General features: G+C 38.1%; 1 protein-coding gene and 4 pseudogenes across 1 annotated transcript in view; 1 reads left to right on the top strand and 4 right to left on the bottom strand.

Moving 5' to 3' along the window:
- Positions 1-5,066: 5,066 nt before the first annotated feature.
- Positions 5,067-8,322, bottom strand: LOC148939557 (large subunit ribosomal RNA; annotated as a pseudogene).
- Positions 8,323-8,457: 135 nt separating this feature from the next.
- Positions 8,458-10,264, bottom strand: LOC148939556 (small subunit ribosomal RNA; annotated as a pseudogene).
- Positions 10,265-19,631: 9,367 nt separating this feature from the next.
- Positions 19,632-23,901, bottom strand: LOC148939555 (large subunit ribosomal RNA; annotated as a pseudogene).
- Positions 23,902-24,487: 586 nt separating this feature from the next.
- On the bottom strand, positions 24,488-24,642 carry LOC148939554 (5.8S ribosomal RNA; annotated as a pseudogene).
- Positions 24,643-60,707: 36,065 nt separating this feature from the next.
- Positions 60,708-62,499, top strand: part of LOC148939553 (RAD50-interacting protein 1-like) — a 2,240-nt gene continuing 448 nt past the window's right edge. Inside the window, 1 exon segment of the mRNA XM_089106675.1 lies at positions 60,708-62,499. This exon segment is cut by the window's right edge and continues 448 nt beyond it. Within this exon segment, the coding sequence (XP_088962801.1) occupies positions 60,708-62,499 (1,792 nt within the window).

Genomic DNA, 62,499 nt, shown 5'->3' with positions numbered 1-62,499 from the left:
CATGTTTGGCTCAATGGAGCTCTTTACTTTTCTTTGAAAAATTTGTTTTGTGGAAAAAGTCTTTAAAATTAATTTGTGTTCGGTCTTTATTGACATTACATAAAAAAACTTTTTCCACAAAATAATCTTTCAAAGGAAGGCCTCTCGATTACTTGGACTATCTGTCTTGGCTTTTCTCTGTCTACAATTACCCAGCGTCTTGATTCAACCTATGCAACCTATTGCAAAATACTTGATAACTGCAATTCAAAATCAAAAAACTAGAAATTAAATCCGTTAAACTAAAAATGAGCAACATAGAATCAAATGATCTGTCAATCATAAAACTACTACCACTCATCCAAATTAAATAAATGAAATACAGCCGAAACCGAAATTAAATAAATAACCAAGTCAGAGTCTAAACAAACAGAAGTTAATCAGATTAGGGCTCAAAACCCAGGGACGTACTTTGATGTGGGAAAAGGGGTGCAACTACCTCTCCAGAAACAAAGATCTCCCTCAACCTCAGTTTGTCCGTCACCCCAGCAGAAATGTAGATTCTGCAAAAAATCTTGTCAAAACTAAGATAAGCCTGCATAATTCAAGTATCCTGAGAAACGTCAATGGGAATCGGATATACAATAATTTTCTTCTCCACATTACTGAGAGAGGGGAAAACTGCCTCCACCTGGCCCCATCAAACGAAGCCCCTGGGAAAACCCCCTCTATATAAGACTAATATATGTTCGTATTGAGTTATAACGTCGCTCCGTGCTTTCAGTTGAAAAAAACTATTTTTAAATTTAATTTCTGATCGTTTTTCAAATAATGATGGTAAATTCTCTCCCTGCATGATAAAATTATCTCCTCTTGCAGTAAAATCAACCATAGAAGGTTCTTCCCGTCATAAAATACCTCCACTCCCTGTCGCAGCTCATTGGTCTACAATCACTATCGACTTATGAAAAAAATGTACTTGAACTCTCAATTTCCGATCTAATGAGCACCCTCTGAAGCTTTTGCGACCATGAGGCAAAGGTTTGGATGAGGAAGGGATAGTCCTTTCCTATATGGAATAAATTCTGCTCGTTTTGGGGTTAAATGTTACTCTTTACTTTCATAGCAACAGCGTACACCAAAAGTATTCCCATATATCATAAGGGAGTACATTTCAATTTGCCATTTTTTCTTTTTTCGTTTCCGTTGCACTCCCCCCCCCCCAAAAAAAAATATTCACTGTCATTTTCACTTAATTTGGATAACTTGGCTCCAGCTTTATCACCACCCCCCCCCTTCCCAGGATTTTGAAGAAATTACGGCACTGTCAAAACCCCTATGCATTCCAAAGGCCAGAACATACTTTGCACTTTACTAAAATTAAATTTAAAAAGAACAAGTTTTTTTACTGAAAGTAAGGAACGACGTTAAAACTTAAAACGAACAGAAATTATTCCGTATATGAAAGGGGCTGTGCCCTCCTTAACGCCTCGCTCTTTACGCTAAAGTTCGTTATTGTTTAAAAAAAATAAAGTTGTGAGAAAGTCAAACTTTAGCGTAAAAAGCGAGGCGTTGAGGAGGGCACAGCCCCTTTCATATACGGAATAATTTCTGTTCGTTTTAAGGTTTAACATCGTTCCTTACCTTCAGTTAAAAAAAACTTGTTTTTTTTATTTAATTTTTGAATCTTGTTGAATTAATACAGGTTTTGATTTCGGCTCACCGCACATGAATAATTAAAAAAAATTTGAATATTCATTTTACTTTTTTTTTATTAAATTGCTTTTTAAAAACTTGTTTGATTTTATTTACGAACGTTTTGATTATTAATAAATATATTTAAATTAAGAATTAACTTAAGTAACGAACTTCTGTATTCATTGATTTTTAATACGTATATTAGGGGGTTTGCCCCCTGGTCAATACCTTGCTCTTTAAGCTAAAGTTCAAATTTTGTTCAAATTCTTTAAAAATGACTCCTTAATCTGAAAGGCCGTTAATTAGAATAAAAAGCTCTTATGAGAGTACTAAAATTCTTTGCCTTGAAGAGCGAGGTATTGACTAGGGGAAAAACTTGTTTTTTTTTAAATATAATTTCTTATCTTTTTATTTAATAATGCTTGGAAATGCGGAGCCCCCAACATACAAATTGCCCTGCCCTAATTAAAAAGTCCTGCAGGTACATATCCGCCCCGCTAACCGGCGCCGGGTCCCCCCCCGTCCCACCTACCAGAAAAAATCCCCCTGAAAACGTCTGTATACTTACCAATAACCAATACTATATGTTAACATTTGGTAAATTTCAAAACTTTCAGCCCTCTCCCCAGGGATTCCTGGGGATTAAGTCATCCTAAACGACATAGTTATCATATTTTTGACCATGCTGAACAAAATGGCTATCTCAAAATTTTGATCAGGTGACTTTGGGAAAAAATGAGCCTGGGAGGGGGCCTAGTTGCCCTCCATTTTTTTGTCACTTAAGAGGTTGCTAGAACTTTTACTTCTGTTCCAATGAGCCCTCCCATGACATTCTAGGACCAATGGGTCGATACGATTACCCCTGGGAAAAAAAATAAACACGCACCCGTGATCTTTCTTCTGGCAAAAAATGCAAAATTCCAGATTTTTGTAGATAGGTGCTTGAAACCTCTACAGTAGGGTTTCTGATACGCTGAATATGATGTTGTGATTTTTATTAAGCTTCTATAGCTTTTAGGGGTCTTTCTCCCTTTTTTCAAAAATCAGCCAAATTTTCTCAGGCGCTTAACTTTTGATGGGTAAAACTAAACTTGATGAAACTTAAATATTTGAAATCAGAATTAAAATTTGATTCTTTTGATGTATCTATTGGTACCAAAAATCCGTTTTTTAGAGTTTCAGTTATAATTGAGCCGGGTTGCTCCTTACTTACAGTTCGTTACCACGAACTGTTTGATATATTTTTTGGGTTAAGTGAATAAGATATTTGCGTCTCATATGCCATCTTCTATTCAAAGTACAAACTCTATAACTCGTAATTAGCAGACCCATATATACGATGGATATGTCTGTGTATCCTTGGCAAAAGCCAAAACAAGAGAAATTCAAGTTTTGTGATAAAAACCAGTTTTTGACATGATGCCTATACATGCCACATTTCGATAGAGTCGTGTTTGGTTTAGAATCGGCATATCATCACCTTCGTATTAGCTTAAGAAACAAAACAAGTCTTGTGACGTCAGCTCTTAAACATGCCCCTTTTCGACAAGAATTCATTTTTGTTTCTATGCGGCATGGCCGCATAAAACCTGTTTCAAACATGCCGCAAAGCGGCTGATCCTGTTTTCGACTGACCCAAATTTTTGTTTGCCAAAAGTGAAAAAAGATCTCAACGTAACTCCAGAAGAACGAGGTGAACGATATTTATCTTTTATTGGTGGGCATCTGGGCAACGCTTGCTCATCTGGTGCATCTTGTTGTTTCTGTTTTCTTCTTCTGTTGACTTCCGCTCCTTCTTTCTTCTTCTGCACTCCATCCTCTATTTCATTATCCTCTATTCCAGTTTTTGATCTTACTACTTCTGCATTCACATTATCCCTTCCAACGTTTATATTAAACTTTTGTTCGCCAAAAGTGAAAAAATATTTCAATGTAACTCCAGAAGAACGAGGCAAACGATATTTATCCTTTATTGGTGGACATCTGGGCAACGCTGGCTCATCTGGTGCTTCTTGTTGTTTCTGGCCCATCTGGTGTGGATTTTGTTGTTTCTCTTTGTTTTCAGCTTCTGGCCTTAGACCCTTTTGTCATCTTTATATTCATTTCTTTGTTTTTTGTCATGGCTGGCCAGCCTGGATCTTTTAATTGCCAAGTGTACGGCCAAAATTTAGCCGTATCTTTGATATGAAAGTTTATATTAAAATTTCATATTAAATAATAGCATACTAAAACATTTTGAATTTATAAAAGATTAAATTTGGCAAGCATGGACGTCAAAGTTAATATGAGATTGGTTTTGTTGGTCAACAAGTATTCCTCTTATTTTGGTTTAGAGGAGAACTTCATCAACAGGTTTTCGGTTTATCAATGGGTACACCTCTAAGTCTAATCCTTGCTTATTTATTTTTTGATTCTATGGAAATGTTCGCTATTCAGTGTTTTCATCTGTCTCCTTGTTTCTGGGATAGGTTAATGGACGAGTGTTATGTTTTTGGGAACATGGATTGGAGTCTTTAGATTCCAAATTCTGGTTAGTACGTCCCACATATTAGCTTCTGCAAGTACATGGGATATGAAAGACCCTACTTTGTTGCCCTAATGAAGTTAGATCCTTCCCAGAATTTAGAATACTACCCAAAGCATTATTACCCTTTAAAGCTAGCTTTAGACCATTGCTCTGTAAAATTCTTTTATTTTTTTCATTTAGCCCAGATACATATGGTAAGGCACAAAAAACATCCTTCGCCTGAGTTGTCTCTAAAACTTCCTTAGAAATCTCCAGAAGCTTTTTTCTTCTTTTTGAAAAAGTCTGGTCAATTAACCACTCTGACTACATGTTATTTATTATATTTTTCTTAGATTAATTAAAAAAAAACTTTCCGAAAAATAAGTTTTTCAAAGAAAACTAAATGCCATTTTAAACTTAAGCTCAGCAGATACAAATACCTGTTAAAATTCAAACTCAAAACGACGAGAAATTACTATTGAAGAATATATCAAGCCCAAAATGAACAGATATTAAATAAACAATCATAGCAAAAACTTACAACAAGTAATAATATAGTAATAATTTATTGAAAGTGCGGGTGCCCGAAGGGTACCCTCATAGGTCGCCAAAAAAGACCAAAATTAATGTATGTGCTTGGCAAACACATAGATAGAGAACGGAATAGGTTTTATTCCCGTTCACTGCCCGTTGAAGAGATTTCCCGAGTCGTGACACTCTCGCCGAGTTATTCTAATTTCCGCTACCCATACAATGGGTTTAGAATGACCCCCCTTCATTTTTGAGTACCTTGTACTCACCCTTTTATTCACGATACACGATTCCTTACGACCAACACTTGAAAATCATTCAAGTGAATTTGGGGGACTTGCCCGCTGGCAAGACAAATCTCCCGGTCGTAGGCTTAGTCTCTGCAGATCGCAGCGTAAATTACTGCTCTACCGTTTACAACACCCCGGCCGGTACCCAAGTCGTCTAAAAGTGATTTTGGCATTCGACCTTATGGAATATTTGATTTTTTCGACGGTGAAGCTGTCCTATCACCGTCTCATGAGGGCAAGCAACCACTAAACCTTGGCTCCGATGCACTAGCACCCATTGCTAAAAGCTAAAGGACCAGTTTACGTTTAGCCACCAGTGAGCCCGAACGCATGGTGCCGTTGTGAACTCCAGCACAGATTCTACCTTCAGAGGCTTTCAGGTATAATCACACGGACGTAGCCTCGCACTATTGGCCGTTCGACCAAGTGCAAAACCAAATGCCCGAACCTGCGGTTCCTATCGTACTTCGCAGGATTACTATAGCAACGGCTTTGAACGTCTCATGGGTAAAACTAACCTGTCTCACGACGGTCTAAACCCAGCTCACGTTCCCTGTAGGTGAGTGAACAATCCTAAACTTGGCAAATACTGCTTCGCAATGATAGGAAGAGCCGACATCGAAGGATCATAAAGCGACGTAGCTATGAACGCTTGGCCGCCTTAAGCCAGTTATCCCTGTGGTAACTTTTCTGACACCTCTTTCTTAAATTTCTTAAAGCCAAAAGGATCAATAGGCCGTGCTTTCGCAGTCCGTACTCGTACTGAAAGTCGGGATCAAGCCAGCATTTGCCCTTTTGCTCTATGGGAGGTTTCTGTCCTCCTTCAGCTGGCCTTAGGATACCTGCGTTATCATTTCACAGATGTACCGCCCCAGTCAAACTCCCCATTCGGCACTGTCCTTAGCACGGATCGAGAGCGCCACCCGCAGGTGGACTCCCTTGACATCACAAACAAGTCCCCAAAGGGCCTTGCCTCCGCTTCCCTGAGTATGTGAAGCGACCATGAAAGTAGTGGTATTTCATTGCCGATGTTACCATCTCCCACTTGTGCTACACTTCTCATGTCACTCCACAATGCCGAACTAGGGTCAAGCTCAACAGGGTCTTCTTTTACGCAGAACCGCGCTTCGTTGAATTTCTTCGCTTTGACATTCCGAGCACTGGGCAGAAATCACATTGTGTCAACACGCGATGGCGCCTTCGCAATTCTTTGTTTTAATTAGATATTCGTATTCCCCTGGATCGTGCCAGTTCTGAGTTGGTCGTTCATTGGGCGCCAAGGCTCCGCACCAAGCCGAAGCAAGGCACTAAGATCACTGCTTAGGCCGTCCACGACCAGCTTGAGAAGGGATAGAGCACCCTTGCAAGCACCCAAGCCCAACTCGGTAGCCAGTCGCATCTTGCTCCAAGCCCGACACCCTCAACCTTCAGAGCCAATCCTTATCCCGATGTTAAGGATTCAATTTGCCGATTTTCCTTACCTACATTCATCTATCACCTAGAGGCTGTTCACCTTGGGGACCTGATGTGGTTATCCGTACGGTCCCTTTCACCCTTGAGAGTCCCTTTCGCCCTTGCCACGAGCCTCACGCTTTGCGATCAACACTTCGTGTCTCTTTCGCTCAACGCTCATCTTGTGCTACCATTTCAGGTTGGGCTTAGGACTGACTGGCCCATGTCCAATCACTGTTCACATGGAACCCTTCCCCACGTCAGGCCCCAAGGATCTCTCTCGAGTATTTGCTACTACCACCAAGATCTGCGCTACTGGCCGCTACAGGCAGGCTCACGCCCAAACCCTTCAACGGAACCAATGTGACCTCCCTACCCACCGCCGCGTCAGCGACGATCACCAAGGACAGACGAGCTCTGAGACCGGCGGTCCGGTATCAGCACAATGCTAAAGCGCCTCCCATTTTAAGGGCTAGTTGCTTCGGAAGGTGAGTTGTTGCACACTCCTAAGTGGTTTCTGACCTCCATGGCCACCGTCCTGCTGACTGGAGCAACCAACTCCTTTCCGTGGGATCGGGAATATGCATTGGTTATGGCACTTTAACCGAACATTTCGTTCATCCCACAGTGCCAGTTCTGCTTACAAAAAGTGGTCCACTGGGCACTCGATTCCGAAATCCTTGCCGCCACCAACACCAAGGTCGACAAGGCATATCACCCATTGAAAGTTTGAGAATAGGTTGAGGCCATTACGGCCCAAAGGCCTCTAATCATTCGCTTTACCGGATGAGACTCCCGTCTCCTTTGCTTGAGCACAATCTATCCTGAGGGAAACTTCGGAAGGAACCAGCTACTAGATGGTTCGATTAGTCTTTCGCCCCTATACCAAGCTCCGACGATCGATTTGCACGTCAGAATCGCTTCGGTACTCCATCAGGGTTTCCCCTGACTTCGACCTGGCCAGGCATAGGTCACCATCTTTCGGGTCCCATCATGTGTGCTCTAGGTGCGTCGCATCCGCAACGGGATCACGACGCCCCTGGGATGGGCCCTCTCCAGAGGAGAGGGATCTCCCATCAGCATCGCAAGCAGTGTTTTAACTTTCATTCTGCCATCGGTCTTCTCATCGACCTACGACTCGCACATTAGACTCTCTGGTCCGTGTTTCAAGACGAGTTGGATGGAACTCGCCTACTCTCCGCTCACCCGGGAGACCCACAAAGAGGTTCCCAGCAACAGAAGCCGGGCCAAATCGTTGCCGGGAGTCCAGCGTTTTGAAGCCGAAGCAACGAAAGCACTGGGTCCTTTGACAACGTTCCAGCGGCGTGTGGATTGCGAATCCACCTGGGAATACTCTGAGAGCCCCCTACTACAGAGCCAGCTCAGGTAGTCCTCACAGTCAATGGTCTCACCATTTCTCCATTAGTAGTGAACCAAATTTTGAGACAATCATCCCCACAATAACTGCCTCAAAACCCCCATTCCTCAAGACTCCGTTGAGCACTCCTTTGTTCAACGAATGGCCCCCATGAATGATGCTGCACGAGGGTACTCCTCACACGCGGAAACCCTACTTGTGCACCTCAAACACCAAACACGGGAACGTGTATCAATAACAACTGTACCGTAAGTAATATGTGATATATTTAAAATATGAAAAATAAAATTGTTTCCCTCTAAAAATACTTCACAGTCAATGGTCCTCACTTCATAGTCCTCACAGTCAATGATCTCACCATTTCGCCATTAGTAGTGAACCAAACTTTGAGGCAATCATCCCCACAATAACTGTCTCAAAGCCCCCATTCCTTAAGACTCCGTTCAGCACTCCTTTGTTCAACGAATGGCCTTCATGAATGATGCTGCACAAGGGTACTCCTCATACGCGGATAACCTACTTGTGCATCTCAAACACCAAACACGGGAACATGTATCAATAACAACGATTAGACAAACTACTGACCACAGGGACCAAGAGTCTCCTTTTCGCTTATCAAACGCTAATGATCCTTCCGTAGGTTCACCTACGGAAACCTTGTTACGACTTTTACTTTCTCTATAGGATCAAGTTTGAACAACTTTCAACGACACCACGAGCGGCCCGGAGTCTGCCCTGGCGAGTCGTCCGAAGTTCTCACTAAATCATTCAATCGGTAGTAGCGACGGGTGGTGTGTACAAAGGGCAAGGACGTAATCGACGCAAGCTAATGACTTGCGCCTACTAGGGATTCCTGGTTCATGGGGATCCTTGCAGCTCCCAATCCCAACCACGGAAGAGGTTCAGCGGTTACCCGGTCCTCTCGGACAGGGAGAACGCGCTGATTCTTCCAGTTTAGCGTGCGTTCGGCCCAGAACATCTAAGGTCATCACAGACCTGTTATTGCTCACTCTCATATGGCTAGACACCCCTTGCCCCTCTAAGAAGAGCGATCCACCACTAGGATCCATCGTCTATTTAGCAGGCTAGAGTCTCGTTCCTTATCGGAATCAACCAGACAAATTGCTCCACCAACTATGAACGGCCATGCTCCACCACCCACTGAATCAAGAAAGAGCTCTCAATCTGTCAATCCTTCCAGTGTCTGGGCCTGGTGAGGTTTCCTGTGTTGAGTCAAATTAAGCCACAGGTGCTACTCCTGGTGGTGCCCTTGCGTCGATTCCTTTAAGTTTCAGCTTTGCAACCATACTTCCCCCGGAACCCAAACACTTTTGTTTCCTGGAAGCGGCCCGCGGAGTCATTCCAGTAACGTCTGCGGATCGCTGGTTGGCATCGTTTATGGTTAGAACTAGGGTGGTATCTGATCACCTTCGAACCTCTATCTTTAGTTCTTGATTAATGAAAACATTCTTGGCAAATGCTTTCGCAGTTGTTCGTCTTGCGACGGTCCAAGAATTTCACCTCTAACGTCGCAGTAAGAATGCCCCAGTCTGTCTCTGGTAACCATAACATCAAGTCCAGAAAAAAAAAATAATAAGACCTAGGTCCTATTCCATCATTCCATGCTGTGATATTTAGGCGCGGTGCATCTGCTTTAAGCACTCTAATTTGTTCAAAGTAAACGTATCGGCCACCCAGGACACTCGGTTAAGAGCACCCCGAACGATCCAATGAATTGTCCGATTGAGGCAGTGACCACCATGAGGTTGCCCCACCGAACAAGACCCATATCCAACTATGAGCTTCTTAACCGCAGCAACCTTAATATACGCTATTGGAGCTGGAGTTACCGCGGCTGTGGCACCAGACTTGCCCTCCAACGGATCCTCGTTAAAGGATTTAAAGTGTACTCATTCTAATCACAGGGCCCCGGATGAGTCCTGCATCGTTATTTTTCGTCCCTTAGTCCCCGTGCTTGGAGTGGGTAATTTGCACGCCTGCTGCCTTCCTTGGATATGGTAGCCGTTTCTCAGGCTCCCTCTCCAGAATCGAACCCCGATTCCCCGTTTCCCGTTGCAACCATGGTAGGCGCTTAGCCTACAATCGAAAGTTGATAAGGCAGACATTTGAAAGACACGTCGCCGGTTAGAGACCGTGCGATCGGCTATAGTTATTCAGAGTCACCAAGAGACGAACCGAAGCCCAATTGGTCTTGATCTAATAAAAGTACCCCTTCCGTGAAGTTGGGGCTATTGTGCATGTATCAGCTCTAGAATTACCACAGTTTTCCAAGTAGGATATAGTACGATCTAAGGAACCATAACTGATTTATTGAACCATTCGCGGTTTTGCCCACTGGGGGCTTGTACTTAGACATGCATGGATTAATCTTTTAGACAAGCATATGCTACTAGCAGGATCAACCAGGTAACACATTCACGTTACCATCAGGCACATTAGAAACACAGTGAACCATTGAGATTTCTATTCTAGGAGTACAGCCACCTTGCCATTGTCCTTTCAAGACATTTTAATCCCATAGTCAAAGGCTCTTATGGTACCAAAATCATTACCGAATCAAGGATTCCACAATATCCAAGATTCATCTAGCTCAACAGATGCTTGGATCATAGTGATTCCCTGTAGCTCTAAACCAAATCACTCTGAACCACCTTCAGTTTATAGTGTTTTTCAAATGCTAACCCTTTGGAAAGCAGTCCTAGTGTAATCCTAGTGCAATCGAAACCACTATGCTTGCACTAACAATCGCTAAAAGACCTCCCGCTGGTAGCAGTTGGATGGTCCAACTAACATTTTTCAATTTCAAACAAACTCCTCCTTTACACACTTCCACAAGAGAGTTTTCCTTTATTGGGTGTGTGATTCAACTCACCTTTTGGTGCAACTGATAAAGCCTTGCCGTGACAACAATTGAGCTAGGTATACCATACAAGCCCTAAAGGGAATGAAGGGCACAGTGGCTCTCTTTCCTTGGGTTCTCTCCTGGCATACTAGCACAGTACACATTCCTCGTTATTTCAATTCATTTGCCATCAACTAGGTACATCTACACAGGTGCACGGATGCTTATGGCCGTGAATGGTAAGACCGTTGCTCAAGCGAAGCTACCATGTGCTACACCAATACCAACAATAGATTCATTTTGACATGGATATCGCCTAGCCCATGTCCATCGCTTCCATCAATCACGCTCAATTTAACTTTTCTATAATGACCCCCTCATATAAGGTCTGTGGATTATCGGCAAGGGTTCAGAATGCAAATTTTTAATTAATTATTAAACAAAATTTGGACATTTTCAGAATTGGGATCTCAGTCAAGCAGCCTGCATGGTTGAAACCAACAAGCCATCTCATCTTCATGTGAATTTGAGGCCAATTTAAGACATATATGGGAGTCAAACTTTCACTTTACTTCTAAATAAAATATAGAAGCGACATATTTGATCTGTCGAAGTCTTACTGACCAATTGGTGAAACTAATGCGACCCTTGCAATAACAACAAACAGACCAAAACATACCCTACAAGCCCTAGTGGAAATCAAAGGCACATGGGCTTTCTCTCCTTGGGTCTTCACTGGCATGCTAGTCCACTTCCCTTTTTAGATGTTTCAAATTCCACACGCATCAACTGCGTACAGATACACAGGTGCACGGATGCTTATGGCCGTGAATGGTAAAACCGTTTCTCAAGCGATGCCACCATGTGCTACACCAATACCTCCAATAGATTCATTTTGACATGGATCTCGCCTAGCCCATGTCCACCACTTCCATCAATCACGCTTAATTTTTCTTTTCTATAGTGACCCCCTCATATAAGGTCTGTGGATTATAGGCAGGGGTTCAAAATGCAAATTTTTAATTAATTATTAAAAAAAATTTGGACATTTTCAGAGTTGGGGTCTCATTCAAGCAGCCCTTTTTAGATTCCACACACCTCAACTGGGTAGAGCTATCACAGGTGGACGGTTGCTTAAGGCCGTGAATGGTAAGACCGTTGCTCAAGTGCGATGCTACCATGTGCTACACTAATACCAACAATAGATTCATTTTGACATGGATATTGCCTAGCTCATGTCCACCGCTTCCATCAATCATGCTCAATTTTTCTTTTCTGTAGTGACCCCCTCATAAAAGCTCTGTGGATTATCGGCAGGGGTTCAGGATGCAAATTTTTAATTGATTATTAAACAAAATCTGGAAATTTTCAGAATGTTAGTTTCAAGCCCACAAGCCTGAAGGGTTGAACTCTCCTTGCCATTTCCTCTCTTACCATACAGTCAGTGGCGGATATTCCACGCACACGCACACACCACACAGTCACACAGTGAATGGTTAAACTGTTGCTCAAGCACTAACCATGCTCTACATACATACCAACACTATTTTCTGTCATTGTCACATGGGATCCTAATTTAGTCCTTGTCCACTGCTTAAACCTGTGAATGGTTAGACCGTTGCTCATGCGATAACCATAAGCTACACACATATCAACAATATTTTTTTTTTCATTTTCACATGGCATCATAATCTAGATCTTGTCAGTCGTGAATGGCTAGGCCAATGCTCAGGCGGTAACCATGTGTTATACGACGTAGATAATTTCGGAGACCACACTGCCTTTCCATGACGATAAATAAAAGTTCAAATAGGGATAAAATCCTTTTAATAGACAGTGATGATAGACATTCACAAAAATACCAGATATTTCGGTCAAATATACAGTGACCGTCATCAGTAGTAAAACTCACAGTTTTACTACTGATGACGGTCACTGTATATTTGACCGAAATATCTGGTATTTTTGTGAATGTCTATCATCACTGTCTATTAAAAGGATTTTATCCCTATTTGAACTTTTATTTATGTGTTATACACATATCAACAATTTTTTTTATTTTCACATGGGGTCCCAATCTAGCCCAGGATCGCCGCTTCCATCACACAAGCCCATTTTTTGGGGGGTTCTATAATTGTACCCTTATACTATGCTTCTTTCCACCTAGTCTCTCTCCAATCATCTTCCAAATAGTACCTATGTATCGCCTAAGCTCGGCCCCGCAATCAGAGCAAATTTCAAATTTTCACAAATTTTTCAAGTTTTGGGTCACTTTCCCAAGACTCTGGGCAGGTAGGCGCCGCAAAAAATTGTCCCAAATTCTTCTCTCACCTTAGGAGTGGTTAAAGGAAGCTTTAGGCAGTGAATGATTAGACCGTTGCTCAAGCGCTAACCATCCGCAACACACATAGCATGCATATGCATTACTCCTGCCATTTACCCGTACCCCAGCCATTTAAACATTTGCCACTCAATTACTTGGACTATCTGTATTGGCTTTTCTCTGTCTACAATTAGCCATGTCTTGATGCAATGCAACCTATGCTACAACCTACTGTAAAATACTTGATAACTTCAATTCAAAATTAACGGACAATTCAAAATACTCATTTGTCCTAGGTGATTGGATGGATGAGTAAGGTCTAGACCTTGTTCAAGTTCCTATTTATCTCAGTTACTAAATTAGGAAGACATTTTTTTTTTTTTTAGTTTTTCTTACCAAGTAATTACCTGTAATACATTAAATGAATAAATAGATCTTAAAGCGAGTAATGGTTAGATTGAATATGAATATCATGCTTAAAACGAAAACAAATATTTTCCTGTTTAAGTATAAATGAAACTTAAAACGAACAGAAATTAAATAAACAATCAATGCAAACAAAAATACAGTAGATTTTAATGTAAATTAATAAGTAACTTTTAAAACGAGTGAAACTTAAATTGAATATACAAATCAAGCTTGAAACGAACAAAAATCACCACAAACAAGAGTTTGGGTATGACCTCCTTCTCTTACTGTAAAAGTCTAAAACCTACTGCGTATGATACCGGGTACAGTCTATAGCAAGAATTAACTTGCTATAACTGAATTAGATGTCAACATATTTAATACACATCAATTTATAAGCCAAAATTACCCCCCCCCCAAAAAAAAAACCCAACGGACCCAATATCCACCCCCCCCCCAATCCCTACACCTTTTCCCGAGAAATTAAAGAAAAATTAAATAAACAATCAATGCAAACAAACATACAATAGATATTAATGTTAATTAATAAGTAAATCTTAAAACTAGTGAAACTTAAATTGAATATGCAAATTAAGCTTGAAACAAACAAAAATCACCACAAACAAGAGTTAGGATATGACCTCCTTCTCTTACTGTAAAAGTCTAAAACCTACTGCGGATGAGACTGCGTAAAGTCTATAGCAAGAATTAACTTGCTATAATTGAATTATATTTCAACATATTTAATACACATAAATTTATAAGCCAAAATTACCCCCCCTCCAAAAAAAAACAACGGACCCAATATTACTTTCCCCCCCCCTCCCCAAAAGAACGTTTCAATTTAGTTTGAGATATTAGTTATCATGAGGATTTGTTTTTCAATAATCTTCTGTTGGAACTTTTTCTGAAAATTAAGGACATGACTATCATGACATTTAATCATGATTTTCACCTTTCAAAGGTTCGTTTGGCTGGTAAATTAAATCGGTAAATTTTGTAAATTTGGCCGGTAAAATCACCACAAAAAAGTTTTTGAGTATGACCTTTTTCTCTCACTGTAAAAGTCTAATACCTACTGCGTATAAGAAGTCTATAGCAAGACTTAACTTGCTATAAATGAATTAGGTTTCAACATATTTAATACACATCAATTTATAAGCCCAATTTATCCAAAAAAAAAAACCAACGGACCCAATATCCCCCCCTCCCCCAATCTCTGCACCTTTTTCTGACCCTGTGGCTCCCCTGAAAAAAATGTTTCTTATTCTCTTGAATTCTGCTCCTTCTTCCTTCTTCTGCACTTCATCCTCTATTTCATCATGCTCTATTCCAGTTTTTGATGTTACCAAAAGTGAAAGAAGATTTCAATGTAATTCCAGAAGAACGAGGCGGACGATATTTATCTTTTATTGGTGGGCATCTGGGCAACGCTGGCTCATCTGGTGCATCTTGTTGTTTCTGGTTTCTTCTTCTGTTGACTTCTACTCCTTCTTCGTTGTTTCTGGTTTCTTCTTCTGTTGACTTCTACTCCTTCTTCCTTCTTCTGCGCTCCATCCTCTATTTCATTATCCTCTATTCCTGTTTTTGATCTTACTACTTCTGCATTCACATTATCCCTTCCAACGTTTATATTAAACTTTTTTTTGCCAAAAGTGAAAAAAGATTTCAATGTAACTCCAGAAGAACGAGGCGAACGATATTTATCTTTTATTGGTATGCATCTGGGCAACGCTGAATCATCTGGTGCATCCTGTTTCTTCTGGCCCATCTGGTGCTGATTTTGTTGTTTCTCTTTGTTTTGAGCTACTGGCCTTAAACCCTTTTGTCATCTTTATATTCATTTCTTTGTTTTTTGTCATGGCTGGCCAGCCTGGATCTTTTAATTGCCAAGTGTACGGCCAAAATATAGCCGTATCTTTGATATTAAATTCATATTAAAATTTATATTAAAAAATAAAATACTAAAACATTTTGAATTGATAAAAGATTAACTTTGGCAAGCATGGATGTCGAAATCAATATGAGATTGGTTTTGTTGATCAATAAGTATTCCTTTTATTTTGGTTTAGAGGAGAACTTCATCAACAGGTTTTCGGTTTATCAATGGGTACACCTCTAAGTCTAATCCTTGCTTATTTATTTTTTGATTCTATGGAAATGTCCGCTATTCAGTGTTTTCATCTGTCTCCTTGTTTCTGGGATAGGTTAATGGACGAGTGTTATGTTTTTGGGAACATGGATTGGAGTCTTTAGATTCCAAATTCTGGTTAGTAAGTCCCACATATGAGCTTCAGCAAGTACATGGGATCTGAAAGATCCTACTTTGTTGCCCTATTGAAGTTAGATCCTTCCCAGGATTTAGAAAACTACCCAAAATATTAATACCCTTTAAAGCTAGTTTTAGACCATTACTTTGTAAAATTCTTTTAAGTTTGTCATTTAATCCAGGTACATATGGTAAGGCACGAAGAACATCCTTTGCCCGATTTGTCTCTAAGACTTTCTTAGAAATCTCCAGAAGCCTTTTTCTTCTTTTTGAAAAAGTCTGGTCAATTAACCACTCTGAATACATGTTACTTATTATATTTTTCTTAGATTAATTGAAAACAAATTTCCGAAACATAAGTTTTTCAAATAAAAGTAAATGCCATTTTAAAATTAAGCTCAGCAGATACAAATACCTTTTAAAATTCAAACTCAACACGACCAGAAATTACTATTAAAGAATAAATGAAACCCAAAACGAACAGAAATTAAATAAACAATCATAGCAAAAACATACAACAAGTAATAATGTAAATGAATAAATAGATCTTAAAGCGAGTAATTGAATATTAAAACGAACAGAAATTAAATAAACAATCAATGCAAACAAACAAACAATAGATATTAATGTTAACTAATAAGTAAATCTTAAAACGGGTGAAACTTAAATTGAATATGCAAATCAAGCTTGAAACGAACAAAAATCACCACAAACAAGAGTTTGGGTATGACCTCCTTCTCTCACTTTAAAAGTCTAAAACCTACTGCGTATGAGACTGCGTAAAGTCTATAGCAAGAATTAACTTGCTATAACTGAATTATATTTCAACATATTTAATACACATCAATTTATAAACCCAAATTACCCCCCCCCAAAAAAAAAAACCAACGGACCCAATATCCCCCCAATCCCTACACCTTTTCCAAACCCTGTGGCTCCCCTGAAAAAAATGTTTCTTCTTCTGTTTACTTCTGCTCCTTCTTCCTTCTTCTGCACCCCATCCTCTTTTTGATTATCCTCTATTCCAGTTTTGATCTTACTACTTCTGCATTCAAATTATCCCTTCCAACGTTTGTATTAAACTTTTGTTTGCAAAAAGTGAAAAAAAATCAATGTAACTCCAGTAGAACGAGGCAAACGATATTTATCTTTTATTGGTGGGCATCTGGGCAACGATGGCTCATCTGGTGCATCTTGTTGTTTCTGGCCCATCTGGTGCTGATTTTGTTGTTTCTCTTTGTTTTCAGCTACTGGCCTTAAACCCTTTTGTCATCTTTATATTCATTTCTTTGTTTTTTGTCATGGCTGGCCAGCCTGGATCTTTTAATTGCCAAGTATACGGCCAAAAATTAGCCGTATCTTCGAGTTTTTTCTAGCAAAAATAACAAGCAAATCTAATACATCAGCAAGTTGTTTTTTTAAATTGCAAGAAAAAAGCAGTAATTTCTAAATCTTTAAGATTAAACATCCGCTTTGGTATTGGAAATGAAAGGAAATTAAAGGATAATTTAAGTTTTTTAGCTTTAAACCATGTAATTGCCGAACAAAAATAGTAACGTTTCAATTTAGTTTGAGATATTAGTTATCATGAGGATTTATTTTTCAATAATCTTCTGTTGGAACTTTTTCTGAAAATTAAGGACATGACTATCATGACATTTAATTATGATTTTCACCTTTCAAAGGTTCGTTTGGCTGGTAAATTAAATCGGTAAATTTGGCTGGTAAAATCTCCACAAACAAAATTTTGAGTATGACCTCCTTCTCTCACTGTAAAAGTCTAAAACCTACTGCGTATGAAAAGTCTATAGCAAGAGTTAACTTGCTATAACTGAATTAGATTTCAACATATTTAGTACACATCAATTTAGAATTCAAATTAACCAAAAAAAATCCAAACGGACCCAATATCCCCCCCCCCCCCAATCCGTACACCTTTTCCCGACCCTTTGGCTCCCCTGAAAAAAAATGTTTCTTCTTCTATTGACTTCTGCTCCTTCTTTCTTCTTCTACCCTTCATCCTCTATTTCATTATCCCCTATTCCAGTTTTTGATCTTACTACTTCTGCATTCACATTATCCCTTCCAACGTTTATATTAAACGTTGCGTTCTTACTATAAAAACGTAGTTTTTGATCTTACTACTTCTGCATTCACATTATCCCTTCCAACGTTTATATTAAATTTTTGTTTGCCAAAAGTGAAAAAAGATCTCAACGTAACTCCAGAAGAACGAGGTGAACGATATTTATCTTTTATTGGTGGGCATCTGGGCAACGCTTGCTCATCTGGTGCATCTTGTTGTTTCTGGTTTCTTCTTCTGTTGATTTCCGCTCCTTCTTTCTTCTTCTGCACTCCATCCTCTATTTCATTATCCTCTATTCCAGTTTTTGATCTTACTACTTCTGCATTTACATTATCCCTTCCAACGTTTATATTAAACTTTTGTTCGCCAAAAGTGAAAAAATATTTCAATGTAACTCCAGAAGAACGAGGCAAACGATATTTATCCTTTATTGGTGGGCATCTGGGCAACGCTGGCTCATCTGGTGCTTCTTGTTGTTTCTGGCCCATCTGGTGTGGATTTTGTTGTTTCTCTTTGTTTTCAGCTTCTGGCCTTAGACCCTTTTGTCATCTTTATATTCATTTCTTTGTTTTTTGTCATGGCTGGCCAGCCTGGATCTTTTAATTGCCAAGTGTACGGCCAAAATTTAGCCGTATCTTTGATATGAAAGTTTATATTAAAATTTCATATTAAATAATAGAATACTAAAACATTTTGAATTTATAAAAGATTAACTTTGGCAAGCATGGACGTCAAAGTTAATATGAGATTGGTTTTGTTGGTCAACAAGTATTCCTCTTATTTTGGTTTAGAGGAGAACTTCATCAACAGGTTTTCGGTTTATCAATGGGTACACCTCTAAGTCTAATCCTTGCTTATTTATTTTTTGATTCTATGGAAATGTTCGCTATTCAGTGTTTTCATCTGTCTCCTTGTTTCTGGGATAGGTTAATGGACGAGTGTTATGTTTTTGGGAACATGGATTGGAGTCTTTAGATTCCCAATTCTGGTTAGTACGTCCCACATATTAGCTTCTGCAAGTACATGGGATATGAAAGACCCTACTTTGTTGCCCTAATGAAGTTAGATCCTTCCCAGAATTTAGAAAACTACCCAAAGCATTATTACCCTTTAAAGCTAGCTTTAGACCATTGCTCTGTAAAATTCTTTTAAGTTTTTCATTTAGCCCAGATACATATGGTAAGGCACAAAAAACATCCTTCGCCTGAGTTGTCTCTAAAACTTCCTTAGAAATCTCCAGAAGCTTTTTTCTTCTTTTTGAAAAAGTCTGGTCAATTAACCACTCTGACTACATGCTATTTATTATATTTTTCTTAGATTAATTAAAAAAAAACTTTCCAAAAAATAAGTTTTTCTAAGAAAAGTAAATGCCATTTTAAACTTAAGCTCAGCAGATACAAATACCTTTTAAAATTTAAACTCTAAACGACGAGAAATTACTATTGAAGAATAAATGAAACCCAAAACGAACAGATATTAAATAAACAATCATTGCAAAAACTTACAACAAGTAATAATATAGTAATAATTTATTGAAAGTGCGGGTGCCCGAAGGGCACCCTCATAGGTCGCCAAAAGAGACCAAAATTAATGCCTGTGCTTGGCAAACACATAGACAGAGAACGGAATAGGTTTTATTCCCGTTCACTGCCCGTTTCAAGAGATTTCCCGAGTCTTGACACTCTCGCCGAGTTATTCTAATTTCTGCTACCCATACAATGGGTTTAGAATGACCCCCCTTCATTTTTGAGTACCTTGTACTCACCCTTTTATTCTCGATACACGACTCCTTACGACCAACACTTGAAAATCATTCAAGTGAATTTGGGGGACTTGCCCGCTGGCAAGACAAATCTCCCGGTCGTAGGCTTAGTCTCAGCAGATCGCAGCTTAAATTACTGCTCTACCGTTTACAACAGCCCGGCCGGTACCCAAGTTGTCTACAAGTGATTTTGGCATTCGACCTTATGGAATATTTGATTTTTTCGACGGTGAAGCTGTCCTATCACCGTCTCCTGAGGGCAAGCAACCGCTAAACCTTGGCTCCGAAGCACTAGCACCCATTGCTAAAAGCTAAAGGACCAGTTTACGTTTAGCCACAGGTGAGCCCGAACGCATGGTGCCGTTGTGAACTCCAGCACAGATTCTACCTTCAGAGGCTTTCAGGTATAATCACACGGACGTAGGCTCGCACCATTGGCCGTTCGACCAAGTGCAAAACCAAATGCCCGAACCTGCGGTTGCTATCGTACTTCGCAGGATTACTATAGCAACGGCTTTGAACGTCTGTAGGGTAAAACTAATCTGTCTCACGACGGTCTAAACCCAGCTCACGTTCCCTGTTGGTGTGTGAACAATCCTACACTTGGCGAATACTGCTTCGCAATGATAGGAAGAGCCGACATCGAAGGATCAAAAAGCGACGTAGCTATGAACGCTTGGCCGTCTTAAGCCAGTTATCCCTGTGGTAACTTTTCTGACACCTCTTTCTTAAATTTCTTAAAGCCAAAAGGATCGATAGGCCGTGCTTTCGCAGTCCGTACTCGTACTGAAAGTCGGGATCAATTCAGCATTTGCCCTTTTGCTCTACGGGAGGTTTCTGTTCTCCTTCAGCTGGCCTTAGGATATCTGTGTTATCATTTCACAGACGTACCGCCCCAGTCAAACTCCCCATTCGGCACTGTCCTCAGCACGGATCAAGAGCGCCACCCACAGGTGGACTCCCTTGACATCACAAACAAGTCCCCAAAGGGCCTTGCCTCCGCTTCCCTGAGTATGTGAAGCGACCATGAAAGTAGTGGTATTTCATTGCCGATGTTACCATCTCCCACTTGTGCTAAACTTCTCATGTCACTCCACAATGCCGAACTAGAGTCAAGCTCAACAGGGTCTTCTTTTACGCAGAACTACGCTTCGTTGAATTTCTTCACTTTGACATTCAGAGCACTGGGCAGAAATCACATTGTGTCAACACGCGATGGCGCCTTCGCAATTCTTTGTTTTAATTAGATAGTCGTATTCCCCTGGATCCTGTCAGTTCTGAGTTGGTCGTTCATTGGGCGCCAAGGCTCCACACCAAGCCGAAGCAAGGCACTAAGATCACTGCTTAGGCCGTCCACGACCAGCTTGAGAAGGGATAGAGCACCCTTGCAAGCACCCAAGCCCAACTCGGTAGCCAGTCGCATCTTGCTCCAAGCCCGACACCCTCAACCTTCAGAGCCAATCCTTATCCCGATGTTAAAGATTCAATTTGCCGATTTTCGTTACCTACATTCATCTATCACCTAGAGGCTGTTCACCTTGGGGACCTGATGTGGTTATCCGTACGGTCCCTTTCACCCTTGAGATTCCCTTTCGCCCTTGCCACGAGCCTCACGCTTTGTGATCAACACTTCGTGTCTCTTTCGTTCAACGCTCGTCTTGTGCTACCATTTCAGGTTGGGCTTAGGACCGACTGACCCATGTACAACCACTGTTCACATGGAACCCTTCTCCACGTCAGGCCTCAAGGATTTCTCTCGAGTATTTGCTACTACCACCAAGATCTGCGCCACTGGCCGCTCCAGGCAGGCTCACGCCCAAGCCCTTCAACGAAACCAATGCGACCTCCCTACTCACCGGTGCGTCAGCAACGATCACCAAGGATCGATGAGCTCTGCTACCGGCGGTCCGGTATCAGCACAATGCTAAAGTGCCTTCCATTTTAAGGGCTAGTTGCTTTGGCAGGTGAGTTCTTACACACTCCTAAGCGGTATCCTACCTCCATGGCCACCGTCCTGCTATCTGGAGCAACCAACTCCTTTCCGTGGGATCGGGAATATGCATTGGTTATGGCACTTAAAACGGACATTTGGTTCATCCCACAGCGCCAGTTCTGCTTACCAAAAGTGGCACACTGGGCACTCGGATCCACCCTCCGGCCCACCAAAACCCCCACGGTCGGCAAGTCATCTCACCACTGGACAGTGTGAGACGATGCTGAGGCCGTTACGGCCACACAGACTCTCATCAGTCGAGTGCCCTGCTGAGACTCAAGACTCAGTTGCTTGAGTGCCAGCTATCCTGAGGGAAACTTTGGGAGGAGCCAGCTACTAGATGGTTCGATTAGTCTTTCGCCCCTATACCGAGCTCCGATGATCGATTTGCACGTCAGAATCGCTTCGCTCCTCCATCAGGGCTTCCCTTGATTTCGACCTGGCCAGGATTCAATTTGCCGATTTTCGTTACCTACATTCATCTATCACCTAGAGGCTGTTCACCTTGGGGACCTGATGTGGTTATCCGTACGGTCCCTTTCACCCTTGAGATTCCCTTTCGCCCTTGCCACAAGCCTCACGCTTTGCGATCAACACTTCGTGTCTCTTTCGTTCAACGCTCGTCTTGTGCTACCATTTCAGTTTGGGCTTAGGACCGACTGACCCATGTACAACCACTGTTCACATGGAACCCTTCTCCACGACAGGCCTCAAGGATCTCTCTCGAGTATTTGCTACTACCACCAAGATCTGTGCCACTGGCCGCTCCAGGCAGGCTCACGCCCAAGCCCTTCAACGAAACCAATGCGACCTCCCTACTCACCGGTGCGTCAGCAACGATCACCAAGGATCGATGAGCTCTGCTACCGGCGGTCCGGTATCAGCACAATGCTAAAGTGCCTTCCATTTTAAGGGCTAGTTGCTTTGGCAGGTGAGTTCTTACACACTCCTAAGCGGTATCCTACCTCCATGGCCACCGTCCTGCTATCTGGAGCAACCAACTCCTTTCCGTGGGATCGGGAATATGCATTGGTTATGGCACTTAAAACGGACATTTGGTTCATCCCACAGCGCCAGTTCTGCTTACCAACAGTGGCCCAAGGGGCACTCGGATCAAACCGCCGTCCAACCAAACCCCCCCCGGGCGGATAATTATCTCACCCCTTGTGATTTGGATACGCTGTTGAGGACGTTACGGCCAACAAGCAGCTCCTCAGTAACTTACCATGAAGAGACTCACGTCTCCTTTGCTTGAGTGCCAGCTATCCTGAGGGAAACTTTGGGAGGAGCCAGCTACTAGATGGTTCGATTAGTCTTTCGCCCCTATACCGAGCTCCGATGATCGATTTGCACGTCAGAATCGCTTCGCTCCTCCATCAGGGCTTCCCTTGATTTCGACCTGGTCACCATCTTTCGGGTCCCATCATGTGTGCTCTAGGTGCTTCGCATCCGCAACAGGATCACGACGTCCCTGGGATGCGCCCTCTCCAGAGGAGAGGGATCTCCCATCAGCATCGCAAGCAATGTCTTAACTTTCATTCTGCCATCGGTCTTCTCATCGACCTACGACTCACACACAAGTTAGACTCCTTGGTCCGTGTTTCAAGACGGGTCGGATGGAACTCGCCTACTCTCCGCTTACCCAGGAGACCCACAAAGAGGCTCCCAGCAAAAGAAGCCGGGCCGAATCGTTGCCGGGAATCCATTGTCTTGAAGCCGAAGCAACAAAAGCACTGGGTCCTTTGACACCGTTCCAGCCGCGTGCGGATTGCGAATCCACCGGGGAATACACGACGTGAGCAACTTAGATGACCAACATGACCAGAGAACAGCCGAGGCTGCCCTCAGCGATCACATCAGCACTCGCTACCCGCAACGACGATCCCGAAGATGGCTCGAACTTCGAAAGTCCTTCCGTTTTAAACCCCCAGAGGATTTCACGCAATGTTTAACTCTCTCTTCAGAGTTCTTTTCAACTTTCCCTTGCGGTACTTGTCTTCTATTGGTCTCACATTCGTATTTAGCCTTAGATGGGGTTTACCACCTGATTAGTGCTGCATTCTCAAGCAACACGACTCTAGAGAGACCTCGGAATGCCAAGCGTTAATCCCTCCTAAGGGCCTGACACCCTCTCTGGGCAATCGGGCCACTTTCTTGAGGACTTTAGACTGGACAAACGACGGTCTTACGAGGCTCCCAAACACTGCATCGGTCGAAATTGCCTCCCGAAGTATTCAATTGACCCTTAGTGCTGGGCTTATCCCTCTTCGCTCGCCGCAACTTGGGGAATCCTTGTTAGTTTCTTTTCCTCCGCTGACTAATATGCTTAAGTCAAGCGGGTCGTCTTGCCTGAGCTGAGGCCGTGGGGTTTTATATAAAATGACAGGGTCATTTGTTTTTCAAACCCATCATCCAAAGTCACCTGGTCACCACTAAGCCTGTAGTGCCAGCATGCCCCTTGGAGTCAACAGTTCAACATCAAATAAACCAATTTTCTACTATCAAAGTCATAGTAGTCTATTCCTGTGCCGAAGGCTGTCACTCAAAGTGTTTCAATTGAGAAGAATTTGGATTCATCCTCATTATGGCTTCTACTGTGCACAGCCCATAATGATAACACTCCTCTCGTTCCACCAAAAAGGAGCTCAGTGACCAGGACCCAGTTGTGTGACAAGTAAAAGTGTGATCCACAAGAGGCATAACCCTGATAAAAGTAGAATTGATAATATCTCTTGCACTCTATGTACCATTTGGTCCCTAACCCACAGCCAAAACATGCACATTAGACAAGCATAACGATACAAATACCTCTCACCAAATCCTCTCAACATCAACAGTTGAAACAGAACTTGACGAGATCGCTTACATTCTCTATAGGTTGTAATCAACAACAAATAGTATCAAGGAGCCTCGCAGTGATGGTAAACAATACCATAAAATAGCAACAACCGTCTCTCAGCTAGACGTAGTCCAAGCTCAAAGTCTGGACATGCAATTTGCGTTCAAAATATAGACGTTCCATGTGTCCTGCAGTTTGCATGGAATCACGCGTCTAGCTGCGCTCGCCTTCGTAATGTGAGCCAAGTGATCCATCCTCCAGGGTCATTCTAATGAATGTTTCAAATTCTCCCTCAAACAAGGCCAATTTAGTTACACCCTTGCACACCTCAAGCCAAGCTATATTGGGGCAAGCTCACCTTCACTCCCTTTAGTCTTGCGGAGTGGTATCCATGATCCCGGAATCATAGAGCCACTCTAGTCCCCACATGACTATTTTTCACAACGAATTCACTCGTAGAAAATATACATCGAAAGTTCAAGAGCATGTTGGCTTATTGCTTGCAAAATTGATGCTACATTAGTGCAATCGCAGTGCAAGACTTTGGCTCACCTGAGGCCTCACGCGCCTCTCTTTTGACCAAGCCAATCCCTTCGTCGTGCACCACTTGTGCCCTCAGTAAGGGTAAAGAATGCTTCCCGGGCCCCACCAAAACGTTGCTGGGGCAGCAACTACCATAGTGTTACTAATCTGATGTCTACTATTTCAGATGGCAGGAACTTGGACCACATACACAACTCAAGGTTTATCACAAACTTTGCATGCTCGTTTCCTCAGAGAGCCCCCACTGCAGAGCAAGATACAATCTCTTGTTGCTGCCAAAAGCAAACCCTCCATCATTCTAATGGATACAGACACCAAGACCTCGAGACAATACCCAGTCAGCATCTCTTAGCCCTCCCACAAATATGCTGCTGGGGCAACAACAATCACCTCGGTGTTGGTTCATCCCAATATGACGTCATACTGATTCCATTGAGACTAACTACCTTAACAGACTTTGCATGCTCTACTCTTCTGAGAGCCCCCACTACAGAGTCAGCTCAGGTAGTCCTCACAGTCAATGGTCTCACCATTTCTCCATTAGTAGTGAACCAAACTTTGAGGCTATCATCCCAACAATACCTGCCTCAAAACCCCCCTTCCTCAAGACTCCGTTGAGCACTCCTTTGTTCAATGAATGGCCCCTATGAATGATGCTGCACAAGGGTACTCCTCACACGCGGAAAGCCTACTTGTGCACCTCAAACACCAAACACGGGAACGTGTATCAATAACAACTGTACCGTAAGTAATATGTGATATATTTAAAATATAAAAATAAAATTGTTTCCTTCTAAAAGTATTTCCGATATAAATTAAACTCCCCCTAATTGAATTTGAATCACGTTTCAAACTTGAGTCTAAATTCTTAATCAACAAAAGAAAAACCGCATTTTATTCTTAGCCAAACATCCCTTAAAAGTACAAAAAAAGACGATTATATTCGCAAAAGAGCTGATGAATTCCAGAGTACTTTGTGGTGCTTCGCAGCATTTCACACGTTTTGTTTTACAGACCGACAGATGTGAAATGCGAAAAAAGCTGCCGGTTAATTGACGGTATAAATCAAAGGAGATGGTTTTGAATTTCACGAAAATACTTGACAAAAAATCACGAGACAATGTTTTATACAAAGTTTCATAGGAAGTTTCAAGTTATCATAGGAATATGAATATTTAATGATCAAAATATTGAAAATAAATTATTGGACGGTTAGTTAGCCAATGATTTTAGTTTGTCAACATAATGATAAAGTAGCGGCCCCTCCACAGGAGTTTGGCCAATCGTGAAATAGCTCTTAGGGCACAGAATCAGAACTCGTGTTATATAGTGATGAAAAGTGTTTTTCGCGTCATTATGTCACTACTATTCTATGAGCTATTATGATGTTATCATCCCGACTGTCAGCACGATTGAATTGAAGTTTTGCTTATATACGTACATTGCTGTATACTCAAATGTAAGTCTTAATAAACCTATTACTTTTATATTTGTGTTTGTTTTTATTATATGCCTCTATCTCACTGCAAAGTAGATAACTAGTTCAATTGTCTCCATTGTTACGCTCCCAAGGAATCTGATAACCCTACGAAGTATGATTACGCTCCTAAACTGATGGCTCCCCAACCCAAATTAATTCCTCATTGAACAATCACAATCACCCCACAAAACAATTCAAACCTGGTACTTTAATCTATTTTTATTTTCTCCCATAGGGAGGGGCGCGATCATTTTTCTACCCCTCTTTATAATTGAATTCATTTCCCCTCATTACAAGTGGCCCGGTCCTCAATGGCACAAGGCAATCTTCAGCGGCACAGGATAAATCTAAGCGGCACAAGTCTTTGTCACAAGCCTAGAAAAATTAACGGCACAAGTGGTGCGGTCTTTTCCACCCCCCCTTAACAGCTGGCGTGGTCGTAAAACTTGGAGGAAAACATGCGAACTAGTTATGCTACAAATTTCTTAATTAAAATTAAATCAGTGGATAGATACAGACTTGTAAGAAAAAGTGTTTAGGCCTAAAACCACTAAGCTATAATAGGGAAACCCGGTTAGAATATCTCATAGGAGATAGTAGATCCCCCCTGAATAGGTTAACTAATTTCGTAATTTTGTAAAGTTGGTTTAATTATTTAAAAAAAACGCAACGATGTCAGAAGAATTAAGTGAACTATTAATGGCGCAAAAGTTGGTCGCGAAAAATGTAGAAATAACAAAATCTATTTCGCAATATGATGGACAATCAGACGTCGACGAATTTAATATCCAATTGGCCTAATTTGTAGAGATGACTAAAACATAACTAAAAACATTAATAAGTATGCTTCTCCAAAGATTGAGATGCCAAGCCCTAACATTCTTAAATAAATTAAAAATATTATAGGGGACAATAACAACCTCCCAATAAACACGGTAGACAAATTACTAACAGTGTTTAGAGACAGATTTATTGAGACTAGTTCAACACATAAATTAAAACACGGAACGGCATGCTTTGACCAAAGACAGAATGTGAGAGAATATTTATATAATATAAGAATTTCATTAGAAGCAAAATTTGGAAAAGGTTCAGGAGAATTGTATGACAAAATCATACCACATGCATTTATGCAAGGGCTTCCCCCAAAATTATATAGAATCGTAATATCCAAAAATATTCAAACGTTAGATCTTGCAGTTCATGAGGTGGGACGAATGATCGAAATTGACACGATTATGGCAAATCACAGTAAAACAAAAATAAATAGCATGGGCGAATCGACCACAAGGCTAGCCTCCCTTGAAGGTCAGGCTTCTCCCAATTTCTTTTCAAGGGATAATGCCCCAGTACCACAAAGAAATAGAACACAAGAACCCACTAGGCAAAAAATAGTACGTTTTCAGCCCGTTAAACCAATCAATTATGGAAACAATCCTACAGTAATAAGATGTTATACTTGTAATCATATTGGGCATATCGCGAGAGAATGCCGTTCTAGGATCAGAGCCATAACGGCACCAGGGAATGCCGTCGGGAATACACCAAATTATGGCAACCATTTGTTCGGGAGAACAAATTTTGGTGCCATTCGTGCAGAAGAATATAGGCGTAATGGTAGCCTATATTCAAATTTAAATGCCAGAGGTGCACAAGGTTATAGGCAGGGAAGATTACGCCTACCAGTACCTCACAATGCGTACCAACAGAATTTGTATAACCCTCCCCCCCCCCCCCCAACAGACAAAATAATTATCGAGTCCAAAACTCAAATACTTGAAAAAACCAATATAGCGCCAGAATGATAAATCCTACGAGATTTAATAGAAATACCGAAACTTACCGACGGAAAATGCTAATTTTTCGAAAGTGCCAGGAGCCACGGTATACGATACAAGGTATACTTCCCCAAGAAATCCAAATCATCGAAATGATACAAGGCAGAATCGACAAACAAATGTCAATCAGTTAGCTAGAGATTCCATGGGCATATCTGAATATCTGTTGCAGGCGCCAACATATGAAATAAACAAATAAACCCGCAGGGAAACGTGTCAGGCCCCTCAGAAGAATAAAATGGACCCAACAGGGGGCTAAAATTTTTTATAGATCCAACCCAATAATATTACCATTTTTTAGTAATAGGAATAATACGTTACCTATATTTAATGATTTCTGTGTGGCAAATGTTTACTTTATGGCACTAGTTGACTCTGGTGTGACAGTTAATATAATAAACTCACGCGTATTTAATAAGTTACCTCTGCATATTAGGCGACGGAAAATTTTTAATAATCCCAATTTAGCTAGCGCAATAGGACATAAATTGGATGCAAAAGGTTCAATTCGGCTAGATGTGTAATGGGATAATATAATTTTTCCGACAAACTTTATGATATGCAACAATTTTCCGTATGAAGCCATTATCAGAGCAAATTGTTTAAGGTCGAATAAGGTATTATTAGACGTAGCAAACGAAAGGCTTGTATACCCGGCAAATAACCCTTCCCCTACTCTAAGAGATTGTAACAGAGGATGTGAAAGAGGGTGTAACAGTAAATAGAATTTTTGGCGGTATAATTTCACAATTTTTTGAACCTGATTTCTTGCTACAAAGAGGACACGGCATAACCAGAAATCTGCTTCCTTATTTTGGGAGACATCGGAGAAGGGAAGTAAATTTAAATAATAAATGGATCGAATCTGCAAAAATGAAAATAGGAGATATGCGACATTATAGGTCGGATGAAATCAAGGAAATAGTGAAATTATGGAAAAAAGTAGTAAAACCCAACGCGGTTCATACGCAACCAACGTTATTGGCGGAAGGCACGAAGCAATATAATGCCAGCCTAAACTTAATAGACAATGAAAGGGAAGAAAAATATTATGGGTTCGCAATACAGAAAACAAAAGTCCCTCCCAAAGCGATGCTAAGAGTTCAAATATCACAAATGATTGAACCAGTGAGCGACAAATCCGAAATATGGTTTGCGATCCCGTCGGATGGAATTCCCGAAAATCTGTTATGTGAAGAACAGATTATATCTTACGAAAAAAGAGAAGGTTTTATTTGGGTGACTAATAATCATGAAAATGATACAATTACGATAAAAAAGGTATTATGTCTAGTTCAAATCCAAGTTATCTCAGAGAATGATTTAGATAGGTGGAAAAATTACAAAAGAAACCTAGTTAACACCATTAATACATCAAATGACAAATACCTTCTAACTAAAGCGCAATTCTTAAACAAATTTAATATGGATCATGTTACTGACTTGGAACTCAAGAAAAAATTATGCGAATAATTGTGGAATTTTAAAGATATGTTTTCTGCATCTGAAGATGACATTGGACTGATACCGTTTTATGAGCATTCAATTCTAACGACCGGTAATCCTGTCGTGAAACAGCCGTATCTAATACCGTATAAGCATAAGAAGTGGTTGAAAAATAAAATTCACGAATTAGAAAAAAGATAACAATATACGCCCCAGTATAAGTCCGTATTCAGCACCCGTGATCTAAGTCCGAAAAAAGAATGGTGACCAGAGACTTTTAGTAGATTATAGAGCCCTTAACAAGCAAGAAATCAGTGATAAATTTCCTTTGCCAAGAATAGACGAAATTCTTGACTCTATCTCAAGCAAAAACAAAATTTTTACTTCTTTAGATCTTACCCAAGGATATCCCCAGGTAAAAATTCCAGAGAAAGATGCCTATAAAACTGTGTTTTTTACAACCGAATGTGGTTTATATGAGTACTTAAGAGTAACCTTTGGACTTAAGACAAGTTCAAGCGTGCTATGCAAACCCTTATTACACCTATTAAGAAGATTAAAGAATATAATTCATTTTGTTGATGATGTCATATGTGTAGGAGAAAATGCTGAACAACATTTAGCAACACTAACTAAAGTGTTCGAGAAATTCAGAGAAGGTAATCTAAAATTCCGGCCGGAAAAAGTAAACTTATTTCAATCCAAAATTAAATTTTTAGGAGTAGTGGTGACACAACGAGAGATATCCAAGGCCCAGACAAAATAAAATGTGTTGAAAATCTTAAACCCCATCGAACTATGAAGGAATCAAGAGGAATTTTAGGCCTCACTAGTTACTTTAGAAAATTCGTACGCAACTATGCCCAAATTGCGAAACCCCTAACCAAATTAACTAAAGGAAGTAAACAAAACAATAGTTCACAGAAGATTACTTGGTTTCAGGAAGCTGAAACTTCCCTAGACCGTCTCAAAAAGGCACTCACTTCGGAACCATTATTATCGTTGCCTGATTTCGAATACGGACAATTTGTGGTTACAACTGATGCCAGTTCGAAGGGCATTGGTGCTATCCTATCCCAAATAGCCCCGGTAGAAAACCCTAATCCTCTAGAGGGATCGCCTAGTCAGAAAAAATAGAAAGAGTTATATGCTATTCGAGCAGAACTTTATCAAAAGGCGAAAGTAGTTATTCCGCCACAAACCTAGAATTATTATCTATAATCTACCATTTGGATAAATTTAGACATTATTTAATTGGTCGAAAATTTAAACTGCGTTCAGATCACAAAAGCCTGCAATACTTGGCCACTTTTAAAAACCCCACAGGAATTCTAGCTAGATGGACTATGAAAATCCAAGACCTAGATTACGAGTTTGAATATTTAAAAGGTAAACAAATTGAAGCTTGTGACTTCTTGAGTGGATTCCCCGAAAATATTTCCGACAAGATACTTTCTGAAGCCGAGAAGCCAAAAACTCCGTCGGAACCCAAGCACGAAGAAATTAATGCTATCAATACTAAGAGTAAACGCGAGTATAAGAAAAACAAAGTTAAAGATAGAGTAAAAGAAAATAAGAATAACTATTGTACCTTATCCTTGGAAAATATAAAAAGAAATCAAAATAATGATGAAATGTGTCTAGCACTTATTAATTATTTCGTGAACGATGATGTATTACCAGATAAATACAAAACTCTTAGAATAGAAATAGATAATTTTTATTATGATCTTGACGAAGAAATCTTATGCAGAATTGTGACAGCCGAGGCAAATAGAAACCAAACCTCAATAATACCTGTATTACCCCAAAACTTAATAATACCTTCATTCGAATATTTCTATTCAGATATAGGTGGACATTTAGGGATAACTAAAACCATCCATAAATTAAAACAATATTTTTATGTGCCGTCGGCATTAACAAAACTTAAAGACTTTGTAAATACATGCGAAGCATGTAAGTTAAGAAAAAATGTAACTTAATAACTTAAGGAAACAGGTGGAGGCCTACCTGTTTCCAACAGGGGCCACACTTGTATTATTTCAGTTATAGATCACTTTTCCGAATTTACATTTGCTAAAGCATTAAAAAATCAAGGCGAGTACGCTACGAGTAAGGCGTTAGCAAAATTATTTTTAAAATTTGGCATTCCTAACCTGGTCATACGATAACGGAAGTAATTTTGTTTCTAATGTAACAAAAGATTTAATGAGTTTTTTTAATATAGAGAAGCTGGTGACATCTCCTTATCACCCACAAGCTAATGGTAAAATCGAAATAGACATAAAATATTTTCGAATGTCTTAAGTATTTATACAAAAGACAACAGGAACGACTGGGATAAATTTTTACCTTATTTGACCAATATAATAAATACTGCTTATTCAGAAACTACCAAAGAAACCTTTTTGTTTATTATTTGGTCGCGACTTCCGAATACCGTATGATGATATTGTTGAGTCCCGACAATATTACAATAATACGGAGGACTACAAACAAGAATTCATAAATAGGATGAGAACTTACAAGATAGTTAGGCAAGAGTTCAAGAAATGTAAAATAAGCCAAGAGCTAAGAAACCTACCCAAAGTTAAGGGATAAATAGATTTTAAGATAGGAGATTGCGTCTACCTAAAAAATGAGGCAAAGGCAGAAGGCAAAAAACTTTTCAATAAATATTCTGGACCGTATAGAATAATTAAAAAGTACGATCACGATTTTACTTTTAAAATCGTGAACCCCGATAATGGAAGAACTTATAAGGCACATGTCAGCCAAATAAAGAGCCAAATTCCCGAAAAGATGGGTATCGCGACTCTCGTCTACCCATTCGTCAGATACAGAAAACGAACCCCCTAAATCAAGGTTAGCTGAGTTAAAACCGTTTAATTTCAAGCAGGATTATTTGAAAATGAGAGTGATGAGGAAAACTTCGAAGAAGTTTTAGCTATGAAAAAGCTAGTTATTCCCAAAAGAAAGTCTCTAATACCAGTGAGAATAAAACCACCATAAAGTCCAAAAATTTCATCATCGGAGAGCGCAGGAGAACTAGGTTGTACGATATCTCCAAAAACCCAAATTTATCCTGATAGAATCTCTACCCCTTGCCCCCCCCCCAAAAGATTTCCAGACGATATGGTTTCCCCAGCAACCCCAAGAGAGAGACCCCTATCACTACAGGAGGAATTGAACAGAGCTATGGAAACTCCGAATATTATTGTAAAGAACTCTCCTCCCAAAGATTCAATTATAACATATCTACGAGAAGCTATGGATTTAATAAATTTCCCCATAAAAACGAGGCAAAGTACACTGCCTTGGAATCAAACTCCCAAGGATGACCAGCAAGGACAGTGTCATGATATAACCGTGTCCAAGGTCAAGCCAAAACAATGGACTTCGTGGAGGGAAACACTAGTGCAGAAAATGCCTCATCCCCCTGAGGACATGAGATCTAAACAATGGAGGAACCCTGCAAAAACTCTTGACTCCTCTCAGAGTTCTCAAGGGTCTTTCAAGTCTCCCGAGTTGAAAAGTCAAGAGAGGGAGTTGGGGAATAAACCTTTTACATCCAGAGGAGTAAAATTTACGAAGGAAGGGCAGGTTCTGCGTCGGAAACGCAAAGTGCCACGTTTAAAAGTTATAATACAGAATCATCGGAAATCAGTTCCGAAGAACCTGACGGAGAATCAGGCAAGATAGCAGTCAAGGAAACAGGAAAGTCAAAACCAACTTCAGCGGCCACGCACGCGAAAGAAACAAAATTAAAAGGGCAACAATTGTTGAAAAACCAATACAAAAAGTTCGATCTTATATCGCCTAAGGAGAAAAAACCACAAGAAACCGAAGAGAAAGTAACAACACAATCGGGTAGAACGGTTAACAAACCGGACAGACGGAAATATCCTTAAAAATACAGAAACAAAAGATTTTTAATATTTTGGTGTCATAAGGAATAATAATTTAGGAACTTGTTGCGTATGAATAAAATTATATAACTACGAAAATACTATTGCTACGGAAGCTTGCGTGTACTTATCGGGAGCTACCCAGAGGGTGGTGGATCTCAACTCCACTACGAAAGACAACTCTACCCCTACAAAAGAAAATTACGAGCGCCCTTCCCCAATTACTCCATTTACAGACGAGCCGACAAAAGAAGGTATCAAACCATTACCTGATCTAAATGAGAAAAATGCCCAGAATATCTCAACTCATCAAGCATTCTTAATATTATACAGGCAAAGATTATAAGCCTTATTTGAATTATTTAATACGGAAATACAAAAATTAAAACAAAGTACCACGAGAATTTTTGAAGTATTCTTTCGAAGAATTAAATACTGTAGGTCTACAAGCCTAATTCTCATCATCGGAGAACTTGCTTCCCGCCTTTTTGGTTTAACAACGGAGGAAGACTTAAACATCCTGAGGGAAAACGTACAAAAGTTGAATAATGCCATGAAAGTGACGTTACATGTCAAAAAAAATACAAGCAAGCACAGCAAACTACCAAAGAGATAAGGTTGAAATGATATCTAAGAAAATCTCAAAAACTGTAAAAGTAATGAATTATTTAAGGAACGAAGTTGATCGTTTCGTGACAGATGCAAGCCTTACCATGGTATCACTCGATGTATTTACCATGTCATTACTAAATCTAGCGACAGTAAGTTTGAATTCGCATTATTTGCCCTTACTGGAGGAACTTTGTCATATGACCTAGTAGATCCTTCTAACCTAAAAAGTATTTTAGACGAAATACAAACGCATCTAACGTTTGGTTTACATTTACCGATAGAGCCAGAAGTATTAAATTTATTTCTTTACTATACCAAATTAGAAGTCCACATCACGGAAATAAATGAACAATTATTCGCGGTAGTAACGATTTCATTGATAAATCAACGATAGATATACGACTTGTGCAAAATTTTTACCTTCCCTGCTAATTAAAAGAAGACAAATTCATTTATGACTATCACACCTGAAGCAGAGTATTTACTTGTTGATCAGGATAGACGAAAATATGCCCTAGCTAATCCACAAGACTTAAAAGAGTGCGTATCATTCAAAAACCTAGTATGCCAGCTCACGTTACCTATTTATAATGTCAAATCTGGATCTTGCATGTTAGATATATTTTTAAAAGCGCGTAACAGAAAGAAATCCCTAATTCTTGCGAAGCCTTGATAGGAAGTACTAAACGAGAAATATTCATACATCTTAGAATTGATCTTTGGTTATTTTCTGTTCCAAAAGAAACTGTTGGCACTTTGTCTTGTTATAATAATACTTAAAGAATCGATCCAAGTTACAGGACCGAATTACTATTACAAGTTGTGGGTACGATAACCATAAAACAAGGATGTTGACTTGTAACTAAAGAGACGACAGTTCAAACGCTGTTAATAACTACGAGCACAAATATAATAAGTCCTAAAATAATCAATTTTAAGGCCATCAACCTATCATACACTATCCCAAATATAGATAGTGAGGAACTAAAAACCACAATACGGTCCAAAATAGAAAAGAATAAATGAACATTACCGCTTACAAAAATAAGAGAAACCTTGGACTCCCAGATTCCCCTATTTACTAATGAAGACCAAAGATTAACGTACGTGGAGAATAGATACGGTTTATTCTCAAACAATTTCTGGTGGAGTATACTACTGACCGTATGTTTCGTATTCTTGATTTCCATGACTATGAGAACCTTACTTACTTTTAATTATGGAAGAATTTTGAGACTAAGAAAGCAAAACTCAAAGGAAGAACACGGAGAAACAGCTGAAATGCAGAAGTTAAACCCGGAACCCCTTGAAAACATCTAAGTCAAGAAAAAGGGAATACATTAGAAAACAAGTGGGTATAGAGGTCCTCACACGCTCTTGCTTTGTCTAGTTCCCTCAATGTAATTGCCGTTTACGTAAAACCGTGTGGTTATGACGCTGCAACATGCGTTTCTTAAACGGCACGGACGTGCGTGAACAATGAAGGCCTGAAACATGTAATAAACTAAGACCTTAAATTTAATGATGTAGTGTAACTTGTGTTTAAATGATTGTTTTAATAAGAGACCTTACTTAAAGTTAAAGGAATTAATCTCATATCGTCGTGTTTCTAAAACAGCATAGAAGAAATTTATATGTTTAAGATTTCCCAATGGAAATTCTATATATTTTAAACTAACATGATAATAATGTCGTTTTGTTAAAATCAATATACGTGTAATAATATCAGTGTAGTCGTTTAATATTGTCTTGTAGCGTAACATTCACCATAAATGTACCCAATCGTATTGCTTATTATGTATTATGACTACTCGTTTTAAAGAACGTGTGATTCTGCCTCGTTATTTTTATTAGAGGAATTAGAATAACCTATTGGAAATCAATCATTACAATACATAATCAGGCTCAGATAAAACCTAGTAACATCTATCTTCATCAACCAACGAATAGTACTCACAATAAATTCCAGACAACGAAGGTAGGACGAAAATTGCCTTTACCTTTTTGATCGTTGTTTCCTCAATCACAAACCATATTATGTATAAGGTAACACTATCCAATAAATCTCAGTACTCAGTGCATTACCGAACTATATAAACATAACAATCCTGAGAACCCCATCGACCAACATAAGATGTAAATGCATATATATCACCCTTGATAATCCCTATGGACCCACATACCATATAACTGCATAGTTACGATATTTGATGAACCCAATCCATTTACATGTCACAGATTCACCATTGACTCCCTTTCGACCATTTCTCGGAATCTATCCTATCAAATCTATCAAATAATCGAAAAACTCCCGTCTCTCTTATCCCGTAAACATTACGAGATAGTCTACGAAGAATGAACCGAAAGACCAACTATTAAATTATAGAAACCAAAAATTATAGACTAACCCCTGAGTGACAATATACTCATAACCTGAGTATACTAGATCATACTGAGTGACAATATACTAATCAACGCAAAAGATAATTACGGTTTTGATTGAATTAAAAAGGATAATATCAAGTATTTGTACTAAACATCGTCTTCTTCATCGTTATCAACAAAAACATCCTTATTGTAACACGCAATCCCTTGGCAGTCTTTTCAAACAAGTGTGCAAGGCAACCCATTTTTTTGCAACTACAGCGTAAACTGTCACAGTTGGAATGTGCGCAGCTGCAACGAATCACATTTAGCATATGAGGGGGAGTAGGTCCGATAACTGTCATGATCGAAGTGAGGAGTTCCTCGCGTAATTGCCAATCCCAGTCTTTAGGGTCAAGTTCTGACGCAGTATTACGCCACTCCATCTACGGATAAGTTTATATCTGTTCTTATAGCTCCATTGCTTTCCAGATAAAATTTTGAATTTTGTGCAAAATGAAAAAATACTTAATATAGAAATGCTGCTTGAAATTTGAAATCCTTGATACCACTTTATGGTGTTCATGCCTCATTAGAATCTATAGCAAAGATCTTGCACCACATATTCATAACTTCATTGGCTTTTTCCTTAGTTTTTTCATCATTTCTTAAATTGTCTCTTAAATGTTTTTCCCAAATTTTTTTCAAAGGCAAACCCCCAAAGTCATACGGAAATAAAAATCGGTGGCGGCTAAACAAAACAAACAAAATATTGTAATGATAATAGGGCATGAATTTTTCAACTATAGAGCAGTTATTGGTCTTTTACGAAAAAAATGAAACAATTAAACTATATTCAGAGAACTGTCTGATATTATTTCTAATCTGTGTGATTTAGAATTCGTAAACGGTTTCCAGAGAATACTGGATTTGTACAATTATTATTGAACCCCGTCTCTCCTTCGTATTAAAAAATGGAAAAAGAAATAAGAGGGAATGCCTTTCATCTTACTTGTGCCTTAGTTTATTTGCACCTTCTTTTCAACTTCGTTTTCCAGATGGAAAGAAAACCAGCCTTTCCTGACGTACATAATTTTTTTTTACAATGGTCTTGGCTGCTAGTCTGAGAGGCTTAAGAAATTGAAGATATCCAATTTTTCTGAAATATACTTCATGTTTTTACTAGTGAATGATTATTTATTTGGTCTTTATTGTTTATTTTAGAAATTAAAAAGGGAAATTGCATCTCTATTACTAGAAATAAGATTATAAACCTAGGAAACTCTACATTAGTGTAGTACACTCAGTGAAAGTAACTGGAAAACCAACAGCAGGCCTAGAAAATTTAAAACGGTAGTAAGGAAAATTCAATGAAAAAACTGGAAATCTAACAAACACGATGGAAATCCAATAAGGATCTTAAATTCATGTACAAGTTTGGGATTGGAAAGGGCAAGGGGGTGTCAATAGCCACTTTCATCTATAGGGTAAATTCTGTTTCTTATAAGTTTTAGTTTCGCTTCGAACTTTCACGTGAAAAGAAAAAACTTATTTTTAACTTTGATCTTAAGTGTAAGATACCATTTTTGCACTCAGTATGTTCCTTTACCAAGTTGACACTAAATGATTTTTTGCATTATTTCAAAAATCTCTAAAATGTAGTTTTTAAGTTTTTGTAAAATAAGATAAGAGTAAGTGTATTTTAAAGCCAAAAATACGACCATGTAATAAAAAAAATAATTTAAATATCGTTTGATGTTTTCCAATTCAATTCATTGACTTTTTCCAGGTTCTAATGGTGCCCTCATCGTCAAGACTCAAGGCATTCCCATCATAGTAAGCCATCTAGACTGTTCTAGCCCCGACAATCAATTTAACCCAAAAGAACAACCGATACTCTTGCTGTATATCGGTGGAAGGGCAAATCAAGTAAAAAAAACATCAAAGAGAAAAATATGGATCATAAAAAAGGCCAATAGACGACGAAGTAAAAATATATTCAACATTTTAATAGTATATATGGAATCAATAGAAAAAAACAATAGTATGGGAGTACATCCAACTAGTTTACTGTTCAACAAGTTGAAAATTCAATTCAAGTATGGGAATCCAACATTTTTGTTTCTTAACAAATTGGATATTCAATAATGACCATGGAGTTCCAAAATGGTCTCTAAGATTCAATTCAGTTTTGGTTAGTTTTTCAAACCACGTTTGCTGAGTTTCCAAATTATTTTTTTCCTTGCAACTAATTTATATTGTCCACTTCAATGTCCATATCCTGAAAGTAATGTGATCAAGTGCTACGAAGGAACATTTAAAATAATGCAAAGACTTTTAAATCTATGAATCAGGATTCAATAAAACAGATCTGTTGTCTTTTAGTAAACTTATTGCTAAAGAAAGTTTTCGTAGCTTTTTCAGAAATTAGCGTTTTTTGTCTCGTAAATACTTTTCACTTAGCTTAGCATCCTAAGTAGAGCCTCTCCTTTTCAGTTATCAGCCAAAAAAAAAGAAGAAAACACCAAGGGACAACAATAATCCATCACTGATAAATCCTAAGTGGGATTTCAGTAACCGCAGAGTAGGGGGTATGGACACGGAATTTCAAACTCTTTTTCGACGTGCCTTTGCATACAAAGTTATTCCATCAAAAGTGATGAAACATTTTGGTAAGTCTGTTTTGCTGTTTTTGTGCTGTTAGTCAAATTTCTACGTTTTCCTGTAGTAAAGAACTGTCTTGTAAATTTTGCTGTAGATTCCGGTTCCAACACCTCCGAGAACACCAGTTAAAAAATCTTCCTCTGAAGATACTGAAGAGATCAGACATTACATTGGGAGTTTTCCAGCATACGAATCCCACTATTCGAGTCAAAGAACTCAGAAAAAATATTTGTCTTTGAAACTGAATATTCAAAAGCAATATGGTTTTAATGCTGAATACCAGACGACAAATGGCAGAGTTCAAAAGCTTTGCATTGTAAACACGAATTTTTTATGACAGATTTAACCTTGGTCTCATGGCTCCAGTAAAAGACTCCTGTGGTGAGCTTTAAAAGATTGTGATCAGGGCAAATTCTTCACTATCCGACAGTGAAAAACAACAATTAAGATCAAAAAGGCTGAGCATGAGTCTACTTTCAGGAATGCTTATCACTCAAAAAGGTCTGACATCGCAGCAGCCACAGTTAGTGAAGGATGAAAGGAAATCTGTTTTTTTTACCTCCAGCAGTGTCTTCCAACCCTTGATCTGGAAAATAAAGTTGTTTTTATTTGTTCAAATGAAAATCAGAGGTTCATGCTTCAAGATAACAAACAAGATTTTTTAATGATACTAGGGCACGATAGAAGAGTTTTGGGTCTTTTACAAAAAAAATTGAAACAATTAAACTATATTCAAAATGCTTCCTAACATTATTCTTAATTGGTGTTATTTAGAATTGATCAAACGTGTCTAAAGAAGACTGGATTTGTATCATAATTATTAAACCCTGTCTCTCATTCGTCTCTTAAAAAGAAAATTGGAAAAATGAATATGATTGAATTTCTTCCATCTTATCTATGCTTTAGTTTACGTGTATCTTCTTTTGAGGCTCGTTTTCGAGATGGAAGCAAAACCAGCCTTTCCTGACGTCCATAATTTATATACAATGCCTGAGAGGCCTAAGAAATTGAAAATACACCATTTTTCTGAAATATACTCCATATTGTTGGCAAATACAAGATTATTTATTTGGTGTCTACTGTTTATTTTAAAGATTAAACAAGGGAGATTGAATCTCTAGGACCAGAAATAAGATTATAAACATAATAAATTATGCAACATTAGTATAGGAAACTCAATGAAAGTAACTGAAAATCCCACAGCAGCTATAAAAATAAAACAACGGTAGTAAGGAAAATCCAATGAAAACTGGAAATCTAACAAACAAGATTGAAATCCAATAAGGATCTGAAAATCCAACATGTTGTTTTGTCAACAAATTGAAAGATCGATATCAGGTGAGAACATCCATCTAGTTTACTGTTCAACAAGTTGAAAATTCAATTCAGGTATGGAAATCTAACATATTTGTTTCGTTTTTTACTACCGTTCTGGCGTCCTCTTTTCCTGTCTTGCGAAGAGATATTCGCAAGATTCGCGATTCCTATTGTGGGGCGCAGGGTCTACCGGTAGGGCATGTCAATAATTTGGTGGGCCATGGACAGGACGTGCATCCTAAATAATTTGAATATCGTTTGATGTTTCCCAATTTAATTCATTGACTTTTTCCAGTTTAAAGATCATGTCGTCTTCCTCATCTTCCAAACTCTACCAACTTCATTTTAATTCTGATTTGAACTGATTTAATTCTTGAATGGACTTTGACTTCCCCCTCCATTCTTATGTTCCATGTTTTTGGGTGCATGTTGTCAACATGCTCATGTTTTTTTCTACTGCCGCAACCATATTTATTTAATTTTAAAATAAGTGCTTAGGTAAATAAGTGAAAAATTACACTTTTACGAACGCGATTATTTACTTTGGAAATGATTGCTCAGATGAATCAGTGGAAACAAGTAAACTTTTTTTCGGTTTAGGGCTGTGTGATATCCTGGAACTGAGTCTCGAAGTTCCCTCCCTTGCGCTCGAGAACCATAAATATAAGTAGCTTAATATTGTCCAGAGCCATTAATGGTGCATAGAGCACAGAATCAACATATAAGCTGCCATTTTATTTATACAGGGACGAGTAGGAAACTTGTCATCCACCCCTACTAAGGTGAGGTTAAACTCCTGGTCCTGTATCTCCAAGCAAACCATCATTCTACTGTGCTTCAACAATGAATCGTAGTGAATAAAAAAAAAATGGAAGCTGAGAAGACACCTAAAACACTGTTCTTGGTAATGAGTTTTTTTATAAAGATAAGTCGCTAAATATCTTCCAGAGCCAATAATAGTGAATGAATGAATGGTTTTTATTTCCCATCATAAATAACACAAGGTTACACAACGGAGTATTGAAAAAAAAGAAAAAAAAAAGAGAAAAAGAAAATGCAATAAGAGAAACAACAAGACTTCAATAACAATCTATATACAGCATACTAAACTCTTATTCAAACTAGCCTACGATAGCGTGGTACATATCATGATCAGGATTGAGCGAACGCCGAAATCGACCGATTCGCTCAGTAGCTACAGCAGTCGGGTCCACAACGCTGTAATTTTTCAAAACTCTTGAGTTTCTCTCCCATGGCGGAACACTTAAAAGATACTTTGTATACTTATAGTAAACCCGACGGACTGAGCGCTTATCTGTTTCGGTGAAAAGAGACCAAAACGGCGAGAGTGACAGAACATGCGGGATAACGAACACGGAATAGAGCCTTCCGAGTATACGGCGGTTATACATACGTTTACAGGGTAGAAGTAGTCCGTATGCTTTGCGTGCCTTTTCTGAAAAATGCTCAACCAGTGCTTCACGAGTAAACCGCAGATCTGAAGCGATCGGCAGTCCAAGATAAGTGAGAGATGGCTTTGAGCTCACCACAGTATCGCCTAGGAGCACGCTAAACGGGGTCGAATCTTTCGCGTTGCGACGAAAAACAACTACTTCACTTTTGGCAGCATTAAAAGCTAGCCCAATCTTAGCATATTCATCACTCAATATATTGTAGTTATCCTCACCCTTGAAACAGACCTACTTGCGTTAAGTATATCATCAGCGTAATTGATGAGCGACACGTCTATACCTAGATATATGCAGCACGTTTTGGCAGATTCTTGAGGGACGATAATACTGTTGTCGTATAGAAAAGGGGAAGTAATGGAGCCTTGCCGGTTACCTTTACGGACAGGTATAACTATGGTGGATACCGCCATACCGCGATGAATGGTGACTTTAATCTTTACTCCCAACTTCCTATAAATGCTCCTCCATACAACGACAACCGAACGGTCAACTCCGCGTTTACAAGCAGAACTAAGTATATGTGCGTGGATACCGGAGTCGAATGCTCTACGCACATCGTGGCTTGCTAGAACTAGTGTATCATTATCACCGTGAGCACTGAGCAAAAGATTAGCTATCAACGAATGAACATGCTCGCGACTAGTACCACTCTTAAACCCGAATTGCGAATCGGGTGTATAACAAGCTTCACTTAGGTCACCAAAAACAAGCATTTCCATGAGTTTGCAGAATACTGGCGCAACAGTTATCGGGTGGTATGATGAACAGTTCCTGGGATCATTACCTTTTTTGGGAACTGGTGTAACAACGCCAACACAGAAAACATCGGGGACAAGACCGCAGTTAAAGATCATCTGGTACATAAGAGCAAGGTGATTTAACACATTGTCACCCCCAATAGCCAGATGCATTCCACAAATATTATCATCACCTCGAGAATACTTCTTTTCCAGTTTAGATAGTATATGACGGATACTAGAGACAGTAACAATGAACCCGACACTTCGTTCATTTGACGCTAGGAGGGAGTCGAGCTCTTTTTCGAACTCTTTCTCGAGAGCCTTGTTCGGCGGTGAAAATTCGGCGATGAAATATTTGTTCCAATCGCTTTCACTTGGCAAAATTTCTTCTTTGCGAGATTTCGGACTCCTTTTCTTTTTAATATACTTCCAGACTGCATTTGGGTCACCTTCAAGCACTTTGCAATTCTGGTCCATTAAGTCAGTTCGGTGCTTAGCAAGGGTCTTGGCGAACTTTCGCTTAGTATACAGCCTGACATCATTCAAGACACCTTAACGAGGGCACCCGCACTTGTTCCATAGTGTATACCAGAATTTAGATCGACTACAAGACTCGGACAACTGTACATTCTGAGACCACTGTGGATTTTCACTTCCGATTCGAACTTTTCGTGTCGGAACTGCAGCCTTTTCGGCACAGCGTAGGGCATGTTTAATTTCTGCACAGTAATTGTTCAGGAGTATCTGCTTCTCATTATCGGGAACAGGCGAACCTTGTTGAAGCAGTTGAAATGGGACCTTTATCTTTTCAAGTATATTATCAAACACGGACTTGAAAAGCGCAGAGTCGGCTTTTCCCCACTCCGATTTTACCACCCATTTACGGTGACATTCATCGGGCTGAGTAGGTTTATTAGTGACACTGAACACTTTCGAGATGGGTAGGTGGTCGGAAGCACAGATGCTTAATTTTACCCTACATTTTCCGTTTGTCTTCACATCTGCAGAGCACAGTATTCAGTCAAGGGAGGATACAGAGCCGGAGTTGTGTACATACGTGTAGTCCAGGTCATTTTCAAGTACACGGAGATTTTCACAGGAAGCTACCAGAACCTGAGTTCTCGGGCTGTTGTCGCACAGGTTACAGTTCATGTCTCCGGTTACAATGCATGACAGTTTTTGCGTAACACATCCGTCAACAGCTCCATAAATCTGTCCACAAGCAACATTGAATCTTGCATCAGATTCATCGTCACGATAATCCGTGGGCATATATACACAGAATAGAGCTGTATCAGCAATTCGGACACCGATGAAGAAATCAGACTGCTTGTACAAGGAAGGATTAAGACTTCTGCGTATCAGTATTGAAATACCACCAGAGGGTCTACCTCTGCCGTAACGCTTTGCAGGAACACTGAATACGCTGGAACTGGATTCAAACAAGGGCCTTGCGAATAATTTTCAAAGAAGGCAAGGTACCGTACTCTCTGCTCCTAAAAAAAGCTAGTCTGAAAACCCTGGAGCAAAGGAGGGTTTCGTTGTGCCTCCGTTTTGCCAAAAATGCCATAACAAACACTCGGACGGCAAGTATTTTCCCCAAACGTCACTCTCCATCCAGATTACGGCCACCTCAATCTGTTTCTGAGCCCATCCCTGCTTTGTCCCCCATTCACTGCGTTACTCCCAGATATGAAAGAACTTTTATCCCCTTCATTAGAGAAAAAATTAATAAAATGTCTCAATAGTTTTTTTTCCCTCTTTTTTGTTTATTAGTTGATGGTATTGCCCAGGTTCTTGCACTCATTTGCTTGCCCTTCCCCCTTTCTTGACCAGTTTTCATTGTTTTTAACTCTTTTATTGATTGATTTACTGTAGTTTAATTGCTGACACTTTCTTAGTATCCCTTTTAATTTAAATGCATTTATGTCTCGTTCTAAGTTTAGTTTGACCAGTTTTTAATGCATTTATGTTTCGCTCTAAGTTTATTTTGACCAATTTTTGTTTTTTTTAATGTTGTAATTGACTTCTTACAGTTTTAATTATTGACTTTTAAATGATGTTCATTATGGTTTTCTCTATTTTGTTGTTGTTTTTGCATTTTTAGTGTAACGATTTATTTGTTGTCGACTCCAAAGTCCGAATTCGGCCCTTTGTGGGCTTGTGATAGCGATTTTTTTGAAATAAATAAATAAAAAAAATAAATAAATAAATAACTGTCATTGACCTCAAGAAGCTGAAGTCCTTCTGTTGTAAGAAAGTGCTCCTGTAGACAGACTACGTCATATTCTTGTACTAATTACTCAACCAGAGGTAGTTTAGCCAGAACTCCACCATTCATGTTCCATGATACAACTTTGAGTTAAAGATTATTCATTGTTTTAACGCTTTCTTTGCTTCAGGGCATTTAAAACTGTAACAGAGATGGTTTGCCGAACCACATAGAGCACATTTGAGGGGGTTCTGGCAGGGATTGTCCTTTGAGCTTGAGTGTTTCCCAGCGCAACGGGAGCACTTTGGCGGATTTGGACATGCCTTTGCTGCGTGTCCGAAGCATTGACACTTGTAGCACTGGATTGGCATAAATTTGTATTCGTGAATCGGCAGCCACTCATACCCAATCATGGGGGGAGACTTGATTGCACTCTGTAGGTCTTCACGCGAATCAAACTTCAGTTTGAATGACCTGGTTTTGCCTATTCCAGAGGCTTCGACACATTTCGACACTAAACTGAGTAAGTCCTCATCTGAAATACTAGCAGGGACGTGGTGAATTATCCCGAAGAAAGAGGGGCTTTTTACTCTCGCGACAACGGAATTATCGGTACTGGTAATAGCTTGTGCAATGGAATTGGCGGTCGCTTTGTCTTTAACGAGAACGCTCCAAGCACTCTTACGAGGCCTCAGTTCGACGATGTCATTGCTTGTCTGTCCGCAAAGTCTATTTAAATAGTCTTTCTGTGATTCGGGATCAGTCAGTCCTTGGGGCGGATTCTTGAGAACTACGGCGTAAGTCTGTTCCGTTTCCGTTATCCTCACGTGACTGATAGGAATTGCGCAGCTTATACTCAGACTCGACGAAACTGTCGAACTCTCGGTATAGCTCTCCCACTTTTCTCGTCAAAGTTGCACTTATTTCGCCTGGAATAATGGGTACGTCATCAGGTTGGTATAATACGAACCGCGGGAGCGAAATTTTTTTCTCGTCACACATCTTAAAAACTTTCATTATTCAATTACATTATCCGAACTTTTGTCTCTTGCAGTCACTCTCGTCGCATATCCAAATCACCTTTTTCCCAAATCACCTTTTTCGCTTCCAATATATCCGCATCGGAGAAATGTGATACCGCACTTTTGACAATACTGTCTATCGGGTTTCCAGCCTTCATCGCCCGCTCAACAAAGTTCAGTACAGCATTTAACACAAGCTTCACGCTCGCCATTTTGCTACGGAATGACATTACGCAATCCGCTAACGCTGAATAAATACAAGCAGAATGAAGGAACCTAGGAACAAGGGAAGTGTAAGGACCCCCTCAACTGTTCCCCGCAATTTACGGGTAACTTAATACCGGCGGGTACTACGTCACTTGCGGGACATTTAAGCTGCCATTTGATTTATACAGACAAGTAAAAAACTTGTCACCAAACCCTGCTAAGGTGGGGTCAAACTCCTGGTCCTGTGTCACCAAGAAAACAATCAATTCACTGTGCTTCAACTATGAATCATAGGAAATAAAAAAAGGATGCTGACAAGACAACTGAAAACACTGTTCGTGGTAAGGAGTTTTTTTTATCGATTTTTAGATATTTTGATTAAGTCTAAACTACAGTAGACTGCTGTGAAAGAAGAAATTCAAGAAAATGGAAGGTTGTTGATCATCACCAACTGACTTCCCATTTCGACGTTCTGGTCTGGGATACTTTTTGTTTAAAACTATTATTTTATTATGACGGATGAATCAAATTCGTGACAAACAACCATTAATTCTACGGAAGGGCTATAACATCTAGATTTGTTCCTTCGGTTCGATGAACGAATATCAATTTTAAAGTTATGAAAAATCGTAACCTTCTTTTATGTATTTCTAAAGTGAAAATATAATGTTTTCCAATACAATTGGCACTGTTCCATCATTTTGTTTAAAAGTTTGTTCTAAGCACGCTTTGGACAGACATAATCTAAGATCATTTATAAAGCAGGTATATAAGCTCAAAATTTTTAGTTTCAACCATCGAAAGCCGTTTTGTCCAATTACTTCAATACGATTTGGTTCAAAACGTTCATTTTAACGGTATCGCGAACAACGAAGTCAGCCTAAGTATATTTTTTCCTCCGTTAAAGTTGAGCCTCGCCGCTGCTTTTACTATATCTTCTCCTTCTATGCTTCTTCTGCTGTTTATCCTACTATAAAGTAGTTAGGTGCACAGTGAATAAGAGAATGGGATAGTTGAATATAGAAAAATAAATTGAAGCCATTAAAAGGACGTAGGAAAAAAACCACTAGCATAATTTAGTGGTAAAAAATTCAATTCATATCTGCCAAGCCGTTTTTCTCTACGTTTGGTAATTTTCAAGATTATTGGGTAGCCCGTATTCGTGGCGTATTCTAGACCGAACTGTTTCTATCGGTTTTTGTTACTAATAGCGCATTTTTGGTGGCTGCTTATTTAACAGCGTCTCCAAGAACCATATATAATGGCAGAATGGCACAATCACGCGTCAAAAATTGGTCTAGAATATTGTAGAAAAATTTTAGAATTTGGTAAAAACGAACCGTTATCCATAGTGTTAGAAGTCTATTGGATTTTTTTACGTTAATTAATTAAAGAAACTTTTTCCACAAAATAAGTTTTTCAAAGAAAAGTAAAGAACTCCATTAAACAGAAAATGAGCAAAACTAAAATCAAATAATCTACCAAGCTTGAAACTACCACAAATCAGCATCGATAAGTAAATAAAACCCAAAACGAACAGAAATTGCAATAAATAACCGTGTCAAACTAAAAACGAGCAGAAATTAACATAAATTGGGCGCAAAACACCTATGCCTTCCCAAGGCCAGAACAAAATTTGCACTTTACTGAAAAAAAATACAAATGAATGTGCATTGTCACTTTAATAATCATATACTGATATTTAGTGATCAAAATGTTGATATTATTTGATTTATTAAAGTTATAAAAGTAAAAACATTAATATTTTTTTCAGTAACCGAGATAACCGTGCTAAACCGAGATAGAGTTGCAGAAAAAGATATAGAGTACAATTAAAAAGTTTTAGATACCTTGGATTTGAGTTTCTTTAATATAGTGGCTCTGACGTTTGAAAAAAGTGACTGAAAATTATGAATTTGATTTTTCAAAACGGGAAGTATCTACTGATTTTAGAAAAACCTTAATTAAACCACTGTATAAGAAACGTGATAAGAGTAAGTGTGGTAATTTTCAAGGCAATAGTCTGGACTCTGTAGGCAGCAAATTACATTGTAATATGATACTTTTTAAACAATTATTTCTTAGATAAAGTTTTAAGAGTAGAACAATGTGGTTTTAGAAAGGTAGAGGACGTGTTGACCAAACCTTCACTCTCAGGTTAATAATTGAGAAGTTTCTGAGTGGTCAAACACCTTTAGCCCTCATTTTTATAGATAATGAGCAAGCGTTCGGTTCTGCTAATAGAAGAGCTTTAGCAAAGGTTTTATTCTTGTATGGTATACTAGACAAATATATTAAAGTGGTTAGTGCTGTGTGCGAGAATAACACTACTGCAGGTAAAGTAGGAAATGAGGTTAGCTGCTGGTTTTGTTAATGTTAAGAATACTAATTCATTAAGGCTAGGAATAAGTTAAGATGAAACGGTGACTTTGTGTAACGAAAAGACTGATCAGGTAGGCAGCTTCACTGACATTGGTAGTATTATTAGTGAAAACGGTTGGAGCAGTGAAGATGTTGAAAGTAGAATAACCAGGGCTCAGGGTGTTTTTTCTCGGTTAAGAATAGTTTGGAAGAATAGAAAGACAAGTCTGCAAACCAAGATTAGAATTTTCGAAGCTATAGTGTTGAAAGGGGTCAAATATGGCTCTGAAGCATGGGTGCTCAAAAAAGTGGAAGAAGATGTGCTAGATGTTTTCCAGAGAAATTGCCTACGGATTGTTCTGGTTACCCGGCTGACTGACTGTATTTCAAACAGTAGGCTCTACGAAAATGTGGTTCAATCCCGCTCACTAGGACTATAATGAAAAAAAAAGTATGAGATGGCTAGGGCACGTTCTGCAGAAAAAGGATGAGAGATTGCTGAAGATTGTCCTTTCCAGTCAACTTTTTAGGGCTAAACGGAAAGAAGTTATTTTTAAGTACTACATCCAATTTTTTCTTTTTTTTCTAGGCTGCGGAGTATTCTGGATTTGATGTGGAGAAACTCCGGTTGATAATCCTACGCAACTTGTAGTGACTGGAGTTTAGTAGCATTGAAGTTATTTTATTAATCAGTGCTTGTTTTCTTTAATTTACTCAGTTTTTTTTCAAGAAAAAAATTAATATTTTATATCTTTTCGGCTTTTTTCCATAAGAATCCGTCTTTGATAAGGTGCTGACATTTGTTTTTATTCCTTTTATCGTTATTCATTTTGACGCAATTGGTTTGATTCATTTTTGTTCTTGTTGTAACCCATGATTTGAAGGAAAAAGTTTTCTCAGAAATAAAAATACACAGAGAGCTTGTTACAAAGACGAACAAGCATCATTATTGTGTCAATTTCCAAGGTTTTTTGATCTGACCAAGTGGAATTTTTCTCTAATTTTCTTTGTAAGGCCTACTCACATTTATGGACATCGGAATGAAGTGTACACGAAAACTACCTGAAAACTAAATAAGATAGTTTGCTCTGTTTTACTTTGATTTTTTAACTTGTCAGCAAGATCTATGGAATTTGTTGTATAAGATTTCTGTGTGCTTATAAGATGCTTAAAAATGGTGGCTGAAAACTTTCTTAAATCTTTAGCTGGAGAACTATGACATTCTACGATAGGATATAATGGAATATCTCTCTTATGGATTTTAGGTAGACCATAAGATTTCGGGGCTAAAAACCTTGGGGGTTGAATTTTCTGTACAGTTGAAGGGTATTAGTCTACTGGCTCTTAAAATTTCTAATTATTTTCTCGACTGATGTGTGAATTAATTTGTGGGATTAGTTTTTATTTTTTAAGTATTTTTATCCCTTGAAAGGGTATTGATTTTCATTTGATAATCTGCAGAATCCATAATTACAACTTTGTTTCCTTTGTTTGCTCTTGTAATTACTGTGTTCTTATCTCTTTTCAAGTTTCAGAGGATTTTGATTTCTTCTTTGAATTTTTGCCTCCACTACACTTCTCCTTAGTGCATATTTTAATGCTTTCTCCACTTTTTTTACACTCCCTTTGTTTTCATATGATCTATCACTCAGATAATTTTTGTACAAGCCCTTCTCCTCTCTTTTCAACACAAAGATTTTTCAATAATATTTCTAGAAATAGTCCTAACTTTCTTTCCTAAGATACCGTCTGCAACTTCACAGATCAGTATTCAACTGTTCCTGGACAGTTTCTCTCAAATGATCATCCTAGTGTCTGCCAAAATCATAACTTCCCGAGAGGTAGCTACCGTTCCGTAATTTCAACTTTAAATTAACCCTAGATACTACTAGATGGTGACCTATACTTTTAACATCAATAACAGCACGCCTATGTACCCTAGTATCTTGTATTGATCCTGCCTGTCTTCAGATTACTATAAAATTGTAAACCGTATTCGGTTTACTATTTGATACTTATCAATGTTTTTGGCTAATTCTCTACCAAAATCAACCTGTGTTATTAATTTAGATTACAGTTATTATTTCTGTACCAGCATTAAGGGCTAGTTTTCTACTGATATATGGTTTTCAACACGACTTTGAGATTTTAGCTGCTATGGGCTTTCTTTGTACAAAGGTACAGCTATAGCTGCAACCAAGACCTTCAAGTGTGTTTGGCCCCAGGGCATGAAAAGCTTTTTTAATTCTCAGATATATACGGCAGAATAAAGTATTGTTGTTTTTTAGATGTGGGGAATAGTTTAACATCGAAGCGGTATAACAGAAAAGACAAAAAAGAATTAACCAGCAAACAAAGCTTTTATCATCTCTGACAAAACGGGCTGAAATACATTTTTTAGTTACTTTACTGATTTGAGGAAGGTTTAGCTAAAAGTGGGGTTACCTTGAATGGCGGTTGAGTCAGGTTTCGGTTAAACGGGAGTTAACTTGAATAAGGATTAATTTAAGTGAGGTTTAAAATGCAAAGAAGGTGAGAAGAATGGGGTTTTAAATATTCGGGGGTCGAGTTACACAAGGTTAAATTGCAAGGAGGTTGAGCTGAATGTGGTGGAGTTACATGGATATTTTTTTTAAGGAGGGTTAACTTGAATGTAGATTGATTGATACGAAGGTTATGTTCTATGGGATTCAGTTCCACAAAGAATCAATTAAGCAAGGTTAGAGCAGCCTGAGGGTTCAGCTGAACGAAGGTTCAGTTAAATGAGGGTCGATCTGAATGGGGTTAAGTTGCATGGATATATAGTTGAGTGAGAGTTAAGTTGAATGGGGGTTGAGTTATATGAGGGTTGTGATCTATACGGTTCAGTTTCACGAGGAATCTATTAAACAGGGATGATTTGCATGAGAGTTTAATTGCATTGACGTTCAGTTAAACGGGGGAAGACCTTGAAAAGGGTTCAGTCTCACAGGGGGTTAACTTGCGTGAGGGCTAAGTTACATGGATGTTCAGTAATACGGGGTTTGGTTGCACCAGAGGTCAGATGCACGAGAGTTCAGTAGCCTGAGGTTCAGTTGCAATAGAACCTATAAAAAAGGTTGTGTTGAGACAATATTTTTCATTAACATGAAAATTTCGAATTTCGTTTCAAAACGAAAGAGAATGGAACGAAATTTCTACTGATAATAATTAGTTCTGAGAAGGTAATTCCTAAATTCCTTCAGTTTCCCTCATTATATATTCTTTGCAAGGTATCTTTCCTATAAGCTTGTCTATTTGAAAAAAATTGTGTTATTTAAGATCTGGACCTGAGCAACCAAGAGCAAGTGTCCTTATCACTGCTCTGTCAAGTCTTGTAAATTGACTTTAACCACGATATTCTCCACAAACGATATCTTTTTTTCTTTCCGCTTTTTTTCTCCTCAGCTAGATGGGCACTGGAAAATTATAGAGAGCTGTATAATAGCTCATTTTAAAGGAAATTGCTACATCTAGTCACTTTTGTAATTAAAAATAAAATACCTTTTAAGTAGAATCAATTTCTTCAAAAAACTGCATTTTTGATATATTTTCATACTGCAGTCTTTTCACAGTTCATGGTAATGAGCTCTATAGTAATAATATCTACTTGTCTCAATAGTAAGTATAATAAAGAAGGACCTCTTGCCTATATTAATTTATATTAACTTTATTATATTTAGATAGGAGGTGGCTAAACTGAGTTTCGTTTTTAAACTTTAAATTTAAGAGATAAGCTACTACATTAAATTCAATATATTTAAAAAATTTCTGACGAGTAATTGAACCCAGTTCTTCCTCTCGACAGGCAGGGATAGTCATCACTGTACTATATGAGACATATAATATATAAATTACATTTAAGTCACTATATTAAATTTTTCAATACGTCTTTGTTCATGTTTTCCGGGTTTACATTGAAAGACCATCATTGGAATTACAAATCATTGTATACATTCGATTTAGTTATCTACTTGATTGTTTGAACTTCGTTCTAGTAATAGAGCGAAGAACTATTTATTTTCCATTGTAACTGATATATGGTATTTCCAGAGGTGGCTGCAACCTAGTAAAAGACGGGCACGTCTCGTAACCATGGTTGTCCCGGTGGAAGTAGTAGTTAGCAGCCTATCCAGGTTGCAGTGGTAGCTAGCAATCCGGCCTGCAGTGGTAGCTAACAACCTAGTAAGAGACGATCATGTCCAATGTTAACAAATATAATAACCCATAACTCCCAAAAATAAGTGAGAAAAAAGAGAATAAATTTTTCTACTAAAAACTGCATTTTGATGTCTTTTATACTATGCAGCCATGGCTGAATTGTTAAGGCGTTGGACCTGAAATCCAATGGGATGTGCAAGTTCGAATCCTGCTTAGAACTGCTATTCATCAGAATGCCAATAACTTGTTATATTCTAATTTAATTAAAATGGGATCTTCATGTGCAGGTTCGAATCCTGCTGGTTGCGATTTTTTATTCATCATGATACCAATAACTTGAAATATTCTAATTTAATTTCAGGTAAATAGTCGGAAACTTTAAAGCACTTTGACTTTAACTTTTTCTGTACAGTGTACGTTTCAATTTGTTAATGAGTAATTGCGCAAATTGCTGTATATTACCAATTTGAACAGTATACTGTACTGAAAAAGTAAAAGTCTAAGTGCTTTAAAGTATCCGACTATTTACCTGAAATTAAAATAGAATATTTCAAGTTATTGGCATTATGATGAATAAAAAGTCGCACCCGGCAAGAATCTAACCTGCATAGCAAGATCCCATTTTTTTTTAGAAGATCTCATTGGATTTCTACTCCAACGCCTTAACCATTCAGCCATGCCTGCCTAGTATACATTTTTATTGATTAATGTTGAGATGTGTTTAAGGTAGAGATTCAACCTTATATGAGAGTAGATAGGGACTAAGGTAGAGATTTAACCTTACGTAACCTGGCATGGGCTCAAATCTTACCGCTGGTATATGATTATGACGTCATTGATCAATATTAAACATGAAATATGTAGTTTTTCGTAAAAAAAATGATTCTATTTTAAAAATAATTTTTTTAATTATAATAGGTTTTTAACCCCATTAATTTCCATTAAAATGAGCCATTTAACAACTCTCTACGATGTTCCAGTGCTAAGCTATCAATGGAATATAAAGTTTTAATATAACTCTACTACGAACTGTTTGATTGCTTCAAAATCAAATATCTTTGAAAAGACATCTGTATGAAAAGACATAAGAAATGCAGTTTGTAGTGGAAAAATTTATTCTGTTTTAAAAATAGTTTGTTGTAGTTACAAAAACTTTTAACCCAATTAATTTCCTTTAAAATGAGCCATTGAACAACTCTCTACGATTTTCCAGTGCTAAGCTCTCTTTGGAAATAAAAGAGAAGAGAAAGAAAAAAAGGTGCCGATTAGGCAGAATGCTGTAGTAGCTGTCACTTTTCTTGATTTTCGAGCCAATATATTTCCCTTGCGGTTCAAGCCAAAAGACAGAAATTTTTCTATATAGGGGTTTTGGACAAGGCAATTCTAATGGTATACTTTCTGTTTTGATCTGACTTTTTTTAGGAGTTATGGGTTTTTATATTTCTTAACATTGGACGTGATCGTCTCTTACTAGGTTGCTAGCTACTGTTGCAACCCAGATTTTGATCTGAACCTTTTTTCAAAAGTTTTGGGTTACTATAGTTTTTACTATGGGGCGTGGTCGTCCCTTACTAGGTTGCTAGCTACTGCTGCAACCATGATTTGTTAAAACCCTCCAAAAATTACTGCAGTTTACATAATAATGGATAATTATATAAAAAAGAACCTAATTGACAAATACCATTTATGATGAACTATATCGGTCCTTTATGTAATTTTTAGGAGTTATGGGTTTATGGGTTATTGTTATGGTTTATGGGTTTGCAATTTTTAGGAATTATGGTTTATGATTAACATTGGGCGTAATCGTCTCACTAGGTTGCTAGCTACCGCTACAACTCGGATAACATTTATAGAAGTAATGGACAAGGCGGTTCTAGGCAGTTCTTACTATGGGGCGTGATCGTCTCTTACTAGGTTGCTAGCTACCGCTGTAACCCGGATTATGATGAACTGTACTGGTCTTTTTTGTAAAACTCATTTTAAAGGTAGAACTCTTTCTAATTTATTATAAACAGGAAAAAGCCTACGGCTTTTTCTTCTTTGAAATAGTAAGAGACTAGCTTCAAACAATCAAGTAGCTAACTAAATCAAATGTATGTAATGGGTTTCTATTCCAATGATCGGGTTTTAACGGAAAATTTTAAGATATTGACCTTAAATATAACTGTACTAGTCTGTACTATAGTTAAGTGGCCTATAAAATTTAGTATAGGCAAGAGGTCGTTCTTTATTATAAAAAAAAAACAAAAATCAAATATCTTTGAAAGGACTCCAGTATGAAAATAGATCAAAAATGCAGTTATTTCGACAACAATATTCTACTTTAAAAATATTTTATTTTTAATTACAAAAGGCACTAGATGTAGAAATTTCCCTTAAAATTAGCCATTATACAGCTCTCTATGATTTTCCAGTGCCTAGGTAGCTGTGGAGGAAATTCAAGCAGAAAGAAAAAAAGATGCCGTTTGTGGAGAATATCGTAGTTAAAGTCAATTTTCTTGATTTTCAAGCCAATATATTTACCTCGTTATTCCAGCTAAGGGACGATAAGTTTGCTGTATAGAGGTTTTGGACAAGGCGGTTCTAATAGTAATACTTCTTGTTTGGATCTCTGAATCTTTTTTCAGGAGCTATGGATTACTTTAGTTTTTACTATGGGGCGTGATCGTCTCTTACAAGGCTGCTAGCTACCGTTTCATCCCAGATTGCTTCAAAAATCCAATATCTTTGAAATGACTGCAGTATGAAAAGACATCAAAATGCAGTTTTTAGTAGAAAAATTTATTCTCTTTTATCTCACTCTATTTTTAGGAGCTATGGGTTATTATATTTCTTAACATTGGACATGATCGTCTCTTACTAGGTTGTTAGCTACCACTGCAACCCGGATTGCTAGCTACCACTGCAACCTGGATAGGCTGCTAACTACAACTTCAACCGGGACAACCATGATTACGAGACATGCCCGTCTTTTACAAGGTTGCAGCCACCTCTGCAAATACCATATATCAGTTACAATGGGAAATAGATAGTTCTTCGCTGTATTACTAGAACGAAATTCAAACAATCAAGTAGATAACTAAATCGAATGTATACAATGATTTGTTATTCCAATGATCGTCTTTCAATGTAAACCCAGAAAACATGTACAAAGATGTATTAAAAATTTAATATAGTGAATTAAATGTAATTTAAATATTATAAGTCTCATATAGTACAGTGATGACTATCCCTGCCATTCGAGCGGAAGACCCGGGTTCGATTCCTCGTTAGAATTTTTTTTTAATATGTTGAATTTAAAGTAGTAGCCTATCTCTTAAATTTAAAGTTTAAAAAAGAAACTCAATTTAGCTACCTCCTAGCTAAATATAATAACTTTAATATAAATTAGTATAGGCAACAGGTCCTTCTTTATTATAATTACTATTGAGACAAGTAACTATTATTACTATAGAGTTCATTACCATGAACTGTTTGATTGCTTCAAAATTCAAATATCTTTGAAAAGACTACAGTATTAAAATACATCAAAAATGCAGTTTTTTGACAAAATTGATTCTTCTTAAAAAGTATTTTATTTTTAATTACAAAAGTGACTAGATGTAGCAATTTCCTTTAAAATTAGCTATTATACAGCTCTCTATGATTTTCTATTGCCCAGCTAGATGAGTAGAAAAAAAAAACAGAAAGAAAAAAAGATGCCATATGTTGAGAATATCGTGGTTAAAGTCAATTTTCTGGATTTTCAAGGTAATATGTTTTCTTTGCTATTCAAGCCAAAAGACGGTAAGTTTGCTATATAGAATTTATGGTTAAGGCGGTTCTAATAGTGTACTGCTTGTTTTGATCTGAATATTTTTTCAGGAGTTATGCGTTACTTTAATTTTTACTATGGGGCGTGATCGTCTCTTACTAAGCTGCTAGCTACCGCTGCAACCCGGATATTGGTATCAAAATTTCGTTCTTTAGAGTTTCAGTTACTATTGAGACAATTAGTTATTATTTCTATAGAGTTCATTACCATGAACTGTTTGATTGCTTCAAAATTCAAATATGTTTGAAAAGACTGCAATATGAAAATACATCAAATATGCAGTTTTTTTGACAAAATTGATTTTACTCATAAAGTATTTTATTTTTAAATACAAAAGTGACTAGATATAGCAATTTCCTTTAAAATGAGCTATTACACACTTTTCGATGATTTTCTAGTGTCCAGCTTGCTGAGGAGAAAAACAAAAGCGGAAAGAAAAAAAAAGATGCCGTTTGCGGAGAATATCGTGGTTAAAGTCAATTTTCTTGATTTTTAAGCCAATAAATTTTCTTTGTTATTCAAGCCAAAGGACGGTAAGTTTGCTATATAGAAGTTTTGGACAAGGCAACTCTAATAGTGTACTTCTTGTTTTGATCTGAATCTTTTTTCAGAAGTTATGGGTTATTTTATTTTTTACTATGGGGCGTGATCGTCTCTTACTAGGTTGCTAGCTACCATTGCAACCCGGATTTCTAAATACACCCATTTTCTTTAAAATGAGCCATTAAACAACTCTCTATGATGTTCTAGTGCCCCGCTAGCTGCGGAATAAAAAAAAGGAAAAAAGATGCCCGCAATACAGAATATCCTGGTTGCAGCCACTTTTCTTGATTTTCAAGCCCATATTTTTCCCTATGACGAACTTCTAGGAGTCGCAGGTTCAATTTCTGCCGAAGGCAATTGTTATACATTCATATTTTTAAAGACTAAACAAAACTTCTGTTAATAACTTCTACATAAATCCTCTTGACTGACACATTTTATGATGAGCTATATCAATCCTTTATGTACTACATCCAACGACTATGACGTCATTGATCAATATTGTACATAAAAAATGAAGTTTTTCGTAAAAAAAGATTCTATTTAAAAAAAAATAATTAAAAATGCCACTAAGGATTTCCTTTAAAATGAGCCATTGAGCAACTCTCTACGATGTTCCAGTGCCAAGCTATCTGTGGAAAAGAAATAAGCAAGAAAAAAAGGTGCCGTTTGGGCAGAATGCTGTTGTAGCTGCCAATTTTTTTGATTTTCAAGCCAATATATTTCCCTTGCCATCCAAGCCAAATGACAGAAAGTTTCCTATACATGGGTTTCAGATAAGGCGGTTCTAATGGTGTCCTTTTGTTTTGATCAGACTTTTTTTTAGGATTTAGGGTTTTATATATTTCTTAACATTGGACATGATCGTCTCTTACAAGGTTGCTAGCTACCACTGCAACCCCGATATCGCCTTAAGTTCGTTCTTTAATGTAATTTCGTATTTTTCTATTCACGTCATAGCTCTAATATAAAACCATGATGACATTCATTATTTATCTAGTAGGGTTTCAGACAAGGTAATTCTAATGATGTACTTTTGTTTTGATCTGACTGTATTTTTAGGAGTTTTGTTATATTTCTTAGCATTGGACTGATCGTCTCTTACTAGATTGTTAGCTACTGCTGCAACCCAAATTCACATATATGTTTATTTATGAGAGGCAGCCTGGCCGAGTGGTCCAAGGCACTGGTGTTAGCCACCAGTCTCTTCGGAGACGTGGGTTCAAATCTTACCGCTGGTATACGATTATGTTTGAAAGACTGCAGTGTGAAAAGACATCGAAAATGCAGTTTTTGGTGGAAAAATTTATTCTCTTTTAGAAATAATTTATTTTAGTTACAAAAGGTTTTTAACCCAATTAATTTCCTTTAAAATGAGCTATTGAACAACCCTCTACGATGTTCCAGTGCCAAGCTATCTCTGGATACAAAAAAAAGAAAAGAAAAAAAAATATCCCGTTTGGGGAGAATAACGTGGTTAAAGTCAATTTTCTTGATTTTCAAACCAATATATTTCCCTTGCTGTTTCAAGTCAAGGGACAGAAAGTTTACTATACAGGGGTTTCGGACAAGGCGGTTCTAATGGTGTACTTTTTGTTTTGATCTGACTCCTTTTTTAGGAACTATGGGTTTTTATATTTCTTAACATTGGACGTGATCGTCTCTTACTAGGTTGCTAGCTACCGCTCCAACCCGGATCAAACAATCAAGTAGATAACTAAATCGAATGTATACAATGATTTGTTATTCCAATGATCGTTTTTTAATGTAAAAACTTCATCATTGTGATAACGCTCCTTGCTGTTTTGTTTGGTTCTCTCAATTTTTACTTCTCGATACGCCTCGTCGTTTGAATACCTTTGCTTTTCTCTTTTCAAGATGCTATCTTTGCTGTTTTGTTTTGCTCTCTCAATTTTTACTTCTCGATACGCCTGGTCGGTTGAATACCTTTGCTTTTCTCTTTTCAAGATGCTATCTCTGTTTTTGTGTAGTACTGTTTTTTTAACTTCGTGTAGCTTGCTTCGATTTAACCATTATGTAACCATTAGCTGAATGAGACCATTGTTTCCTTGTGGCCTTTAATAAAGTAATCATTACATCATGGCGTGATGATTTTATTTCATGACGTCATGGCGTAATGATATTATTTCATGACATCTTCAGAAACAACAACATAATGTCATATTTTCCATTCACGTCATAGCTCTAATAAAACTATGACGACATTCATTATTTATCTAGTAGGGTTTCAGACAAGCTGGTTCTATTGATGTGCTTTTGGTTTGATCTGACTCTATATTTTTTATATTTCTTAGCATTGGACTGATCGTCTCTTACTAGGTTGCTAGCTACTGCTGCAGCCCAGATTCAAATGTATAGTTATGAGAGGCAGCACGGCCGAGTAGTCCAAGGTATTGGTGTTAGCCACCAGTCTCTTCGATTTGGTATACGATTATGATTTATGTAAAAAAAAATCAAATATCTTTGAAAAGACTGCAGTATGAAAAGACATCAAAAAGTTATGAGACTGCAGTATGAAAAGACATCAAAATGCAGTTTTTAGTGGAAAAATTTATTTTCTTTTAGAAATAGTTTATTTTAGTTACAAAAAATTTTTAACCCAATTAATGTCCTTAAAATGAGCCATTGAACAACTCTCTACGATGTTCCAGTGCCAAGTTATCTGTGGAAAAGAAAAAGAAAGAAAAAAGAAAGAAAAAATATGCCGTTTAGGCAGAATGTTGTAGTAGCCGCCACTTTTCTTGATTTTCAAGCCAATATATTTCCCTTGCTGTTCAAGCCAAATGACGAAAGTTTCCTATATAGGTTGGGTTACAGGTTGTTTCTTATTGTAAAACTTATGTTCAAATAAGCCCTCTCACAAAATTTTAGGACCTCTAGGTCAATACGATCACCCCTGGGGGAAAATGAGCAAATAAACATGCATCAGTGATATTTCTTCTGACAAAAAATACAAAATTCCACATTTTTGCAGATTGGAGCTTGAAACCTAGTAGCTTTTGATGGTTATAAGTAAATTTGAATAAACATGCATATTTAAAATCAGCATAAAAATCCAATTCTTTTGATGTATCTATTGATATTAAAATTCCATTTTTTTACTATGGGCGAGAGATCGTCCTTTATTATAAAAGATTAAAACTATTGTTCAGACACCATAAATATTTTTGCAGTTTATAACTTTAGCGATTCTGAACTAAAAACGAAAATAAAATAAAAATTAATTTTTTCAAATTTTACGTCACGTCGCTAATTAAGTCATATATGGTTATTAGTACACAATAGGTTTTAGATATTACGTCATGTCACTTATTACGTCATATATGGTTATTAGTAGATAATCGGTAAAATATTCGTTCTTTATTATAAAATCGCTAAACTTATTATGTAAAATGCAAAAATATTTATGGTGTCTAACCAATAATACTAATTTTTTAATTCAAACAAGAGAAATACCTGAAAATTTAAAAATTAGTTTTGTTTTATGCTAAGTTTTAGCTACTCGACACGGGGTATTGTGTACTTAATAATTGCAAACATTATTTGCTGTTAGACAAGCCCAGGAAATTTGAAAAACAAAAATGCTGACAAATATTGACAGGATAGTTGGTGAAGAAGTAAAGAACTTGGGGAAGCTTGAAAGTCAGATTACAGTTTTAACTGCATCTATTTCGAGTTTAGAAAAGAAGATTGATTATTGGACCCTTTCAAAAAGGGACTCAGTATTTGCCAAACTCAAGGAATCTCAGGAGAAGCTGAGCCAACTTTTAATTAAGGCTGAACAACTATCAATTTTGATTGAAGGATTTGTGAAGGATAGTGAACCACTTTTTTGTAAGCTCTTTCCTTTTATTGATCAAGTTATTTCAGTTCAGAACAAAATCAACTACCACCAACTTTTACAATTTGGAAAATTTATCAATCGTGACTTAAAAGATGCATTGCATTTGAAGGACTATGAGAGGATTGCCGCTAAATTCCAGAAATTACAAGAAACCCACTCTCAAATGCATGGGACGCAATGTGGAAATTTGCACAATTATTTCCGAAGGTTGAAGCAAGAATGGGCAAAAACTATTTACCTCCCTGTAAAAAGGTCAGTTGAAGATGTAATGGTAGAAATTGGGTGGCCATTCATTTCAACAAATCAGCCCTTAGAGAATGTGAAAAGGACTACGGATGATGATTACAAGAAATTTCAAAGTCTTTTGAAGATTCTTGCTTTGCTAAACAATGAGGTGGACCCTGATTCAGAGTGCATTTGGGAAATGCCGTCTTCTATTTCTGGTTTGAGTTTGCCAATGAGGCACTTGACAAAACCGCTAAAAAAGCGCTTTGAATATCATTTTAGCAGCAACCGGCAGACAAACGACTTGAGTTCGCCAGAACTGTACCTCACTCAAATTTTAGATTGGTGCAAGCGTCCATGTGCGTTTTTAAGTGAATGGGTACAACCCGTTTTTAATAGTATCAACATAGATTCCAAGGAAGAATTCACAAGAGCTTTATGCGGTTTGGTGGTGGTTAAGCTAAATCGTGACCTGCCACTTTTATATGAAGATGACTACCTTTTTGGTCATTGTATCGAGGAAATTCTTGCATTTGAGAGAGAACTAAGATTCAATGTGCACTATCAGCCTTCAGTTCATGAAACATTGACAGGGGAACACACGTTAGAAAAATGGCTCCGTATTGAGAAAAAATATGCCATAGAGAAGATAGACGCCATGCTCAGCTCTGATACTGCCTGGCTTTCTACCAGCGATGTGGAATTCGATGGTGCTACGGTACTTTATGTCACAGAAGTTGCTGAAAAACTCGCAAAAACTCTTTTGGCGATGACTGATCGATACAATATTTTGCCACAGAGAGAGCACAGATTCCAGTTTCTTGATTTGCAGTTGGAACTGCTTGAAGACTTCCGAATACGGATGCTACAAATGAAAAATGAGTTTGAAGATCAGTCACTTGGAGAAAGTTTTTGTGGAGTATTGAATACCGTACATTATGTTACCCTGATTTTAGAAGATTGGGAGGATACAACGTTGATTGTTTGACTTGATTCTTCCCGACAAGAACCTGCTGCAGCCAACTTAGGGCTAGAAACTGGTGAAGAGCCTGACATTCCAGTACCTGCTCTAACGAATGTATCTAAAAACTTTGATCAAGTTGCTGAGGGCACGGTTTTCGACTCAATCATTGAGCTGTTTGAAAAAATAGAGACAGACATGGTAAATTTAATTGTTGATACAATTCTAAGAGATGTCAAGGACCGAAGCGCTTATTACCGTAAAAATCAATGGCAAATGATGTTTTCAATGAAGGATTATATTCAACCTTGTTTAACACCACGTGTTTGTGAAATACTGCAAG

The sequence above is a fragment of the Artemia sp. Qi Xiang Cuo genome, chromosome 21, assembly GCF_049724085.1.
Source record: "Artemia sp. Qi Xiang Cuo chromosome 21, ASM4972408v1, whole genome shotgun sequence".
Taxonomy (NCBI): Eukaryota; Metazoa; Arthropoda; class Branchiopoda; order Anostraca; family Artemiidae; genus Artemia; species Artemia sp. Qi Xiang Cuo.
Note: the sequence above shows the minus strand (reverse complement) of the source record. Positions and strands in the feature narration are given on the sequence as shown.